Raw genomic sequence first — 72,089 nt, 5'->3', positions numbered from 1 at the left:
TCAATCCGGTATTACTTGAAATGAATGGGCGAACGAATTGGTTAGAGTTGGCGCTGTGACCGACTTCGTTGGTCCAGAACCAGTTGTACCACTGTCGATAAGTTGGATAAAGCACATGATTCTTGCGGTCTGCATCCAAACATGCCAACCATTGGCGTAGCTTGCAAACTTACGTTCAAGAGACTTTTCTGCCGGATGTGAGTCCGAAAATGTCAAAAAATTTGTTGTATTTTTTCAAGCACAATGGCAGTATTCTAGTCAGGGCACTGACTGGACATTGCAAATTCAATTATCACATGGCTACTATTCAGTGCGCTGAGTATTTTTCATGTGATCTTTGTGAATCCGGTTACGGAACATCATATCATTTGATATGCGAATGTCCTGTAGCAATGCAATTGCTATCCGGATTTTTGGTTCTCCATACATAGATGAAGTTATGTACAGTTATGTAAAACTCAAGGACATGTTATTGTTTGTAATCCAGTGTGGTAAAGAGCTATAGTTTGAGCCGTTTTTGAATGACAATATCTCTTTGAGGATGTTGATGTATCCGCTTTCTGTTTCAATAAAAAATCTAAATCCCTTCGGGGGTTTGAAGTTTTATTCCTGTTGTTGTAGGACCTGCAGATCGTTCAGCATCCTTCGGGAGTGCGTAATGCTCTGTTTTAATTGTTCTGTGGCGTCATTTTCCTTACCCCTAACTATACCATTTCCTCAATCCTTCCCATCAGGGAAATGATGAAAAGACGATCCATGGTATCTAGTCTAGTCTAATCTACACATACATAGCCAATACAGGTAGGGATCTTGGAAAATTGCAGACGTTCGTCCACAATTCTTCTTGTCAGTATTATTGACAATCAATTTGATGGGGGTTTGATAAATCACTGGTAGTAACTTTGCTAAGAGGGTTAATGGTCCTAGGTTCCTGGGATGGGACAGAAGTATTTAGCCCTAACCTGGCTAATGAGCCATGGTTATAGCGCCCTTACTCGCTCTCGATGCAAAGACGATCCATGGCATGGTACAAATCTCCTATGCACATGGGGAACGTGCTATTTGAGTCAGACGCTACTGATTCCTGATTCCCCTCGGTTTAAGCCACAAAATAATAATAATAATTAATTATTAAATGAATTTACCCATTTTGACCACTGTGCAGTGTTGTCAATGCGCCATATTTTAATGAACGTCGAACCACTATCAAAATTAATACTTACTCTCCTCATTTGCCTACGCTCATAATTTTCCCATCTGTCGACTTAATAATAGAACTTTGAATAATCACTTCATACCATATCCAGCTCTTGTTTTACCTAATAAACCACCAGCTGTTATTGGGAATGAACATCAGTTCTATCTATTCTGTGCAAGCAGCAAGAAAATAGCTGAGGAATTAACACTTGTCGAGATCCTCGGAAAAATGCACTACGTTCGCGTCGGATTCCCGCGGTAGAAACAGTGAAGCAATAACAAAACAAGGTGAAAAAAAGTTTCCCTCCTTTGAAGACGTTTTCCCTTTCGAATTTTTCGAATCCGGGACCAGCTAATCGCCACTGCATCGCTTTTTGAGTTAAGAAAATTTATCGTCCGTAGCTCATTAAAAATTGTTTTTTTCTGTGTGTTGTCATTCTTTTTTTCTGACATTTGTAGGATTCGTTTTTTTGTGTGTTTATTACTGGTGTTCTTAACTTGCATCAAAGTACACTGTGAACCAAATGAGCTAAATCTGGTTCATTAAAAAGATTATTAAACCCATAAAGAACGTGGGTTCGCTTCCCCCTTTTGACGCTTCTTATCGCTCGGCGGATCTCTCCGTCCGTCAGCGTACCTTCTCCGCCGGCACAGATGTGCCATGGAACCGAGTCAGAACGAAAGGATTCCCGGTTGTTGCGGCTGGTCGGAACGGAGAACGAGATGTCACCGCAGGAAATTTGACGCCCGAATAGTTCGCAAGCGAGTGATCGTGGCACGGAGTTTTCCAGGGTTCGGGTTACTTGAGTGCGTCGCGGTTTGTTTCGGTGATTTTTGCGGTTGATCCTTTTTGGTTTTATTTCGTTTCCCGGGAAATTCAATCAGATAGGATACGCACGTGTGAGTTTGTTTTTTTCCAGTTTGTCGTTTATTAGTAGGTAAAATAATATCCAAAAGGGTTATTTATTGACTGAATCTTTACACTGCTCATTGAAGCAAAACAGTCCTATACGCAATTTTTCCAAAAATTAGTTATTTAGTGAATTATATTCTACTACAATTACAATGCACTATTCCATATCAACTTTTGAATAGGGCTAATAAGATTTATAAACAAACTTTTGTTTTGCAGATTTCTCTTAATTTGTTATAATTTCAACACACAAGACATTAGAAATTGATTCTACAAATGGTAAAGATGTTGATTCCTGTGTATCTTTCATGAAATTCAGCAGCGGAATAATGAGTGAAATAAGTTTGTTTACAAAAATCTCATTAGCCCTTTTGAAAAATTGGTATTGCATTGAAACTAACCGCTTTGTTTAGAAGACATCACGAAGAATACCAAAGCTATGGTTTCTTATCCTATGGAAAAGTACTCAAAGCAGAGTTGCAAATTTTCAACAGGTTGTTCTGAACTTGAAGTTGAAACAAATCTCAAATCATGCCCTACTATGTTCATTTAACAGTTGTTCGTTTGCATCATTCATTCAAACAGCCGAGTTGCTCAATCATTTTCCATTCATTTTCAATTTCATTGGAAAAGTAAACCTTCAACAGCGTTTTTCTAGGCTTGCTGTTTCACATTATGGGACTTAAATGCATTAATAGTCAAGTAACAAGAGCTATTACCAGACTTAAATTTTCCGAGTATCATCCGAGTTGGCCGTGAGACTAGAACATAATTGAAACAAAAATATCAATTTCAAAAATGTTCGGGAAAAAGTAGACCAGCATGACTAAGCAAACAACTTTTCATCATATTGAAATGACCACCTATGGAACAAAAACATATTAGAGAAAACCATTTATCGACATTCCCGTCGATGGCTCGGCTTATTTGCGGTTCAGACTTCCCGCTCCGATCGGATGGTGTCTCCGATTGACATGACAGAAGAAGAACCATAGCGCACAAGGGGCGGGCGGGTTACAAATGTTTTTTTTGCGTACCGCGCCAGCAGATGGACAACACATGTTTGCAATAAAAGCCGAACAAATTGCAAATTTTATATACTTGTACCTACTTCTCGAAGTGAATGAATCTGCCCCGTCGTCGTGCCGGTCCAAAGCAGCAGCAATAGCAACAGTAGGTATGTAAATTGCAGTCGGTCGTAAAAAATCGACTTCCAAAGTACCCTCTATTTCCGATCGGGTCGGTTCCAAAGGATCTCAGCTCCGTCCTCGATCCGCGTGAATCGGTAGGTTGGTCGGTTGGCGAAGTCAGGCGAAATAACAAATGAATAATTTAAGCTGGCGGAACTTTTTCGAGAGAATGGCCACATGTGCTTCGAGTCTGCCTATTGATTCCTAGCATCATGCTGATATTTTGTTATACAATTTATTACACCACTCCGTTCGTAGGTACCTCAGAACTAACCGTACTGGCATCGAAAAGGATTTTACCATCATAATTTAGTACCCATACTGGCGTGTGGTAGACAATTTTGTGAAGTATCTACACTAGGCTGTTTCAAAATAAATCGATGTTAAAAAAGTCATGGTGCTCACCACTAGCATGAAAGATATGCATATACTGATTTCGGATTTAGATCAGAGTCGCCCTAGATTCGCTCTAATATTGACAAAAATCCATGCAAATGTGACAGTTCAGAGCGAACCTAGAGCGACTCGATTCTAACAACGAAATCAGCAATAGTTTAAGCGCTTTTTTAGAACAAATCAAATTTATAAAAACCTATTTTAATCCACCTAGCGGTGCAATTGTGCCTTCCTCAATCATGAATCACGAGAATGTGTGCGTTGTTTATATTCATTAAAAGCTTTTAAATGCATATATTACATTTTATTATTATACATCACATGACAACTATATACAGGAAAATAAATCATTATTCGAGTTCTAAAATTTTGAAAAAGAAAACAGCCACGGTAATATTGAACTGAAAAAAGGTGCGAAATCGGCAAAGTCCCAAAAAGTCGATTCCTATAAAAAAAAAATTTTCGAGGGAACATAAAATCTCGACGTTTCATGCATTTTAAAGATGTTTGGCATCAAAAATATGAAATCGATTTCTGAAATTTCATGGGGTCCCTCCTTTGAAAAAAAATTGAGTTCCGGCTTATATGGGAATTTCATATGTGACCGGACGGTTTAGTCTATATTTCCGGACCCATATAAGCGATCCGTACGAATATAGAATATAGACATCTATGGGGATATTATAGCTATCATTTGGGACTAAGTTTGTGAAAATCGGCCCAACCATTTCCGGGAAACTGATGTGAGTTCGTCAATTTTGATGGCTGCTTTTCCCGGGCACTTCCGGAACCGTCTATGGTGGTCAATGTAGTCAACGAAAGTTTGTTTGGCTGTTGGTGACCTAGAACAGCAAATTTAAGTTGCTTGAGAGACATTTTAGCGAAATTTTTACCTTTTTTGCTTTCATCGGAGTATCGGTTTGAATCACAATTTGCTATGTGATCGCACGCCACAGCCTGTAACTCCGGAACCGGAAGTCGGATCGGGATGAAATTAAATAGCCATTTACGGGGACGCAATACCTTTCATTTGAGACCAAGTTTAGTTGAATCGGTCTGGCCATCTCCGAGAAACCGATGTGACTGTTATTCTGAATTTAGATACTTCCGCCGGGGCTTCCGGAACCGATGATGGTGGCCAATGTGGCCAAATAGACTTTGAATGGATGTTAGTGACCTAATACTACAAATCGAAGCAGTTGTGGTCATATTTTGGAAAAAATTCTCCTTTATACATTCATGTAATTCCGGAACCGGAAGTCGGATCCATTAGAAATTAAATAGCAGCCTATGGGAACGTTGCACCTTTCATTTGAGACTAAGTTTGTCAAAATCGGTTCAGCCATCTCTGAGAAAAATGAGTGACATTTTTGGTCACATACGCACACACACCGACGCACATACACACCCATACATACATACACACATACATACACACGCACAGACATTTGCCGAACTCGACGAACTGAATCGAATGGTATATGTCACTCGGCCCTCCGTTAAAAAGTCGGTTTTCAGAGCAATTGCAATACCTTTCTATTGGCTCTCAAACGTGAAACTTTTTCGCTCGATGCGCCAACTGGATTTCATTTTCGGTACTAGTCAAATGATGATGAAAACATTTTCTTGCATTGATGGTATAGGATGGTTGTTCTATTTTAATTGTTTTAAAATAAATATCACATAGTTTCACAAAAAGCTTGATTACAGGTGATAAGAAAACACTCGTTCTTTCGTTTGACACCAAAACATTCAGTTGAACTCAATATTTTATTACGAATTATTGAGATCCGGAATTATTTTTGTATTGTTGAGGTTAGGTTGGTTGTTTTAGATATGGAAAATGTTTATTTAGAAATTGGACTTATCAGTGGATAACCTCGACTACCAACAACTACACTCTTTAATCCAGTGATTTTTGCCCACCTTCGTGTTTTCTATCGAAATTTCAATCTCTGAATTTCATTTTAGTATAAATTGAAACCGGAAGAACAAATGTGAGTGAAGTAACAAGAAATTTACCATCTGGATATTTTTCAGAGGTAGGAAACATATTTTCTTCACCAATATTACTTTTCATTAGAAGAAATAACGTTTAATTATAATATTGATTGAATTTAAAAAATTCAGAATTTACTTTCCAATGCGTTTTGACAGATGAAAATAAAAACATCATCATTGAACTTCCGTGCCCTCTGGCGGTCGACATCTAGCGTTAGATCACGAATTGAGAAAGGCAAAAATCATCTACACTCAGGCAAAAAATACAGCTAATTTCATGGGAATGTCGTATAATTTTTAGCCACAAGTAGGGTAACCGACCTAATTTGGAACCCTACATATTTTGGACCCTGTTAATGTATTTGCCTTCTATACTGCCAAGTTTTTCTGCATTTGTTTGGTTTGGTGCAGCAATTACATTCCTTGGGTTGTCTATTAAGTTTCAGTATCATTAGTTCATTTCTAATGGTTTAAAATAAAACAAAATCCACAGTTTTCAAAAATATCACCGAAAACGTTTCATGTTTCAACGATAGCCAAGAGGAACCAGTGGAAATGATACATTTTCAAATTGGATTTAAATGCACAATTATAATATTTTTTATCGATTCAATTACTTTGTCTGATTTGGTATTATGCATGTTTCGTGTTTAAAAAGGTTTTTTCGTAATGTTTTGACGGTGTTCCTAAAACCGTTATTAACAAAAAAAATGACCATAAATTTGTCATACGGCATTCGAAAGATACAGTATCCAAGCATCTTCTCAGTGAATTTCAAAATGATCCATCGAGAGATTCGAGAGAAATTGCGATTTGAAGTTTTATGACACGTTTCATAAGGCTACCAGCAAACACCCACGGGTTTGGTCCTATCTCTATTAACAAAAAAAAAATGTTGTCTACTTATTTAGTACATGGCATTCGAAAGATATAGTAATCAAGTATATCCCCTGCATGTTTGAAAATATTTCATTGACGGAATCGAAAGTTATAACGATTTGAATGCGGCCATAGATGGGTTTTCTAACAGACTTCAAGCGTGAATCCATGTTTGTCCATTGACTATTTTGTTCGTTTATACGTGTCGCGGTTTTTAAAGGAAAATCTTACCATTTAACTACATAAATATAATGTACAAAAGGTGTTATTTATATGTTGCACTGAAAAAATATGAAAAAAGGGTTTTTGTACCAAACGTTAAATATAATGTGTAAATTAAAAAAAATGGATAAAAGTTGGAATGTTTACTTCAAAAGGCCATATCTCAATGGTTTGTTGACCGATTCTAATTATTTTTTCATGATTGAACAAGTAGACGTTTCATCGTTAATTTTCATTAAGAAGAATATAAAATAGAGTTGCCTACTTCAAACAATAGACAACATAGTTATCCTCAACTATATGTATTATTACTATTTAGTGAATATCTTTATATTCAAAACGACGACCTATCAATTTCTATACATTAGTTGAATGCGACGAACGCACACTACAAATCATGGAAAAATAAAACAATGAATTTAAAAAATATGTAGGTATTTGCTGATTCAGATCAATTTATGTTATGATGCGGTTTTTGTTGGAAATTTTGTACAATCGTGATTCGCTGGTTGGGTTGACAGATGTTAAAACTGGTCAAAGGGGTTGTTATTAGTACAAGTTCATCTGCTCATATTTCTAACTATTGTCAGTTTTATTGTCGAATTGAACTTATCATGAGAATTTGACATTCAGATGTTTATACAGCAATTGCAATCAACTAGTATATAAAAATGGATAGGCCGCTATTTTTAAAACAAAAATATTCACTAAATAAAGATAATACATATAGTTGAGATCAATTATATTGTCTATTTATTGAGATGACTTTATTTTAAATTCTTCTTAATGAAAATTAACGATGAAACGTCTAACTGTTCAATAATGAAAAAATAATTAGAATCGGTCAACAAACCATTGAGATATGGCCTTTTGAAGTAAACATTCCAACTTTTATCCATTTTTTTAATTTACACATTATATTTAACGTTTGGTAGACAACCCTATTTTCATATTTTTTCAGTGCAACATATAAATAACACCTTTTGTACATTATATTTATGTAGTTAAATGGTAAGATTTTCCTTTAAAAACCGCGACACGTATAAACGATCAAAATAGTCAATGGACAAACATGGATTCACGCTTGAAGTCTGTTAGAAAACCCATCTATGACCGCATTCAAATCGTTATAACTTTCGATTCCGTCAATGAAATATTTTCAAACTTGCAGGGGATATACTTGATTACTATATCTTTGGAATGCCATGTACTAAATAAGCAGACAAATATTTTTTGTTTATAGAGATAGGACAAAACCCGTGGGTGCTTGCTGGTAACCTTATGAAATGTGTCATAAAACTTCAAATCGCAATTTCTCTCGAATCTCTCGATGGATCATTTTGAAATTCACTGCTTGGATACTGTATCTTTCGAATGCCGTATGACAAATTTATGGTCATTTTTTTGTTAATAACGGTTTTAGGAACACCGTGGTTTTATCTAAAAAATCTTAAATAAATGGTGTCCACAATTAAAAAATTGATATCAATTTATTTTGGACACCCCTTGATTTTCTTTCTTGACAACTATTTGTTTATCGAGTTAGAATAATCAAAAAGTGAAAAATTTCGTAACGGTAGGTCGCCTGCTCTTTTTGGTCATATTATTTAAAAATGTTCAAACCAATTGATGTCGAAAATCAAGGAAAATTTCATTGAAGACCATAATATGACGAAAGAAGAGACTTCTGAAATCCATGTTGAAGAACATTTGTAGTTTGAATTTGCTATAAGTTGACAAATCTAAGAGGCATATTACAGCTAAATAATGATAATAAGAGTACTGTAACATTGCGCCGAACAGTTGAATACCACAAGGCGAAAACTGAAGAAAAAAGGAAAGTAAAGGAAAAGAAACAAAGAAAAACTGAGCTTAGAAAGAATAACAAGAAACCACCTCGTAAACAAAAGAATTAAAAATTAATATTTAGTACAAGAAGATTCCTGACGAACTTTGAATCTTGATTTATCATCCACTTGAGGATGTTACTCCATAATACTGTTACAGATGAATTGTTACACGAAATATATTATTGTTAACTCTATTGCATAACATCCCGAATAGAAATGAACAGTAACAAAACCATGATTTTTACTGTGACAGTACAGTAATTTTACAATAATTTACAGTAAGTTTTAGTGTAATGCTAAAATACAAAAACAATAAACTTTAATGTTTTTACAGTAAATTTCAATGTAAAATAGACTTTTACAGTGAAAAAGGGGGGTGGTTATGGATCTTAACATTAAAAAAATCAATTTTTCTCCATACATTTTTTTCTCGAAAACAGTAAAATTTAATGTGAATGCACAGTATCAGTTCTTTGCTGAACAGTGAAATTTATTGTTACATGAAATTTTATTGTAAATCTACTGTGAGAACTTGGCATCGAACAATGTTGAAACAGTAATAACTATAATATTTATTGTTTTATGATAAGGTAAATGCTATTGTAAAAATCTATCCAGAATTTAATGCTGCTTTGTTAAGTCTGCAGTTGCCTAATTGTATCGAAAGTTTTTCTATTTCTCAAAATGATAGAACTAAAAAATGCTTCATGCAGTCAGCCTTCCATAAAAAAATTAATGAACCATTTTTGACTGGCAGTCACTGCAAAGAGAACGTAGGTCAGTAGGTCAGTTTAGTAGAAAAAACTTCACTGTTTCCAAAATATATTCAGTCACATTCAGTGTGTCCAAAATATGCATGGAACACTGTCCAAATTAGTGTGGAAGGGTCCAAAATGTGAAAAATTCATGCTGTGAAGAAATGTCATTTTCGAGTTTATGTCAATGTATAAAACATCCATTGACAGTTTTCTTTTAAGAACAGTAATTATGGAGCAGACTCGTGCATGTATTGCATTAAAAACATAGGCAAGCAAATATTTTTTCCACGTACACATAATTTCACTTCCTTTAGGGGTCCAAAATTGATTGGTTACCCTAGCACGTATGTAGATCATAAGATTATCTTATGAAACGGCATTTATTTTGTCAAATCGGTTTACTATGATTTCATGTTCCATAAGACATCTTTGAATTATCATAAGACTATATTATACATTTCTCTTATGTTTATGAGAAGCATAAGATGCTCGTATGAAATTCTAAAGACTGGTATATGCAATAACTTATAAAAATATTAATCTTATGGAAACATAGCTTTGTTACTTTTCAATTCATCATACGATAAATCTTATGAATTTCGCTATACGTTTTACCTTAGTGCAGGAAAATAATTTTGTCACACGAAAATATGCTCACACCGCATCTGCCATATATGCCACTGAAAAACTACCTAAAATTAAGTACTTTTGACTCAGATTCGTGGTATCGTGCAGGAAGGTAAAATTAGGTAAACCGTGTTGAAGGTAGTTTCCATTTAACTACGTCAAAAATCATAACTCAACCTTGAGATTAATTTACTTAAATTTAAGTTGAATTTACCTAATTTTAAGTATACCCCAAACAACTCAAAAGTACTGCACGGAAGACCTCGACTGAGTCGAATCTCTTGTTTTTGACAACACTAATAAGTGAGTTCTTGTCGCTCGGTCTCACGAACACTTCTGCAGCTTCCTGGTTGAAAACAATCCCATTGGATTTTGCCGTCTTTGTTTATTATTTTCCACCAGCTAGTGATGTAGTGTTTGTGTCATGTGACGTGTACGTACATGAGCCGTAGAAAAGTCTAGTGCGAAAGCGACGCACAACTCGAAAGTACCTAAATTGAAGTTAAAAGAACTTATTCTGTAGGTTATTTTATGGTTGCGTGTAGATTGGTTGTTGCGGTGACTAACAAAAACAACACTGAACGCACTCTCTAGGATTGTGCATAAGCTGTTCGTTTTGTTGATTTGCTGTCTTCCGTGCAGTTTAATGTGAGGATATTTATTTAGCTGCTTCAAAAATTTGCACTAATGTCTACAGACGAAGCGGACAATATTTGCTCACGCATAAAATTCTAAAGCAGATAAAAGTTTTATCAAGAAGAACTCCAAACATACAAATCTCACCTCGAATAACACGAATAATCGAGTCTGCGATAGTCCGTTCTCACTTTCAGCGTAGGTCGTCAGCAGGGCCGGCGTCATAGAGTAATAGAGCAGGGATTTGTCTCATTCTCATTTGTATACACGCTTGCATTACATTTGCATTGAATCACTTGCGTTGTATTTGTGCAAATGGAATTGTCGTACATCTATATTTTCAAATGTGTGCCAGAGATACATACGTGGCAAATTTCAAATTTATGAAAAGGTCCAAAATTTCGAGTGGGTAATTACCCACTCGGTTATTTTCGAGTGGGTAGTACTCCCAATACTACCCAAGCTATCCGCCGGCCCTGGTCGTCAGCCTGTTGAGGATGACCCTTTCCAAGAGCTTACCAAGAGTATCCAGCAGGCATATAAGCCGATACGATGCTGGATCTCCTGGTAGTTTCCCTGGTTTTGGCAGCAACACCAGCTTCTGGATCTTCCATCCATCCGGGAAATAGCCATCGTCCGGACAATTCTGTGGGTCTATCCTAAACATGTCCGGAAATGTCAGGATCGCAATCTTTAGTGCCGCGTTGGGGATACTATCCTGTTCGTGAGCTTTCTTCGCTTTCAGCCCTTTTGCCACTATAAGGAACTCGTCGTTAAAGATTCGATTGTCATCAGCATTTCCACCATCTGCTTCAACTTACGGTGTATGCGGCCATGCGGTTGGGTCGTGCTTCGGGACAAGATCCTCCATAATAATTTTCAGTTAATCGGCGCACATTTCGACTGGCGTCATTGAACCCTTGATCCTGGTCATAACGATGCGGTAAGCATTGCCCCAGGGGCTAGCGTCTACTTCTCTGCACAGCTCTTTGTAGCTGGTGGATTTGCTTAGCACTATCTCGCGTTTAAAATCGGCGCTGGCCGCTCAGAATGTTACACTCTTCTGAGTGCCTCAGATCTTACTCTCTGAACGCGTCTTCTGGCTTTTGGGCAGGTAGCCTGGAGGATGCTTAACTCATCGGCACTCGGAATTGGAATGCTGACAGCACTAAGTGCTTCCACAAGATGGTCCTTGTCGAAGTCCTTTATTTTCCACTTCCGCTCGACAGTCCTCACTCTCGGCGTTACCGTACAATTTCGCCGACTAATGGTGTAGTAGATCGCTCGGTGGTTAATATGTGTGGTTAATTACTGCTCACTAACTCGCCCATTCATGTTATCCATCAGCGAAGGACTGCAGAATGTTATGTCGATGATGGATTCTCAACCGTCTTTACGTAATGTGGTAGCGGAACCTTCGTTGCACAGTCTCATATCTAGCTTCGCCAAGCCCAGTTACCGTTATCAGGAAGAGACACACCCAGTCAAGCATGGGAAAAATCGCATCGTGAACTGATCGTTCGCGCTTTGCAAGCAAGCTTTCTTCAGTTGTGATGCATTCTGTTAGCTTCGAAAATGATACCTAGCAACCTGTCGTTACGGACACATGCGATTCAAAGCTATAGCAACCAACGAAGAAGCACATCAGTTGTGTTTTCTTCCCTTCCCCAACGCGGATGGCTTCGTTCGCGAAGCTCTTCTCGAGCAGTTCGCGGTTTGCATACACTGCAAATAATCTACACATTTTTTCGAAGAGATTTTACACATAAATTTCAAGTTTCAAGCCACACTGAGAATTCAATAATTTTCCATTTGCCCTCTAATAAAATTACACTTAAAATTTACGTGTGCCATTCGATGATATGATCGACTGTCATCACATTTAAATTTTAAGTGTCCGTATATTAAATCATAAATGATTTGTCCATGGAATCCATGGTTTTAACAAATGCGGCAACATTAAGTGTCACCGCAAATAATTTTTAAAAGTCAGCGTGTTGATTCATAAATGTGTTGCCCATTACTGTAAATAATGTACACTTTTTATGAAGTGATTCGTCACATAATATTTGACTTTCAACCACTCTGAAGACTCAATAATTTTCCTTTTGATCTTTAATAAAATATTACACATAAAATATAAGTGTGCCACCGGATGGCATGATCGACTATCATCACATTTAAGTTGTAAGTGTCGGCGTATTAACTCATAATTGTTGTGCCCATGGAATTCATGGTTTTAACAAATGCGGCAAGATTAAGTGTAAAAACACTTCAATTGATTTTCACTGTTCCACAATCGGTCTCCAATTCCAGATTTTCAAGCCATATTTGGAAGATTTTGGATGGTAAGTAAATGTTTGAAAATGTTTGTTTGCTTGATTTATATAAGTATTTTTTATTTGCAGGTAACGAAATCGACGCTCCATGATTTTGCAGAACTTATAATTTTTATAAGAAGCGGCTTAGATTTTAAAAATGTTTTTTATTTTAATATATGTTAGAATAATATATTAATAACATATACTCTTTCTTTTCACAGAATGTATTGTTTTATTCAAATAAAAATATTTAATAAAGCAAAAAAATCTTTAAATCATTGAGATACCAATGTTCTCCCATTTAAAAATTAATATGTGTTCACATGTATTTTATCGGAAACGATATAATATTCAAGTTGATGCAAATTTAAATTCAATATGAATTACATTCAACAACCATTTGTCAGGCACTTAACTTGAATACGTCATGCATATGAAATTTAAGTGTGGCATCTATTGGAATTATCGTGTTTTGAAAAAAGTGCATTATTAAGTGTCTGACATATGAGATCTAAGTGTTAAGACAGATGCGGCAAATTTAAGTGTTAAACACTTGAGTTCAATGTGCAGTTTATTTGCAGTGTAGGATTTTCATTATACAGGTTTAATTCATTTTCATATTCGCAGAATATAATTAATACTTGTAAAACCATATACCATTTTAAAACTAGCTGATAATCAATGGTTTTAAAAATTTGTAACAATGCACTGCTAACAAATAGGCCGCAAGGAACTTCAGTAGATCAAATTGCTAGTAGTGTATCACACAACTATCCATAACGTGATCTGTCAGCAAAAAATCCAGTTCAAAAATAGGTACTATGTTTTAATCATGCATGAAGAAACCTTTGTGAGCTTCGCGAAGCTACGTGACAAACATTCACGAGCGAAGAATTGACGCTGCTCTTAAATTTTTTAAGCTTCACTTTTGATTCGCAGTTTGCCCATCTAGTGACCTGCTTTGAAGTTATTAGACTTCTCCCTTCGTGCGTTGATTATGGTTAATTAGTGAGCACAAAATTTTGACTACTTTGTGATCCACAGTTAGCAACAGTCGCGCGAGTGAACGAATTTTCCCATGCCTGCACCCAGTTACCGTTATCAGGAGGAATATGATTCGGCTCTGCAATAATTGCAACGTCGACTTCGTTTCTGTTTCGCATTTTCAACTTAGCTTGAGAATGGTTTCGAATGGCCGAAGATGGTTTGACATGTGTCATCAGGGCTGCCAGATACTTTTGTGTCATTTATAAATTCATTTCATTAAAAAATCACGGAATGTCGTTAGTCCCGGACTAGACCGTGCTGTGATAAGTGCAGAATCCGTTCCGATCAGCTCCATAAAAATTGCTACTGATTGGGAGTCTTTTCGTTATTCAGTTTCAAGTCCAGCTTTGTTGTTGTCAGACCTAAACCAAGTCCTCCACCGAAAATTTGATTTTTGTTATGTTTTCACTAGCCAAAACTGTTTGTTTATCCACATTGAACCATTCATTCACTGTCTCGTCCCAGTCGGAGACGTTCTCGCATGGTCTATTTAGTTAGTAAGAAAAATTATCCGTAACCCTTTTAGCTTGGGGTTTTACGGAATAACAACCCGACAGCGAAAAAATGTAAACAATGAATTTGAACTTTCCATCAGAAACCACCCGAAATCAGAAAAAAGTGGAACAGCGGAAAGGTGCTGGTCACATCAAAGTAGGCGCTGACGTGCGGGGGCTGGGAAAAATTGGAAACGTCGCTCAAGCCAGCCAACCAGCCTCGGGTTGAAATCGGATCTTTCTCGGAAAAATTGAAGTTCCTTTAATGCGTGCGCCTTGCCTTGTCTTGCCATTCCGCCCTACCATCACCACTTCTAGCGTCCTCCTGTGCCTAGATTCTCTAAATAAATCATTCACACTGTCCCGGCCCGGCAAAGTCGCATCGCACATATAAAAGATGGGTCGTCGTTTTCGTTCCTCTACTCCGTTCTATGGATGTTTATTTTTTCGGTCGGCGGGAAAAATTTTAATTAACTTCTAAGGTTACCACCAGCCACCCGCACCAGACAGTGCTGGGTACATACAAAGGCAGATAAGCAGTCGAATCTCGGATCGAAAACCGTTCCAGACTGGATTGAATATCCGTTTTTTATTGCTATCTGTGCTCATCTAGTATTCATCGTCGCACAGTGTCGCCTAGCCGGACAAAACCTCAAAATTTTATTTTAGATTTTTCGTGATTTTACATTTTTCTCTGCTTTTTAACTGGTAGAATAGAGTCTTCTCAAAATATTAAGTCCCGAAGACGAGAGTTCATTTTTTTACAAAACTTCGAAGGTGAAATATATGATGAATTCTGAGGAAAACTCTTTTCAAACCTAAGTTATTCAAATGAATATATATTTTTAGTTAGGATTCCGATTGGGGTCAAACTGATTTCATTTGAAAGGTTATTCGCTGGACTTATAGCTGCCATTCGATATAGTCGATACAAGCCTTTCTTCTCGCTCAGTCATGAAAAATAAATAATAAATCGAGCAATAGTTTAAAGTTATAATGTTCAAAATGACGGTACTTGTTTTTGAAACGGTTCGGAAAGATCGCTTGTTGTTCATTATACTTGAAAATTAGTGTACTTTCCGAAAATGAATATCTTGTTTTGCCCCTTTCTGCCCCGAGGTATGAAAAAAGGTGATTTTTCATGATACGTCTGAAGGAGACGCATGATAGCCTTTGACTACCCAGGGTTCGCAATATAATTTATAGATGTGTCTTATCATTATCGACAGTTGAAAAAATGTGTATTCTGCTAAAAAGTTCACCGCACCTAATTTTTTGAAAATGAATTTTCGGAAATAGTGCACTTTATATTCGTAAATGTGTAATTTTCGAACCACCCTAAGTGCCAAAATTTTGAGGATTTAAAAAACAGAAAAATAAACATCAAATATGAATTCAGCGTATCAAAATTACCCTAATGTGAGGTTTTCATCAAATTCGGGCCACTTTTGAGGTTTTGTCCGACTTTTGCATGGAAGGTGATCACTGTGCGTCGGTTTGTTTCTGTTCTAGTCCGGTGAGTTAAATCTTCTTTTACAAACTAGACTGGGTCGTGCCGAGTCTATCTGACCGTCACTTTATTACATACATAGCTATAAGGTTTATATATATTCTCCAGATCATTCGTGCAGCAGAAATTTGGAGTTGGAGAATGGTCATTTGTGAACAAATGGATTTTTCAACTGCGAGAACTGCAGTCTGTTTAGCAGTCGCCATTCATTTGGCTCCATCTCGTTTTCAAAACTACAATGGAAGGATCTACCAGAATCTTGGTCAACCGGATAAATCTTACTCAGTTTGTACGGGAATTAAACCTATTAGCTTCCAGACGACTCGAGTTCCAATGGTAGAGTTCGACATCGAAAACGACAGAAACAACGGATCTTTTTGTTTTAAATCTACTCGTGGGACGAACGATGGGTGTAACTAAAAAAATCGGAGCTTACCCATGAAATCCCTGACGCCATGGTTGACGATGGGCAGTACAGATTTATCTCTTTCTCTTTCGCAATGGCAGATAGACAGACATAATAATACATGCAGCCATAGTGGGAACAGTTTACATTCATTTTCCGGATGATTTATGAGGCATATTGCTCGATTTAACTTTTCCTGATGCGCTTCATTTATTTATGTAATTTTTTTTTTGATGAAGAAATTTTCATGCAATTCGTCGAAGATTCGATGATAGTTCTAGTTACTTTGCGTTACATTGCGAAGCACGGTGCTATTTGTAATTTAACTCATCTTGCTTGTGAGATAAATGATCGGGAATGAACTTTATCTTTTTTGAGTTCAGTAAACCAATAGTCATTGCCGGCCACGAACATCTTCACCGATACTTGGGATAGGGTAGGAAATGTAAATGTAATACCTATTTAAGGCAGACTGCCGACTCAGCGCGCTTCCATAGGTATTACGGAGTTGAATGGAGGAACAGGTATAGGTCTAGGATTCGCCACAAGCAAGCAATGCGACCACGAAATGAGTATGTTTTATGTGGTGGTATGGTATAGTCTTCGAGTACACGAATACACAGAGCAAAAAGAAATTTAGTTATGTTTTCTTATGTTTAAACTCTGGATAGCCGGCTACCGAATGTCGAAATAAAATCGACTCATCGGCTCAAGCTATATGCATGCTTCTCAACCGGGCCCTTCGTGGTCTTTTTCTAGGCCAAAGACAAACAATATTTGAATTTATTGCAGATTTCTCGAATTCTGACAGAACGATATTCTGCGGTGACAGAAAAATCGAAAACTCGCCCTGATAGGATTAGGATGGTAGTCAGGCAAATGATATTGCAGGCCTTTTATGAAGGAGTACAGAGTACATGTACCAGCTACTCTGGTTAAAATTGACAGGGTCGTCTCCTCCGAGTATGAATTGCGCGAATCTGCTGATACACTGGGTTGGCTGTTTCAAGAATCTCTAGCTTCAGCCAGGGAAGATACTGGGCCGCAAACGTTTGCTTTCAGCATTAACCACAGCTGACGGGAAGAGAACATACGCCAACTCAGGCTCTTATCGGGTGGCCTTCGCCTGTTCTGCTCTACCTAACTACATTCTCTTTGACAAGGTTCACCTACCTGTTCGCCTTTTTGAACTGCATAAATTTCAGACAATTAACACAGAGCCTCCCATTGTAGCAATAAGGTTCGTTGTTAGAAATGCGGTGGGAATCATGTGGATCAGCGGTTCTCAACCTTTTTAGTATCATGTACCCCTTAGAAATCACCCTCGGTTGCTGCGGACCTCCACGGATATGCATCGATTTTGTAAGCTATCAATATGTTATTTTCAGTTTGTTAGGAAATGAAATTTGAAATTTCAATATGCACTCAGAAAATATATTTTTCTTCGCGGACCCCTAACGGCTTCACGGCCCCTAGGAGTCCGCGGACCCCAGGTTGAGAATCACTGATGTGGATGATTGCTGGGGAAGGGATGTTGAAAAACGTCTACTATGGGCGAAATCCGCATGATCTTCCGACATATCCCGCGTACAAACAGCACGAGGAGAAACTGAAGCGTTCCTTTCAGAGTCGATCTAAGCGATCTTTTGCAGAAATGCTAAAGATAGTTACGCCACCGGTCTCTAAGAACATCTATACAAACTTGAGTACTGACTAACGCGACAAAGGAAACATCTTCTACTGCACCTAGTAGCAATAGAAAAAGGAGGAACTTCTCCTCTCTCAAGCTTCATTGTAAAGGCCAGAAGGTGTCTCTTCAAGGACCTCCAAAAATAACCACTCGAGGAAGTAATGGTGTAAAACCGACGCAGAAACTCAGAAAAAGAGTTTCCAGCACTCACTCAGAGAAAGAAACTAGTGCTGGCTTAAACGAATTCTCTGATATTGTGGACAGTATTTTCATTGCTTCAATCATTTCTGACCCTCTGATTTGAGCACTGTTCTACAGTGGAGTTGCTGAAGCATTATCCCGAAAATCGATTCCTTTAAAGTTTTAGTAAAAAAATTGAAACGCGTTATGTGAAACTGTACGTACTTCAGAAATAGACCTCGACTTCTACGATTTTAATATTATTCGCCTTGACGTAGTCCCGATTGGTGGCGATAGAGTTAATTAAAAACCTGTTTTATTCCACCTAGCGGTGCAATTGTGCCTTTCTCAATCATGAACACGAGAATTTTTTAGTTGCTTATATTTATTAAAAGCTTTCAAATGTATACATTGCAATTTTATTATACATAACTTGACAACTATATACAAGAAAAGAAACCATTATTCGAGTTCTAAAATTTTGCAAAAGAAAAACCAGCCACGGTAATATTGAATTGAAAAAAGGAGCGAAATCGGTTCCAAAAAGTCGATTTTTATAAAAAAAATTTCGAGATAAAATAAAATCTCGACGTTTCATACATTTTAAAGATGTTTGGCATCAAAATTACGAATTCGATTTCTGAAATTTCATGGGGTCCCCCCTTTGAAAAAAATTTTGAGTTCCGGATTATATGGGAATTTCATATGTGACCGGACGGTTCAGTGTATATTTCCGGAACCATATAAGCGATCCGTGAGAAATTTTATAGACATCTGTGGGGATAATATAGCTATCATTTGGGAGTTCGTCAATTTTGAAAGATGGCCACTTTTCCCGGGCAGACTAAGTTTGTCAAAATCGGTTCAGCCATCTCTGAGAAAAATGAGTGACATTTTTGGTCACATACACACACAGACGCACATACACACATACATACATACACACGCACAGATATTTGCCGAACTCGACGAACTGAATCGAATGGTATATGTCACTCGGCCCTCCGGGCCTCCGTTAAAAAGTCGGTTTTCAGAGCAATTGCAATACCTTTCTATTGAGAAAGGCAAAACACTCGATGATTGTCGAATTGAAAAACTGACTGTATTCTCCAGACAAGCCGTTATTTATAACCCCCCCCCCCAATTCACATCAATTATTACATACAGGGTCTTATGGAAGAATCCTGGGGCGACATTATGGAACCATTTCGAATCGACTTTTTTATACAAGCTTGCATACAATAAACCTTTCGTTTCGAGACGCGCAATGCCACCCCTGGAGCGACTTAGGTCAGCACGAGACAAAATCAATCGGTCCGAACTTTGCAACTGTCGCAAACGATCGAACTGTAAACAGAGCAAGCATGGCCCCTTGATGAAGTTCAATCGTTTGCGCCAGCATATAATTCTGTGACAATTTCTTAACCATGGGCACGTCTTTTAATTTGTGCACCACAGTCTGGATCGAGAAGACTCTTGTTTATTTGGAGATTTAGCCTTAAAGATCATACGCCCATGGAGGAGTACTTTTGGGGATCAAAAAGCGATATTCTTTCAATCGTTACGACCTCCTCTCGACACCAGGCATTAAAGTTATCTTTATATATGTTTTTTTCTACCATTTAATTCCACTATGTTTGTTTATAGTTAAATGCGCTTGCACTTCGCTATTTAACAGATACCTGGTTTTTCGATTACTACTTGTAATCTTCTTCAGTGTTTGTATCAGTCTGTAGGAAATTTCGGGATTGCTAACTTTTTCATCTAGGAAAATTGGTAGGCTGTCGGTAGGTACCTAGGTGCATGAAGTTGACCGTTTTTTGTACGTAGGTAATATTTCGATGAGCCATGAATATCCGTTACCTTGGTCTTGATTTAGTCAGGAAGGAGAGGAATGTTTGAAAATTTCTAGGCTTTCAGCTACGTCTAATTTCCAAGGATTGGAGATTTGACGTTGAATTTTAATATGTTCTATAGTTGGGTTATATTTTTCTGATAGGAAATAAGAAGGGGCAGTTAAATTTGTATATTGATGGTTTTTAAGAAGGTGTAAACGAGGGACATATGGAGGAGATCGCGGCTTGCCAGCACATGTCAAACCGGGACGTTGGTTGGTCTTCCTCGGGCCCGCAGGGCATCCATTTAGCCGAGACCTGGCGGAACTGTACTCGGTGCACGCCCAGACAATGTGCTCGATGTCGTGATAGCCGTCGCCACAATCACAGATACCATTATCCACGAGCCCAATACACTCAAGTTTTTTTTACGCGGTTTTTTTTCGCGCGGTATTTTTTACGCGGTTTTTTTTACGCGGATTTTGAAATTTACGCGGTTTTCATTTACGCGGATTTTGAAATTTACGCGGTTTTCATTTACGCGGTTTTTGAAATTTACGCGGTTTTCATTTACGCGGATTATGGAATTTACGCGGTATCCATCAATGAGGTTCCCTTTATCGCGGATTCTTAAATTTAAGTGGTCTTCATTTACGCGGATTTTGAAATTTACGCGGTTTTCATTTACGCGGATTTTGAAATTTACGCGGTTTTCATTTACGCGGATTTTGAAATTTACGCGGATTTTGAAATTTACGCGGTTTTCATTTACGCGGATTTTGAAATTTACGCGGTTTTCATTTACGCGGTTTTTGAAATTTACGCGGTTTTCATTTACGCGGATTTTGAAATTTACGCGGTTTTCATTTACGCGGATTTTGAAATTTACGCGGATTTTGAAATTTACGCGGTTTTTATTTACGCGGATTTTGAAATTTACGCGGTTTTCGTTTACGCGGCTCGTATCCCCCGCGTAAAAAAAACCTGAGTGTACGTTGGAGATGTGCATCCAGCGTGTAATGGTTCGCCATGAGTCGGGACATCACACGAATGAAGTCACGACCCACATCCATCCCCTTGAACAAAGGTTTCGTCGATACCTTGGGAACAATCGAATGTAACCACCTTCCTAGCTCCCCATTGCTCCACAAGTTTTGCCAACTTTCGAGGGTTGTCTGATGAGTAATACTGAAAAATTCGCTGAAGCAATTGGTCTTTCATAAACGTTACCTTCTAGGGCACCCACCTTAGCTAAGGAGTCCGCCTTCTCATTGTCCGGAATGGAGCAATGAGAAGGGACCCACAATAAGGTAATCTGGAAAGATTTGTCAGATAAAGCACTCAGTAACTCCCGTATTTTCCCCAAAAAATACGAGGAGTGCTTTCCATGTTTCATCGAGCGAATAGCGTCAATGAAACTGAGGATATCCGAAACGATGAAGTAATGGTCTGCGGGTAATGTTTCAATGGCTCCAAGGGTATACTGAATGGCAGCTAGTTCTGCGGCGTAAACTGAAGCGGGGTCACTGAGTTTGTAGGAGGCGGTGAACTTTTGATTGAAAATACCGAAGCCAGTGGATCCTTCGAGGTTTGATCCGTCAGTATAAAACATCTTAGAACAGTCGACTTCTCGGAATTTATTATAAAAAATGTTTGGAACCACTTGTGGGCGTATGTGGTCCGCAATTCCACGAATCTCTTCCTTCATGGATGTGTCGAAGAATACAGTAGAATCAGAACTATCTAGGAAACGAACACGGTTGGGAGTATACGAAGAAGGATTAATGCTCTGTACCATGTAGTCGAAGTACAAGGACATAAATCGGGTTTGAGAATTAAGCTCGACGAGCCTCTCGAAGTTTTCAATCACCAACGGGTTCAGAATGTCGCATCGGATGAGCAATCGATATGAGAGTTCCCAAAATCGATTTTTCAGCGGGAGAACGCCCGGCAGGACTTCGAGACCCTAAGGCGATACGCAAACAACGATACTGAATTCTTTCGAGTTCGATGAAATGTATGTTCGCGGCGGAGCGAAAGCAGAAGCATCCGTATTTCATTACCGACAGTATCGTTGTTTGATACAACCTAATTAGGTCTCCTGGGTGGGCACTCCACCATGTTCCGGTTATTGTACGTAGAAAGTTGATCCTTTGCTGGCATTTCTGTTTCAGATACCGAATATGGCATCCCCAAGTACCTTACGAGTCGAATCAGATCCCTAGATATTTAAATGTGAAGACCTGGGGCCCTATTCTCACAGTCACGTCACTTGGTGACTAGAAGGAAATTTTCTTCTAGTCACTAGGTGACGTGACTGCGAGAATAGGGCCCCTGAGCGATAGTTTGACCTATTAATAGAAGCTGTAATTGTGCTGGTTCACGCTCCTTAGAAAATACAACTAGCACAGTTTTCTCCGTGGAGATATCGATACCCAGCTTAATAGCCAAAGCAGACAAATTTTCCAAGGTGTTCTGTAATGGTAGATCGACAGCTTTGGGTTCCGTTACAAAAACCACGCTATCGTGTGCAAGTTGCTTTAACGTGCACGAATTGTCAAGACATTCATCAATGTCGTTGACATAGAAATTGTATAACAGGGGGCTTAGACATGAGCCCTGGGGAAGGCCCATGTAGCTAAATCGTGATGTCGATAAGTCACCATGCGAAAAATGCATGTGCTTTTCCGACAACAAGTTTAGTAAAAAGTTGTTTAAAGTCGCTGAAAGACCATGCTGGTGCAGCTTCTCTGAAAGAATGTTGATAGAAACTGAATCAAAAGCCCCTTTATATCTAGGAACACTGATGCCATCTGCTTTTTGCTAGCATTTGAATTTCTGTTGAGAGCAACGCAAGACAATCGTTCGTCCCTTTGCCTTTGCGAAAGCCAAATTGTGTATTTGACAGTAAGCCATTTGCTTCGACCCAATTGTCGAAGCGGGATAGGATCATTTCCTTAAACAACTTCCGGATACATGACAGCATTGCGATCGGTCGATACGAATTGTGATCGGAGACTGGTTTTCCTGGTTTTTGGATGGCGATGACCTTGAGGCTAACATTGTCCCACGCGATCGTGTGGGACAATGTTAGCCTCAAGAAACTTATTAAATAAGTTCAACAAGCGTCTCTTGGCAGAGTCTGGCAGATTCTTCAACAAGTTGAATTTGATTCTGTCTGGCCCTGGAGCTTTATTGTTACAGGACAAGAGAGCAAGTGAGAACTCCACCATCAAAAAAGGTGTTTCGTTCGCGTTATTGTGAGGGGGCGCGGCGTGGTAGATCTTCTGTTCCAGGGCATAATCCGGTCAAACCTTCTTGGCAAAATCGAATATTCAACGATTTGAATATTCCACGCTCTCGTTAGTACTGTTTCGGTTTCGCAAACGACGGGCCATGCCCCAAAGAGTGTTCATGGATGTTTTTCTCGTTAGCCCGTCAACGAATCGGCGCCAGTAACAACATTTCTTGGCTTTTATCAAACTCTTCATTCGCGTTTCTAACGTCGCGTATTGTCGGTAGCTAGCGGGTAACCCGTCTGAGTATTCTTTGTCCCACCACGGGTTGGGAGAACGCTTTTGTATGTTCGCGTCCGGTACTGGCTTAGTCTGAGCTTGATTCGAGCTGTCGAGAATCAAGCCAGCCAAAAAGCTGTACTCTTCCTCCGGAGAAAGTTCTTGGGTAAATTCGATGTTGTCGGATATCACGGCCGCATAGCTCTTCCAATCGATATTTCGTGAGAGGTCATACGAAATATTGATTGATTCCAATTGTTTTGATCTGTTGGTGATCGATACTACGATCGGCAGAAGGCCGCTACCATGAGGATCAGGGATTACCTTCCACGCGCAATCTAACTGTAGCGAGGTCGAGCAAAGGGATAAATCTAATGCACTTGGGCGCGCTGGTGGAGGAGGGATCCGTGTCATTTCACCCGTGTTTAGAATTGTCATATTAAAGTTGTCACAAATGTTGTGAATTAAAGAAGAACGGTTATCATCATAAAGGCAACCTCATTCCGTACCGTGAGAGTTAAAGTCTCCTAAAACTAGTCGCGGTGCAGGTAGAGATTCGCGGTGTTGGGGGGAATATATATGGAAGCTATGCAAAGATCTTTGCCTTTGATTGTTACAAGACTAGCGACAACTTCAATACCTGTTATCGAGGGAAGGTTAATTCTGTAGAAGGAATAGAACTTTTTGATCCCCAAAAGTACTCCTCCGTAGGGGGTATCTCGATCCAAGCGAATAGTATTAAAATCGTGGAAGTTAAGGTTTATATCGGATGTTAACCAAGTTTCACATAAAGCAAATGCATCGCATCTCAAGCTATTTATTAAATATTTGAAAGAATCTATTTTTGGGATGATACTTCTGCCATTTCACTGTAGAACAGTGATCAAATCCGTGATCTCGTTCGATGAGTTAGCCATCGAAGGCTACAATCGCTGAAAGGAGGGGCCATTTGGCAGTCAACTGCTTTAAAAATGTTTTTACTGTAGGTAGAAGAACTAACAACAGACTTTTAATGGGATCAGTTAGGTAGGCAACACTTCCAAGAGATGTCACTTTCGGATCCCCACCTTCTGGCCTTTACAAGGAACTTTAGGAGAGGAAATGTTCCTTCTCTTCCTATAACTTCTAGGCACCCTAGTAGATGTTCCCTCTTGTGGGTCATTAGCCTCGCCCTCGTCAGGAGGCAAGTGAGCATAGATGTTTGTTGAGGATGGTGGCCAGAGTTAATTCAATATTCAAATTCATTGAATGAAAATTGATCACACTCAGCCGCATTCATTTTCAATATTCAGTGACACAGCTGAAAACGTCAAACCGCCCATTCATCCACGCAGATTTTCATTCGTCTTCGATTAGTATACGAAGCGACCGTGCAGCAACGAATCAAACGCATCAAAGTAGGCCCTGGCACAATGTAAGCGTCGATGATAGTTGTTTCATATGCTTTACCGGCATTTAAAAACATTTTCCTAGATAATTAGTGAAATGAGTATATTTGAATGAATATTGTTGCTATTCACCGCAAGTCGCCTCAGGTTCATTTTCAGCCGTCAAAAAAGAGCTTCGATTATTTTTAACTCTGATGGTGGCATAGATTTCTTTAGAATTTCTGCGAAAGAACGTTCGGATCGTCCCGCAAGGGAACGTTTTAGTTTATCCTCGCGTAATTTGCACGCGGGACATGCCGAGATATCATGCAGAATCTCTGCACAGTAAGCATTCTTACTGCACGAACCATCCACATGATTCTCACCGCATTTTCCACAGCGGGTCTTATTACTACAATGGGTGGCTGTGTAACCCAATTGTTTACACTTTGTGCAATTCATGACCCGCGGTACAAACAGACGCACAGGCAGACGAACCTTGTGTAAGAGGACGTAATTTGACAAAGCGGTACCAACGAAGGTCACCCGATAAGAGTTTGATTGGGGGTACGTTTTTGAACCACCCCCCGCAACTACTGCTGAGTGTAAACGCTTGCACTCTAGTATTTTCACTGGCTGCAGTAAGCGGTCTCTAAAACGGCCAACCCCGTACTCCAGCAGATCCTCGCATGTCAAACTCTCATCGGTGACAACGCCTTCAGACTGTACATTTACAGCTGGAATATACACATAATGGTCCTTCGTAAAGTTCTCCCACGACGCACCAGTCCAGCTTATTATTATGGCTATTGTTCAATCCTCACTATGCGAACAAAAGGCTGAGGAATGCAGCCTAACGGTTAACACTTGCAAGATAACCTTCTGCTATTTCAATATGCTCCATGAACCGAATTCCTAATGTTCTTTTGAATTGTCCAATATAAACTTTATCGCAATGTGAACATGATATTTTGTATACCCCCGATTTGCTCAGTGTTTCTATCGAATCCTTTGTGGACTACTTACCTTACCGTTCAGGCTAGAGCCTTGTTGTCTCTTGCTGTATGCAGAAGCCGTCTCCACTCCACTCGTTCCATTGCTGCTTGTCGCCAGCTTCACAGTCTTCGAAGGTCGTCCTCTATCTGGTCGATCCACCGTGCTCGCTGTGCGCCCCGTCCTCTTGTTCCTGTAGGGTCGCCCTCAAGAACCATCTTCACCAGGTCGTCGTCCGACATTCTTACGACGTGTTCAGCCCACCGCAAACGTCCTATTTTTGCGGTATGCGCGATGGATGGTTCTTCCAGCAGCTGATGCAACTCATGATTCCTTCGCCTGCGCCACGTTCCGTCTTCCATGTGCACGCCCCCATAGATGGTCATTTGTGGATCCTAGTATTGATTTTAGTTGGTAGTTTCGACTACTCAAAACTAGATCTATACCAAACTTTTTTAATTTTGTTCTAAGTAGATAAACCGTATTTTTGTTGAAATCTACCGCAATCCTTTTTAAATTTTCAGTTGTTGGCAGCGATGCCAACCTTCCAGTTTAAACTGGATTCTTCCAGTTTTTTTACAACATCCAGTCAAACAGACAATCGGTAAAATCTTCCAGTTTTTTTTTTTAAATTGAGCCAGTTTTATCCAGTTTTTTTTAAAATATTTTATTTTTTATCTCGCAAATTGTAACTTGTTTCATCTTCATAGAATTTTCAAGTAAGCGATGGGATGATGCCGAGTTCGCCAGAATAAGATTTTAATCCACCGTAACCAGAACTCTTTTTATACCACTTGTGAGTGAAACGGTTCGGGGACGTACATTTTGATTCTATTTCAAATGAATTTTACTCAAACGTTAAGGTGACAGTACATTGTGTCAAATACTTTGATGAACATTTGTTGAATTCTCAGCTAGTTGCTATAGTGGTATCGTAAGAAAAGTTTAAGCGCATCCTCAAGTTTGGCAAATGGTCTTAAATTTAGGATTGAAACCTTCAAGACAGTTAATTCGGCTATTACAATTACAATTAAATTCGAATGCTTTAATATTTATTTTTAAATTTAGACGACAATTTTAAAAAAAACCGACTTGAATTTTCAGTAAAAGGTATGAAACATTTACTTAACAGTCGTTCATTGAATCGTTGACTTGAACATTGCAAGGTTAAAGCAGGATTTTTTTCGAGCATCCAGTTTTTTTCAAGAATTTTTCCAGTTTTTTTGAAAAAATTCTTGGCAACCCTGGTTGTTGGAGTTAATGTTGTGAGATTTTGCTTATTAAGCATGCTAGATTTTTTTTTATTAATTATTGATTGGATGGTTTGTTTTGGATACCAGTTGAGCTTGCCTATTTCGAAAATGAATTCTGTTTCTTTAATTTCGTGAACGGATAAATGTCGGATACCCCTTTTTTCATTTAAACTGCCATAACAAACGAATAAAACGCACCAGTTTTTCAAATTTCGAGGAACATCGTTGATTAACCTCGAAATCAAACCCTGACAATTTAATGCAGTTTGTTTGAATAGAAAAGATTGTCTTGAAAAATTAGGGTGAACATGTAAATGTGGGACACACTGTATTTTGTTGGGCAGTTGACGACCGAGATTTGTTGACGATAATAAAAGGTATAAAAAAACGAAACGGAAATATTTTTCATTGAATGTTGAAGGAAAAACACGCCTTCAGTATAATCAAAGCGCAGTGCAAATAAGAGTAAAAAAGTAAATGTTCAAACAATCTCACCAAAAGCCAGCGATTCATCAAACGTTTGTCCATTCTTGTTATCGGTCCTGGAGATGATCGATTGTATTATCCGGAGAGTAATGTAAACTGTAACTGAAGTACATTCCAGGTGCGGTTCCAGCGTGAAAGCAAAACCTGTTACTGCGCCCGTACCGAGAGCAATGTCTGACGCCGATTCAACTAATTTCAAAAATTTCATCACCTTTATTCCTAATTCCAGCACTTAATGTCACAATTCTCACGTTTACTATACATAATATCATCACAAAAAAATTTCCAGAGTAAAAACGCGACAGATAAAAAATGTTCACCTTTAGCCATAGCCTACTTCTCTTCTGACTTTAATGGCATCGATGCTAGTTGCACAAAGGTAGAGCTGGAAATAAGGATACAATTGAATACTTTACGGTGACGTCACAAATGAACTGAGTGTTCATTTTTGACAGTTCGCTTGTACTGTTTACATGGACTTAGAAAAATTCTTTACGATTTGCTCCGAGCGAATCTAGTCGCCCACAAATTTTTCTAAGTCCATGTAAACAGTACACGCAAACTGTCAAGAAAAGCGAGGTTAACTGTCTGTAAAGAACCTAATAGACAATTATTCCACATCTTCATTTATATTGAACATAAGGTAATGAGCCTATTTTTGCCCTGTTTCTATTATCACCCTATCCATTTGAAGCCGTTGGTTAGAGCAGCGTCTGCCATCTCTATCCGACGCATTGGCTCAAATAGCAGTTCGACAATTGGGGCACTCAATTCGAGTTTTCGTTGGACTCAATCAGAAATATTCCACTATTATTAACCCATTTATGTAGTTATATTGCTGCTCAAGAACGATGCAAATATGTTAATGTGAATTTATAGACGTTTTATCCATCGAAGTAGTGCCAACTCTGTTATTGAAAGCGGTGAAATAAGCTTTGGTGAAACTTCTGAAACTCATCACGCAGTGGTAAGAATAGAAGGTATGGTTTTTATATCGTTTCCACTATTTTATCACCAACTTTCGGATCAATAACTGTTCAAGCTCTTTTACTGGTGTTTATAATTTTCTAAAGACATGCAGTCCCCGAAAATAACGGATTTATTTCGATTTTGTCCAATCTTTGGACTGTTTCAACCAGTTTCTAATCTTATCTACTACACATTTAACATATGATAAAAGGAAAAAGAACGAGAAAATAGATAGTAAAATGGAAATGCTTACGAATGGAGTTCGGTATAGTTGCACATTAGAGTCACATCTAAAGTAACAATACGCAGCCCCTCATCGAATAGAGTTGGTTTCCAAAGGCTCGACTCGGTTTTGACCTGGTCAAAACGAATGATCCTTCCAGCAGTTACAGTAGTTCATAACAACACTTAACACATTTGTATAGGTCAAATTGATTGGCTTTTAGCTCTTATTACTTATACTTATATTATCTTAATTAATTGTTTTTTGGAATAGTTTTCATTTCTTAGGAGAAATATCTAACACTTAATCCGCGTTTCTTTGGACGAAGCTGCTTCGGCGCTCGGTGCGCAGATACACATACATTCTATCAACAAACATTTAGGCGAACCTTCGATTGAATCGTCAACCGATTTCAACCTCCGTTTTTACTTTACTCTTGCCAACTAGGAACAGTACCTTACAGCACTAAATAATACTTTCTTTCCGGTTTCTTGTGTGTTGTGAGTGTGAGTGAAACCGTCAACCGCGGTCCATCACTCCTTACCGCTGCAACTTCCGGTGCTGCTGCTCCCATTGCTCCAGTCTCCCTCCATGCGCCACACACTGAACAGGTAGCTGAGTTTTTCGTGTGCCAAGATGCCACTACCGTTGAACTGCAACGCACTACTGGTGGCACCCGAATTGGCCAGGTTTTTCTGCGTTTCCTCCAACAGCGGCAGCTCGTTGTTGGACAGAACCCGGTAGAGGAAATCGATGTACCTGCGAGAAAGAGAAAAGGAGCATATATTAGCTTGAGAAATTCTTTTTCTTTTTTCCGGAAATCTTCTTGGTAATTATCGGATTCTGAGGACATTTATACTAGTAACGAAAAAAACAACACATTTTTTTATCGAATTCTTTTCAATTTCACTCCATGAGTTAAACCACGCAGGCAACAAGTTGCCCACATCAACAACTGTCAGCGAGAAACATTTCCCGACATTTATTTGTTCCTTATTCGAAATCCCTTTCCCCTCAGTTCCAAGACCTGTCGTTTGTATGCGGTGTCGTCCCATCAAGCTGTTGGCGCATAGTGGAGGCGATAATCCATCCCGGTAATAAACCATGCCTAAACATATGCAATCGCTAGATTTCGAAGCAAACAAGAACGAGAAATTGGTGATGTGATGACGTAAGGTCTCGACCCAGCATCTCTGCGTGCTGGGTTGTTGGTGGGAAACTTTTTTTTATTTTGCCACCAGGCCTACTGCTGCGTTACTATGAGGGATCCTACGTACGGTTGCTGTGGTGCATGTTGTTGTTCGGCTACCGTTCCTCTGCTCTGGTGTGATGATATCATAAATAGTAACTCACCGCAAAGCTAACATTGATCCCAACTGAATCTTGGGATCATCGCCATGGGTTGACTAGTGGAGCGGGGGGAGAATGAAAACAAAGGCTAAACTTTGCCAGTAATGAACAAAAAATCGAGCGGAAAAATGCTGTCTTCCAGAACGCGAAACATGTGTTAAATGTTCATCAAAATTGGTGGTGTTTTTATGTGTTTGCGTCTTCGTAGATTTTTTTTTCGCTGGTTATGTATGAAAATATTCCGTAACATGACTGGTTGTTTTAATTTCATTGGACTACATATTATCAATCTTTCGAATAAGGAGGGATTTGGTTTTGGAACTTCTTGTTTACAGAGAATCGCGCATCATTCGTCGTTGGGTGATGCTTTGTTTATAAAGTTATACTAGTTATATGACAAAGCTAGCTGGTCCAAATCCGACCTAGTATCATGGGTCTTATTTTTCACTCGAAGCTTTAACAGAGTGGAGATTGGTGTCCTCGCAAATCGAAATAGCAATTTCTTTTTGGAATCATTTGTCAGTTCAGCAACCTGTTTAGTGCTCTGATCCAGGGCTTTTCAACCTTTTTCGTATCCGGGACCCCTTCGAAATTAGCCATGGTTGTTGCGTACCCCCCACGGTTTCAGATCGATTTTCATATTTATTTTTGTTTTATTTGACACGACTCGATGCGTTAGCATAACTAAGCCGTTGAGTTTTCATATTTTTACATTGTGTAAAAGCAAAAGAATAACAATGTTATTGCGGACAGGAAGGTCTTGTGAATGTAGCTTGCTGCTGCGTGTTGAGTACCTTTTTCTTGGCGGTGATGCTGTGTAGTCTACCGCAATTCGGGAGTCAGCCCATTTGCCTTCTCTCGTCTGTTTACCAAACTGGCACGTAGGAATATGATCAGGGTATGTGCACAGTGTTATTTGCCAATCGCATGTTAACAACAGGAATGCCGTTGGGAATTACACTGATTTTTTCCTTCTCCGTATGTTGACATAAACCTTTTAATGTGTTCTGATCTAACTCTCTGCGCTACGTCTTATAGGTGCGCTTCAATTTTATCGTTATCGATATATTTTGAATCAGGGTTTTAACGTTGTCATATTCGACGCCGTGTTGCATGTTGTTCTTCGCAATAAACTTTTCTGTCTGTGCTAAATTTTTAAACGTTACCTATACACAGTTTCTCACGTGCTGTAACTGTATGTATGTCCCTTTATTGAGATTAAGACCCTGGTTTCACTTTTAATAATAGTTCAACGTATACTGCTGGTTAAAAAGGATTTGGTTTAAAGGTAACCGAAATAATATTTCCCCGCTTTACGTGCGCTTTATTATCTGTGGCTGGATCATTTTACTGTGCCACTGAAGGCGATGATAAAATACCGTTTGTGAAGATCAATTTTGTTTGGTATCAATATATTATTTTCTGTTTGTAACGAAAAAGCTTTAAATTTCAATATCCACCGGAAAAAAATATTCATCTTCACTGATCCCCTGAAATCTTACCACGCCCCCCTAGGGGTCCGCGGACCCCAGATTGAGAATCACTGTTTTGATCGATTGTGGTAAGAGTAGCACAAATTAACCTCAAGCATAAACATATACAGCGACTCTTCAGTTATTCCACCGTCTTTTGGAAAGAAAAACTTTTATAAACTTAGTTCAAGAAACTAAACTATATTCATAAAAGGGACTTGTCTGTTGGAAAAATACTCAACAGCGTCATAGTTGCTTTCAATAATCAATAATTCTCACGAGGTGCCAGAAGCTGCTCAATGTGTACCTTCCGATACTCAAAACAATTCTCTTAGCATATTCACAATAGTCCAAATGCATGGAATAGATAGGTTAAGACAGTTTGAATTGATAGGATTAATTAGTTTTCTAGAATATTGCAAAATATCGAAGATGTATGAAAATTTGATTTTTCATCACCAACTGATAATGGCCTTGGCAGCACTGCTTCAGAAGAATCCTATCATACTAATAGTAGTAACTTCTATTATACAGATAACACTAATAGTCCCAACTACTAGCCCTACTTAGCTTTGAGATTACAGCCACTAGAACAAAGACTGGGGTTTTTCCGGCGGCTGTGTTTAGATTTTGATGGCTGTCTTTAGGGCGGAATTTTCCAAATAGATTTTTGACGATACAGAAAGTGTTAGTCTATTCAATTTCCATACGAATATTCAAGATTTTTTTTCTGAATTTTCATTGCAAAATATTGAAAATTGGGTGTGACAGTGACGGTGATATTTCGGGAGGCACCTCAAAAAAGGCGATGTACAGCATGACTCAAAATTTCTTCACATCATTGCCCAGGTATCTGCCGCATAACGAATCATCTCCTTCTGATGATTTCAGAAGCGTTTTGTTAGATGATAGCAGAAATGGGTTTTGCTCATTATCGGCAGTGATGCAAATGCTCATCATATCATTTGTAGCAGCTCAGACCAATGACGCGAATTTTCATTTTTAAATGCCATCTTTCAGTTCAATCCAGTTCAATCATGATTCAAATTCAAAGCCTCCCTCAATCATTCACTTTCAAGTTGGCGGGATTTTCATGACAAAACCGTACGTCTTTATTTCAAAATGATGATTTTTTATACATATACTAACCAAAGCTGTCATCTGCTCTGACAGGCCAGTTTAGGTTATATAGACGAATTTCGCGCCAACTCGAACAAATGTTGGCAGCACGCTCTCCGATTTTAATGAAACTTTCTGTACATGAGAACTTTGTCACAAAAAGCCACTCTGCATACTTTGTTTTTCCAAAAATGATCTAGACTGTCTTTTGAAAAGGGTCAAACTTTTTTTTACCAATTTTTTCAAATGGCTATAGTCTAAAAGTGACAAATCCTACAAAAAAATATTGTAGGAGTGATTTTCACAAAATTAGTCAAACTTTTTAATAAAAATATTGAAAAAATTCTTCGGCTCCTACACTGAAAAAAAAAAACGATTTTAAAAATTTAAAGTCGATTTACAAAAAAAACCCATCTTTCAAGGAAAAAAAGCTATTTGAAAAAACTTTTCATTGTTCAAACTGAATTTTATTTCAGTGTATTTTTATCGAAAATTGAACCAATGAAAGTCATAATCATCTCAGAATCCAATTTCCCATACATGCAAAAAGTATCAGTAACGATTTAGGTATAGCATCTCAGACTGCACTGAAACGAGGTCGAAGGGATTCGTTTAACGGAGATCTGGTACTAGAATACTTAGCGCACGACCAGACAACATGTTTAATATCCAGTACCGTCTTTATGCATGGGCACACTGGGCCAGAGCCAGGGGCCCCGGGCTTTTAGGGGTCCCCAACTTAGGATGAATATAGAATCATTTTGAAGGCTTAATTCCAAAACATAGTAGCACTTAATTGTTTATAACTCTTTAGCGTGTGGGGTAACAATGGATCAGTTGCTCGTATTCACACATTGCACCTTATCCCATGTGACGTTTGTGGCACATATGGTATGTGACACAATCATTAAAGTGGCCAGGCCAACTGTGAAGCGTACAGAATAAGGATGATTCAAAATTATACGGCAATCAAATTATTCATTTAATGAAGAATTTAATCAACGAATCATTTTGGAAGAAATGTGGACAACCGTACCGACCGTTTCAATTTGATGGGGATTTAGTAAATCGTTGGGAGTGACTTGGCTAAGAGGATTAATGCACTCCTTTTGTCCTAAGCTTCTGAGATGGGACGGAGGTATTTAGCCCTGCCCGGGCTAATGAACCTGGGTTATAGCGCCTTTATTCGCTCCAATGGAATATTTTCTACAACACCTATAAAAAGTTCGAAAGGCACCAAGCAGGAGCGGCAACAAAGTGGCGAAATTTGCATATTGAAGTTGTACAAAAAGTGAAAGAAGAAGATGTCGAAATTCGGTACACAATTCTTGTTTGGCAAGCGATCCGCGCATATGGCAAATTTTAATTTCTTCATCACATCAGGAATTGTGAATCGACAAATCTTCATGAAAACCTCTAAAAATGACTCCTGGACTTCTTGAGATTTCACGATGCTTTCGCGGCCAGATTAGACACTTTCCACTATGCTGTCGTAAACTAGTACAGAATCAATTATGTTATTTTTGTACGACACTCCGCCTTAACAGATATATTTTAAGCCGTTAGAAGCAGAAAACAGTAGTCGAAGATTTGTGCCGCACGGCAACGTGCATTCGATGTGTTTCCTATTTGGACTGTTTTACATGACTGGTATTGAAATGAATTTTTTTTAACTTAAATTTTTGTGCATTTATGTTTGGGTTTACATGTTGTATAATATTGCAGTCAGTGATATATCATTTACTTTTCCCCTTTGATGAGCTTCGTTGGTAGATGGTTGCATTTCTGTATGTGGCTGATTATGAATGAACTGCTAATAGTTTTGGTAGTGAATTGTTGAAATGAATTGTGTTGTTCATATTAATAGGTTCGAGTAATTTCGATGCTTCGTTATGTTTATTTGTTTACGTAACAATGAAGATATTGAAAATTTGTACTTTAGAAAGGTGAAAAAGCTAATTATTGTTATTTTTCTTCTTTCTGTCTCTATCACCGACACCAGAGAGGCGACTCTACCATCAAAACATTAGACTTGCCACTTAACTACCAGCGCCGTCGTAGAGATACTAATTCGTTGAATATGAACATTAATATCACTTATAATGTACTTGTTTGCTATCTTCGCCTCTCCGAACCGTTCACTATAAATGCACAAAACTTCTGTCAGAATATATAACAAAAATCTACCTCACCAAAAATTTGTGCATGAAGAGATACTATGTCAAAGAATCGTTCTATTCTGGCAGCGAAAAATGCGAATATCTAAAATGAATCACGCACTTAGGTTCGACATAATATCGATTGATTTCAATGGCTGAAATATTCAATATTGTCATCTGTAAATGTAGTTGAATTATGATTGAATGATAGTCAAGCTGGCAATTGACTTTTTCCAGCTGCATCATATCAGGAACAGTAAGAAATCGAGAACAACATTGTACGAATCAATGTAACTTTTGTAAATCATGTAGTCGTCATCTATTACCAAATTGAATTTTATTAGCATATTGCTAAATATTTTTCCTAGTTGGTTATAGTGTAAGGACAATTATTGAATGAATCGTCGACATTCTAGTGTTGACGTTTAACCCGCCTTACTCCATCATTCCTCATCATTGACGGAGGCACTCTTCAGCCTCAAACAGCGTCTTTCAAATATTAAGATCAGACTATATCATGTGGGGGAATAGCGCAGCTAGTAAGTCCATAACATTGTAAGTAGCTCGCCTCAAACTCCCACAACCGAATATAGTAAGTGTGTTAGACTCTTTTTCGACGGTATCTGGACATTTACAATTCCACCTATAGTGATGGAAATCTAAATTTTCCTGCATATAATTTGATTTCTGCAGTATTTTTAATATTTTTATATTCTCTAAACGTATTATGCAAGAGTATTGGAACAATATTAACTCATTGACAATGCCTGTTCTGCGTAATTGCTTGAGTAATACGAGTTATTCTTAGCACCTACTATATACAGTAAAAATTTGAAAAATAAATCCCAAGGTGGTATAGATGGTTCCTGTTTATACCTGTTAAATACTAGGGCCCCTCAGCTCAGTTGTGCCCAGGGGCCCCGAGTGGTCTTAAGACGGCACTGTTAATATCGCGATAACCGCCACCACAAGCGCAGAGACCGCTCTCCACGACCTCAATACGCCGGAGATGGTCCTTGCCATCATCCATTCTCTTGGACCAAGGTTTGTTGATACCTTTTGGATTCCGTCCTCTGAGGAGAAATATTTAAAAACTTCTAAGCCTAAATGTCCACCTTCTCATTATCATTCTAATCCCAGTGTCCGCCCGGAATGGAGCACTGCAAAAGAATTCAAACTAAGGTAATCTGCTATGATTTTTCAGATAAAGTACTCAAAAACTCTCATGTTTTCCCCAGGAAATACAAAGAGTGCCTAGCCTACCGTAACGATGTGGGCATGGTCGTTGATAGGTAAATATAAAACCATCAAATTTGTGAGAAGAATGTTGGCAGCACAGCCTATTTTATGATTGCACTCACCACTACTGTCATAATAATTAGCATAAAAGCGATGCATAGCTGTCATCATATGACGAACGTTCCGTGTATTCCAATCACACGATAAATCGAATACACAACGTAGGCCCTGGATACCACACGAAACATTGTTTCTCTGATGATCCGTCCGTTAATCCGTCAATGGACCGGTGCCAATAATCGCGTTTTTCAGCTTTCATCAAGTGTTTCATTTGCATTTGTAGCGTCACGAATATTGGGAAAAATCGGGCGATCCGACGTTCAAATGTCCCTTTCGCGTATAATTCTAAGCAATCTCTGCCCACCATGAAGTAGGAAACTGTTTACGTTTGTTCGTGTCGTGTACTCGTTTCGTTCGTCCTTTAATCGTAATACAAATGCATTGTGTTGAACCTGTGGGAAAATGTAGGGACTGAAATATAAGGACACTTGGGGTGTTTGATGTCCCATGTGGAAATTCCTGCTAGTTTCTAAGATTACCGAGACCAGGAACACCTTACTTCAGTTTTGTAACAGCACCCTTAAAGGGACACTTTCAGGCCATCACGAGGAAGCTTAGGAGAGAAAACTGATTTTCCTCTTTCGGAAATTTTTAGGCACATTAGAAGATGTTCCCACAATGGGATGGTCAGATTCTCGCACTTTAGTGTACAAGGAAACGTAGAAATTAGTCGTTGTCGGTGGCGTAGCGCTCCTTTGCATCATCGGAGTGTTCCTTAAAAGTCCCCACATGATTTATATGCATTTTCTACAGCGTGCCTTGTTTCTACAATAAGTTCATGCCTTGCGGCACGAAAAGGCGAACAGGTAGACTAGCCCCGCCCAAAAGATCAAAGTTTGGATGAGCAGATTCGGCGAAAGGTTTGACATGAGGCTGATGGAAAATAAGTTGTGTTCAAATACTCCTTGATTTTTTCCTGAACGCAATTGCTTGCGAACCAGAATTTTCACTGGCTGGCCCATACTTCGCAATTAAGACCTTTGTTGGAGACTACACCATTAATCTCTACTGCCCGGGCGGGTACATAGACAAGATAATCTTTCGTACACGGCCAAGTGGTATTTAGTTAAATCTCGCATATATCCATGATGTTAAATGGCTTGTCTTTGCCCTCATTCAAGTTTGTTATGAATATATACAAAATTCGTTACTGATACTTTTTGCATGTATCAGGCAACTAACAATTGGGATATTGGATTCTGAGATGAATATGATTTTCATTGGTTTAGTTTTCGATAAAAATACACTGAAAAAATAAATTCCACAAACAATACTCTAAATTTTGTGAACTAGTTCTCGTGAAATAATCATAATCATGTTACAAGAAATTGAAAATTATTAGGGAATGATCTATTGTGAATATTATACTAGACCACCGTGAATGGGCTCACGAATACATGCATAATATTTTATGATTTTGTTAACTATTATACTAGGAATCATGAACCAGTTCACGAATACATGAATAATACATGATTTTGTGAACTATTTAACAATCATGCATTGTAACTAATACATTAGGAATCATTATTTAGTTCACGTGCATTGAATAGATTCATGAAAACCGTGAAACAAATTAACGAGAAAATATTCAGACTATATTGATTCCTAAATTTATTAATACAATCATGAGTCAACCTTTGGTTTGAGGAATAATGTTCATAAAGTTGTGAATTAGGTCACGTACAGAAAACCGATTTAGTAATAACATGGCGGAAGCCGTGACGCAAGTTCACAAAACAAGAACAAATATTTCCACTAAAAAAAGCTTTTTGCGGGTGTTACTTAAAGAAAATTGAACATAATTATACAGCACATGATTTTTGTTCATGCTCCTGTTTACGTATCGTAAAACGTGATTGTTCCAAAGTTTATCCCAGCGCTTGCTGCATCTTCTGATCAAGAAAAATCGTCGGCCGGCCGGAACTTGGCTTGCGCTTGATGTTCTCACATTTCTTCAAAAGCATGAAGTCCCCCGTAAGCCTTAGACGGGGCGCACATCTGCTTTGTAACATAAGTGAGAATAAGTTATATCGTAAGTCAGGATAAGTGTGCCACTTCTAGGTACATACGAAAATATAGTGCGAATTCTACATGAAAACAAAATACGAAGTTAACATCAAGGGGCGAACAACTGAGACTCCACTAAGAGCACCAGAAGATTACTATATGACCACATACTCACTGTACACTGCAATGTTTTGCGGTTACGAACAATTTGCCTGTCTGAAGTACACCTGAAAACAGTTGATCACAGTATTGATGTTTGTCATATTTTTTACAGAATTTCTTGAATGTAGTTAATATTAGCCTGATGATTCCACGTACATCCATGATTTTAAAATTTCCCTGCGTACCTTCGGATTGTCAGACTTTCCATATAATTAGTAGACACTACGTGGTTTCTAACATCACTACATTGTAAAGCACAACAAATATCTAAACTTGATGTTGAAAACACCGGATCAGTGGTTTGCACTGGTGTTGCACTTTCAAATAGAATACTGGCCGCATTTCATTGCAGTTTCTGTTCGAAAAGGTACACCCAATGACTCGGCCCGGCACCATCGACGCCAGGAAATGCATACAACTCTTTCTATCCCCACAACCCAACCATGACCAGTGACAAGAAGTAAAGGAAACATTTTCGTCGCGCAGGTCGTGCAGCAGCAGCGTTAGCCCTTGCAGTTCGAATGGTGACGAAAACAAAGACTGATCCGGAACGTCATAAAAATGGTCGTTATTTGTCGTTGTTTCCCGGGGAAAAGAAAAGGTTCCGTACACTTGCAGCCAGCAGAGGAAGCAAACGCACTTCAAGTCCTTTCGTTGCGGTCGCTCGTAAAAGTCACGACGCGATGCCCGTTTCCGAGTACGCTGCGTGTGATCTATTTTTAAATCCGCGCACGCAAATTGCCGTTGTTTTCCACCTCCATCTAGCTCTGTTTGATGGATGCTGCTGCTGCTACTGCTGTTTCTGCGAGGATCGAGGAAACGTAGAAGGTGACAGCAGTATGTTATGAAAAATGTCGCTCATTATTGCTGATTCTCGTTTGTTTTATCGTTTGGTCATCCTGTGCATGCTTAAGATCTTCGTTCCGAAATTGACTTTTGTGAGAGAATGAGCGTTTTAATGTGAGCCGGAAGCTGGAGATGTAATTCGGAACGGATGCACTTAGGGGTGAAGCATTGTTTCCAAGTCCCGATTAAGATGGGACCATACCTAGAATAATGTTGTTTCATTCTTACTTTCGGGATGATCATTTTCTGTGTTAAAGTGTAATAATCCTTTCCATTCAAATCGCCGGCTCAAAAGAAGAATGTTTTTCCCTTAATTTTTACATTTCTTGCAAAAGAAATGTATAGAATTCGCTCAAACTTTGCAAACTTTTTTTGTCTCGTATACCAATCGACTCAGCTCGACACGCAATTATTTTCAAATGAAAGGCCTAACGTTTGCCATTTGACACTACTATTTTTGTTTCTCGATATGTTGTTTACTTTCTGAGTGATTTTATGAAAACGCAAAGGGTTTTAAGCAAATAACTTTCGAACAAAGCGTTCACATCGCGCATACATATGTATTTAAATAGAAAGCGCATGAAAAAACCTTTCTAACAAGCTATAGATTGTGTACGAGCGCCGGAGATATTAAACATTTTGTATTTTCATGCCTCGCTTATCAATTTCCACTAACTAAAAATGACACCGTTTCGTACAGAGTATTGATTTACTGGTGTTTTAGGGTAAAAACTAAACCGATTTTAAATATCCGGGTATGAAAACACATCTACGTGATTCAAGGAATTTGATTCCAATTTTTTTTTGTGAATTTACTTAATCAATTATTAACTATTTCTCAAAAAATAATACGCAAGCTCATTTCAAAGACGAAACAACGTGTAAATTCACTTCAAAGTGCAAATTTGTCCAGAGTTGATGTATTTACCCGTTGTCAATCCAATGCGTTCACTCGTAAGATAAACGTTGGATGGTATATGAATACATAGATCACCATGTAATCCTCCTAGTAGTGAGAAAATAAATTTCTAATATAATTCATATTCATATTATACTCGTAGCATCACCGAGAGCAACTGCATTTTTGAATAATAAAATTCTAGTGAAAATTAATCTTCCTTTGCAATATTTACGTTAAACTAATTATGGCGTAAAAATTACCAGTTGCATTATTGATAATTAAGATGTAAGAAATCAAAATTTCGCCCTACATACAAAAATAATGTCACAGCTCTAACCATCATTTACCATTCCGCACTTGACATTAAAAAAAGTTCCTGTTCGTACATTTTGGTTTGCACCTTTCTTTCTTATACGTAGTTGAAGTTGGTGTAAAAAAATGTAAACATCTTCAATAACTTTGAAAGTATTTTTACATACAGCCTTCGACAATATTATGTAGTTTTAATACCTACACATTTGTGTTGAACATAGTTTGCATGAAAAGTCACAACGAAAAATGTTATATTAAATAAACTAGAATTAAGGGGGTTGCCATAGAAAACGCCTTATAAATCGATAACCTTTAGTCCTACAAGATCAAGTTCTTCAACAACATTCTTCACTGCGAGCATTCCTAAAACTTTGTCGAAGACACCAACTTTCTACCTCATCAGTATAAAAAGTATTTTTTTTAGTTCGATCATAGTAAGCCATGCTAATTTAAATTGTTATCAGATTGTGGGAAATATTCATATGAACAGTTCCTCCAAAGACACCCTGTGAATATATTCGATAGTTTGGCCTCTAAAGAATTAAGTTCACGTTTTAGGAGTTTCCGACCACTGTGGACACACGGGGGAACTGATCCACAGAGCATTCGGGTAGGGGTTCCGGCGTAAGAAGGGTCGGATTTTGTTGGAGAGATGGGTGAGGCGAATTGATCGAAACTTTTGTACATTATGCTGCATCATTTCAGTAGCATTCTGTAGTTTTTTTTCATGCAAGGGTGTCAGCTAGCGACTCGGTGACGAAGCTTTTTGTGGAACGTCTCTGGAGGGATACGATTTGCGGTGTTCACTGCCATTCAAGGGCTGCTTGACCGATTTGTCTCGGATTTTGCATACACATTCTGCGTGGAAGGTGCCTGCCCCCTACGTTGGGTTTTTGGGATAGTTTTTCAATTAAGGGGGCTTTTTACAAATAAAATGGCGAAACTTTTCTTGCAAAACAGCGATTCTGCGATTTTATTAGTGAAGGGGCACATTAATTGTGGAATTGTCTCAGGAACTCGACGTGGAGGTTGTGTGTTTTTTGCATTGGAATGTGTGTGCAGGGTTTGGGGTGGGTCGGTCAAGTAGTTTTTCAATGGTAGTTGACGCCGCGGGTCGTGTTTTTCCGGGGACGTTCCACAAGGGGCTTCATCACCGAGTCGCCTGTAGATGTTTTTGCATGGGAGAATTGCGGAGTGTTGTTGGGGTGATGTAGTGTAGTGTGTGGGGGTTTCGATCGATTCGCTTCACCCATCTTTCAGAAAAGGATTGACAAAAAGACTAATTTTTTGGGGGACCCAATTTTATTAAAACGATCGCCGGGTAAAATCAGCACCGACACGATAGAAACCACGAAAAATTCGTCGCGTGATTGAATATTATTGAAAAATATAAGCAGTGCTCCTTATAGCCGGCTATCCGGAGTTCAAGTTGTTTATTTTGCTAATCGTATTAATACAAATGATAAATTTCCCAAATTCTCGGCAGCCGGCTGCCCAGAGCAATTATTATATGATAACGCTATTGGCACACTTACTAGCAACTCTTCCCTTCCCGTGATACATGTGGGGGTGCAGAGGATTCCTCAGTCTCTAGTAGCAACAACAGGCAATCTCTTAGGCTTATGTTTATGCTTATGCTTATGAATTTTGAATGAAACTAATGTTCCAATCAGTGTTGCCACAATTAAATCTGTACCGGGAGTTGAGAAATCTTTTTTATCTGTACTTTTATATAGAAAAATCTGTACTGGAATCTGTGCCAAAACAATAACAAGGTAATTTAAAAAATACCATTTGATGTACATAGTTTAAATTCGGCCGGCGAGCTGAAAATGACATTAAGATGCGAGAAAACTTCTTGTAGCAAATCAAAGGGATAATGTCTGAATGGAGGTCGAGCTTTTACTCTGACAAGCACCATTTGAATTGCTGCAAACAGATTTCTCATATCTTGCATCATAATTTCGACAGCTCTAGCTCAGCTTCTCGCCTCCATTTTGTAAGCGGCCTAACTCAATATTTGCCGGTTTCCAGTGTTCAATTATTTTACACTGCTCAACTGCAACTGCTGCACGTTAAAAAAAATCTATACTAATCTGTACTTATTTATAAAAATCTAATCTGTACCAAAAATATTTAAAAAAATCTGTACCTTTCTAGATAAATCTGTACTTGTGGCATCACTGTTTGGCACTCTTTTCTAGATATTTCAAGGCATACGAATACTATTTACAGGTGGCCTTATCTGACGTTACTGTTTCTAGTTACGCGTATTTTAACTGGACCTGAAAATTCTATTCTGTACAAAAATCATTTTTCAGATATCTGTGACCAAAAAGATATCTTTTAATTACAAAAAAAATCCTGATTTCTTGATTTTCTGATGACTAATTAAGGCCCATCAATAAAGTAGAACCACCAGATGATCCTGAAAACGCCGTCAAGAAAAGAAGAACAAAAAGTGCTCTTTGCAATGGGATTTTCACAAACATTTCAGAATATTCTGAAACAACGGTTTTGGAATTCGTTAAATTTGTTTTATTCATGCACTTCATTTATATAACTTTCTTTAAATTTTATTCTATATACTCATGTTTCCGGTTCATTGATTTCATGGAATATATTCCTTTTGTTTATTTTTTGCATTTAAAATATTGGACTAATTTCAAATATATGATCATTTCATTTTAATGATTTTTTTCATTTAGCAATGTTTTTATTCATTTTGTTTATTTGACCTAATTTTATCTATTGTATTCATTTCATTCTTTGTATGCATTCCGATCAGTTTATTATCTCATGCATCTTATTCGAATCATCCATTTAACTTATTTCATTCACTTTTTTCGTGTTATGCAATTTTATAATATTTTTCCGGTTCACACTTTTATTCATTTTAATAATCTGACTAATTTTGTTCAGTCACTCACTTTATTCATTTCATCAAGTACATTGATTAGACACAATATAATTTCTTCTGTTAATTTTATTATTTTTTAATATCGCTGATTTTTTTCATTTTAATAATTTAACTGCTTAAAAACAAACAAAATGAAAAAAAAATGATAAAATGTATAGACAAAAAGCATTTCTTCATTTTGTTTATTTTATTCGTTCCATTCATTTTATTGATTTTATTAACCCTCTGTTTATCCTGTTATTTATGAACAACAATGTTTTCAAATAGCTATAACTTTGGGGTTAGGCAATATTTCTTTACAAAAAAGTAAAACTAATAATTGTGACCATCTCCGTTTATTTGAGCGCTAATAGTTACAAAAAATATCCGTAGAACTGAAGTTATTGCAATTGCTCTGATTGGATTCCACTGGAGCAGTGCTGCCAGGGATATGTTCAATTATCGGTGAAAAATTATATTTCGATATATCTTCGCTTTCATCAAAAAATTTTGAAAATTGATAAATCTTATCAATTTGGACTGCTTTCGGCTACCTTTACCACCCAAACGAACTATTGTAAACTTTGCAAGAGATGTGTATTAAGGATTGGTATGTAAAAATTCAGCAGCTTCTAACACTGCTAAAGAAGCATCTATCTGGATCAAAACAGGTTTTTCGTGTTTCTTTACTCTAACACTTTTAAGAAAAACGGTTTTGGAACCCTATATGTGCTAGAAAAATATTAGGTATGAAAGAGTTAATTTTATCCGTATTATTCATATTATTTATCTTATTATTCCAATTTTATGGTTTTATTCATATTATTTATTTTATCATTTTGTTAAATGGTTAGTTATTCCCAGTTCACATATTTTATTCAGTTTCTTCATTTTATCAATTCGGTTTAGTCAGTTCTTTTTGCTATATTTTTAAAAGTTAGTGTCGGTTTCTGATGAGGCGAAGCCGAAACGCACCCATGTAACAGTTCTTTTTATTATTAGATGACAGTTTGTTATCTTGAAACAATTTATTTTACTCTCTTAATTTCCTAACTTTTTTAATATTGTGTAATTTTCATTTGAGGTAATTTGATTTATTTATTTTATTAATTCGATTTATGTTAATCATTCTATCCATTTTATGAATGACATTCTTTTTTATTTTTTTGCTTTTAATTATTTTAAATTTTTATTTGTTTTATTATTTTCCTTTAATTTATTCAGTTTATTCGAAGCGTTATTCGTGCAGGACTCGAAACTGTGCTTATCTCACATCTAGTTGCTTGTAAACTTAGCGTGTGATCGGCAAACTAAGGAATAATACAACAGTGATATGTGTAAGAAATGTCTCATCTCACTGATAGGTGGATTAAATCGGTTTTTTTATAAATTTAACACGCCGTCCTATTTCCTAAAATATCGTTATTTATGTAGTTGTTTTGATTGCTGTAGGTAATTTTTTCTTATCAGTTTTCATGGAGGAATCTTCAGCCAGTTTACAGGACTGACACGCGGCAAACTGATTTTTATACACATATAATTTTGTCTGAGCATGTCATGATTCACAAGAGTAGGAATAGGGCGTGTTAAGGGTAAGAAAATCCTTCAATTATGATCTATAACGTGAATCACTCCATATTGCGAAATAACATTGAATTTGAATTGCATTTTTCCGTGTGCTAACGGTCAGTGACGGACGCTACATATTGCCATTTAGCCGAACAATAATAAACGGATTTCAATCGTCAACTTCGGTGCTAGTGATGAATCCTTGCAAACTATAATTCCATGACCACCACTTGCAACTCGAATCCAGCGAAGTTCTCCAAATTTATTCTTGGAGAACCAAAAAAACGCATTTGTTCCGCCAAATGCCTATATTTCCAGTTCACTTTGTTTCGCCTGTCATGTTTCAAATCAGTCTTCTTCTCCGCAAGCTATTTCTACGGCCACTTGTTTCACTTTGCTTCGCTGAAAGCATTTGAATTATGCTGCAGTTTGTCTGCGTTCATCGTTTCCCCGCATCGAGTTTGCCTGTGTGTCAAGTAGAGTAAAAACAGCGAGCAGAAATATTATCTTTACCCCCTCGACGTGACAGAGACAAACTTCCAATGCTGATCTTAATGATAAACGACCCTCTATAGTGTGAGAAACATTTTTTTCCACAAATTCGATCTTGAAAACGAAGGTGGGAAGGGGGGACGTCTTCATGATTTGCGCTCCACAATCCACCACGATGCTCCATTTAATGGTAAACATTTTAACTGCCACTGTTCAAAGCTGCCGAAATCCCTCTTACCACAAAAACGCGGTCCATCGTAAGCCAACTGTCACAAGTCGTCGGTATCTTTTGGCGGAACACTACCCGAATGTGAGTGGTTTCGAATCGGGATCGGAAACTGAGTCTGTGCGGATTTCAAGTGGCAAGGGTCATCCAGAAAGCGATTCTTTGTCGCGTCGCGTTTGTCTAAAAATTCTAAACAAGTCATCTTCTAAGAAAAGCGCATTAACTTTTTACGAAAAAGTAAGACATCATATCTTTCTCTGTCTGGGGTGGGGAAATTTTGGAGCACCCGAGCACCAGAAGGCAAAACCGCGTCGGCATCGGCTTCCTCAGATGATCTACTGCGCATCGACCGCACACACCTCTTTGTTTTCCGTCGTGCCACGCCAGTCTGGAGGAAACCCCGGGTTGGAAGTCGACTAAATTTACGATACTTAAATATTCGCTTAAGTTTTATTTGAAAACCCATCAACATCATCATTATAAATAATATATCAAAGAAAGGCGCAGAACTATAAACCAACTGAGTCGGGGCTGCAAGGAGAACCGTCTTCCAGAATGAGATGGATGGCGATGGCGATGCAAAGGTTGGTGGGAAAAGTGTCTCCCCAATATGAATGATCTGGCCTGATCACCTCTGAGTGAGGTGATGCGGGGGAAAACCGAACGGGACTAGCACTGATCATCATCATCATCATTGGGCGTAATTTTGTTTATTTTTCCTTTCACTCTTTTCTAAATATTTCATTCCGGGAAAATTCTGCTCGTAAATCTGGTGGTGCTATTGGCTAGTGCTACGACGATGTCCAAAATGAGTGAATCAGGTTGTTTGAATCGGCTCATTTAGCAATGTCCAACAACAAGGAGGAGTTGAGATGTTTTCTTCGCTGTTTTGCTAAAGTTTGTCAGTTGATGCGTCGTTGCTGGAAGGTCTAATCTATGCCCTCAATCGATTGTAGATGATTAAGACCAAGTATTACCTATATGCAGAGAGATTCGACAAAGTGTGTTCATAAATAAGAATTTGACAGATTGCTAAATATGTCATAGTGAAAAAAATGAATTTAATGTTCTAGGTTGGATATTCTTATTTCAAACATAGTGAATTAAATAAAACAAAACAACTACAAAATTTCTATAAAAAAAACTATAATTACGCTGAGAAAAAAATCGAAAACTGAGTGAAAACGAAAGTACAAAAACAAACAAATCAAACCAAATTTAATTTATTTTACGAATTGGAAATATGATGACTTGAACGGCAACTCACCGTATGACCATATGACTCAGTTGAGCTACCACAACGAGTCTTGTCAAACAAACGTATTATTAAAGTAAGCTATTAATAGTTATATTAATAAGCTATTATTAGTTATAGTAATCTTTAGTATCTCAAGCCTTTTTCACGCGGAAAGGTTTGTTTTAACGATAAAAGAAGAAAAAAACAATTAAAAATCGTTCACAATCAATCACCTCGAACCTCCTCATAGTTTAACCCTCCATATTTTAACGAAACAAAAAAACTAATCTTCCCATCAAATATACGCGCAGAACCATCCGGTTCTATGCGTTCCATCTCGGGACCGGCACTAATCTACCACACGCCACAGCAGACGCGGTAGCATATAGTCAACAGTTTCCCCATGTTTTCCATCGCCAGTAGCTGAAAAATTGACAACAAAAAAGAGCAATAAATTTCCACCAGCTGCCGCGTAAGCCAGGCTCAGCGCGTTCCAGCCAAGTCAGTTTTCCTCACATCATTTATGTCGACGAAACTCGTGACACTTACCTACTCAGTTTTTTGTTCTATTTCTTTGCCTCTTCTTGGTCGACGGATCTATTCCGCTTTCCGGATACTTGATCATGCCGCTGAATGCTCAAATATCGTTTGAAGTGTCATTTACTCATTGAAGTTACCAGGGAAAAGTGTGCCATAATTTTTTTTTCGGAATACCAATTAAGTGAAATTTTGTGAATTGTGAACTTAACACTGAAAATAGTATGGCTTCAGAAATTATGTAGGTGAAATCCAATGTTTTTTCGGCACCGTGCAATAACGTCCGAAAGGTGGTGCGTCACAAGTGTGTCATATGATCCGAAAGCAAGAATGTCTCATAAGATCTTAAATCACTTTTATGTCAGAACATTCAGAAGGGTACTATGCTATATTTCTCCTTAATGGAGAAATTTTTTGGCAAAAACTATTTTTTCTTCATTAAGGAGAAAAGTGTTTGAAACCATCTTTGCGCGTGAAGAGCAAAGTCAATCCGGCGCTAGCTTAGTCCTGTCACTAAGCTAGTGTCGGTTTCTGATGAGACAAAGGCGAAACGCAAGTTCTATGACTAATTAAGTTCGAAAGAGGTGCAGCGTCATAATGTGCACACTCATAGTTTCGAATTTTTTACGCATAGGCACTGCATCATAACGTCCTAGGTCATATAGCATTATGACGCAGTTCGTAAGCGCCACAATATCCGAAACTATAAGTGCGTGACAATGTCCACAAAATCGACTGCGACGTAAGATCCAAAATAAAATGTGCGTTATAGATCTCGGGACGATATAACGCACATCCGTTTTCGGATATCATGACGCAGCCTGGTGCGTCATAATGTTCCATACATTACGACGCGCCCTTCTTTAGGGCCTTATGATCTGGGACGTTATGACGCAGTTCTTATGGGTCATAACATCCGAAACTAACAGAAGTTTTTCATCATTCTCAGCACATTTTTGCCTTTCTCATATTAAGAAAGGCTATGCAATCACTCCAAAAATCGATTTTCCAACCGAGGCCCGAGTGTCATATCCCATTCGATTCAGTTCGTCGAGATCGAAAAATGTCTGTTTTTTTAGAGAGTTGTAAAAAATTTTTCAGGAAAACCCTAGACCTGAGGGAAAATGTACAAAACCCCAATGTCTCAGGGAACGGGTTTAGGCTGCCATCATCCGACCCGCTAAAAAACCATTGCTCTTGCCCAGCACCTGATTCCTCCCCGGCACTACCTTACGGCATTACTTCGGGGAGGGGTTTTTATGTGCATAGCACACACTCTAACTCAACTACTTACTAGTTCGTTTCTTCCGCAGGGTTACAGCCCCGCTCCTCTACACACCACCAATTCTCTACCATCCACACAGACTGGCAAGTTCTGCATGGCAGTCGGAAAGCTGGCTGAGAGTCGAGGCTTAGTACTCCTCCCCTACGAGTACAGTCTGGGCGGCAAAATTCAGACTGTCTAATTCACCGAGCCCTTCGGCTCTCTTGTGTCAGTTAGCACCGCAACTCCCTTCTCGCACCATTCAGCGCCGTTTACTCATTGAGCACCAGACTTGTTCGCGAACTACTCGGTCTAGTCCCCGACGATGGACCTAGCCTACTCCGACGGAGAATTCCCCGGCGAGAGAAGTTCTCCCGAAACCGAGCCAACCAGATGTCGAGGTCAGTTCGGCGATTCCGGTGGAGCAGGGCGTCCGGTTCGCTGATGCCCCGACGACCTGCGACTGGTGGTATTTCGTCGCGGTCTACTCAGTCTAGTCCCCGGCGGTGAATCTAGCTTACGCCGACGGAGAGTTCCCCGGCGAAGGAGGCTCTCCCGATACCGATTCTTCTTTTGTTTCGCTCTACTTTCCCGATGAGCCGTTCAGCTCCCGCCCTCACTTGTTCGCGAACTACTGAGTCTAGTCCCCAACAATGAATCTAGCCTATTCTCCTGCAACCGAGAGGTAGATTTCTCCTGATTCAGATGTGCGTATTTGTGAGCCATTTAGCTCTCCGCGTCGTCCCGATCTACTCGATCTAGTCCCTGGCGGTGGATCTAGCCTACTCAACGGGCCGTACAGTAGATGCTGAGGTCTATCCGGCGATTCCGGGTGGAGCGTCACTTCCGGTTCACCAGCGCCCCAACGACCCACTGCTAGCTCTGCGACGCGGTCTACTCGGTCTAATCCCCGGCGGTGGATCTAGCCTAATCACGAGCTACCCGGTAGGATGTCGAGGTCGGTTCGGCGATTCCGGTGAAGCTTGACGTCCGGTTCACAGGCGCCCCGACGACCCAACTCGGTGCTACGTCACGTACTACTCAACTGGTCCCCGGCGGTGGACCTAGTCTACACAGTTGGAGAGTTCTCCAGCGGCGGAATTTCTCTCGAAACCCGATTTGTGGCTTTTTGTTGGTCTCTTCGCCACTTCCTCTGCAGCTCGGAGAGTATGCTCGAGACCACTCTGTTGACAGCGTCCCAGGTATGTTCGTCACGGCACATCTCTTCGACGATATTGTCCACTGTCATATCAAGTATACCCCTACGAACTTCTTCGAATCTAGGGCATTCGAAGACCACGTGTTCCGGTATCTCCTGCACAGTCGCACACTCCGGGCAAAGGGGTGACGAACATGTCCAAACCGATGCAAGTACTTCCGGAAGCATCCGTGCTCGGACAAAAACTGCGTCAAATGGAAGTTCACCTCTCCATGCTTCCTATGTACCCAGGCCGACACATTTGGGATGAGTCGGTGGGTCCACCTTCCTTTCTCCGCGTTGTCCCACTCCTGTTGCCATTTAGCCAACGAGTCCGCTCGAACCAGTCTCCTAGCGTTACGTGCATTTCTCCGCTGATAGCATTCCACGTCCTCCGCCAGGGTAATGCAGATGGGGATCATCCCGGCGATAACGCATACTGCCTCGGACGATATTGTTCTGTAGGCACTCGCGACTCGTACTCGGAATGTCCTGTTTAGCTTTTCACGGTTCCGCTTGGTTTTTAGCGCAGAACTCCAGGCAGGAACCCCATATCGGAGTATTGATGACGAAACAGTAGATAGCAGACGTCTCGTGCTGCTTCTCGGACCGCCGACGTTTGGTATGATTCTCGCTATTGCGTTCGTTGCCTTCACCGACTTTTCACAGGCGTAATCAACGTGGTTGTTGAAGCTCAACCGGTTGTCGATAATAACTCCAAATTGCTTCAATGCACGCTTCGATGCAATCACGTGCCCTCCGACGTCGATCTGCATCCATTGAACCGATTTGCAGTTACTGACCAACAACACCTCCGTCTTGTGGTGAGCTATTTGCATCTTGACCCCGTTCATCCAGCTCTCGATCGCGTCTATTGTCTCCATCACCGACACCTCCACTTCTTCAAGTGTCCCACCCATCACCGTTAGTGACACGTCGTCCGCGAAACCTACAATTTTCACTTTCCTAGGCAGCTGCAGCGTTAAGACCCCATCGTTGGACCGAGAATGGAACCCTGAGGAACGCCCACTGTGACACGCAATGACTTCTGCCCTTCGCTCGTCTTGTACAGCAGCACTCTGCTCTAAAAGTAGCTTTTCAGGATCTGGCAGATAGTCGGGAACCCTCATTCTATGCAGCGCTGCAGCGATGGCTTCCCAGCTGACACTGTTGAACGCGTTCTTCACATCTATCATGACCACAGCGCAGTATCGATCTCCTCTTCGCTTCTGTTTAGATGACTTCTCAGCACTCTCGAGCACTATCCGAATTGCATCCACTGTCGATGCTCCTTTGCGGAAACCGAACTGCATCTTGGACAGTCCGCGCTCACCTTCCGTGACTTCCGTCAACCTGTTAAGAATGATCCTTTCCAGGCAGGCAGGCATATGGGCCTGTACGAGGTCGGGTCGCCAGGTGGCTTCCCTGGCTTCGGCAGCAACACCAGCTTCTGGACCTTCCACATTTCGGGGAAGTTGCCTTCATTTAGGCACTTCTGCATCACTATCCTGAACATGTTCGGATATGCCAGGATCGCAGCTTTCAGTACCACGTTTGGTATTCCATCCGGGGCTTTCTTTGATTTTAGGCGCTTCGATGCTTCTGCTAGCTCGTCGTTAGTCACTTGCCGATCCGTGCTTGTTCCTTCTTCTTCGCCGTACGGTGTCGGTGGCCATATAGTTGGATCGTGCTTCGGGAAAAGACCCTCGACGATTATCTTCAGCTTGCTCGGACACATTTCGGCGGGCGTCGTCGGACCCTTCATTTTCGACATCACGACTCGGTATGCGTCACCCCAGGGATTGGTGTCTTCTTCTCGGCATAGCTCCTTGTGGCACTCTGACTTACTAAGTCTGATCTCCCGTTTTTAAGCGGCCCTCGCTTCCCGAAACACTGTCTTACGCTCTTCTCTAGCTGGTTCCGACGTTGCTCTTTGGGCCCGCCTTCTGGCTCTGAGACAAGAAGCGCGTAACGTACTAAGCGTCTCGTTCCACCAGTAAGCTGGACGCCGTTTGTTGCGTGGTTCCAGTTTTCGCGACATTGTGGCGTCACAAGCCGCCACAATCCTTCTTGTTAGGTCAGCCGCATCTACGTTCTCGGTCCCGCCGTTCGGCCGAAGTGCCTCAACAAAGAGCTCTTTGTTGAAGGCTTTCGTCTTCCACTTTCGTTCGCCGGTCACCCTTCTCTGTACTGCCGCGGGGTTCCGTTGACCGATACGGTAGCGAATCTCCTGGTGGTCACTATGCGTACACGTTTCGCATACTCTCCAGTCCATGTTCGCCGTCAATGAGGGACTACAGAATGTGACGTCGATGATAGACTCCCTCCCGTCTCTCCGAAATGTGCTAACAGAGCCTTCATTGCACAATCGTACGTCTAACTTCGCTAGAGCTTCCTGCAGGATACACCCTCTTGTGTTGGTTACTTTACTGCCCCATTCCACAGCCCAGGCGTTGAAGTCACCACCAATGACGAGATCGAAAAATGTCTGTGTGTGTATGTATGTGTGTATATATGTGTGTATATATGTGTATGTGTGTGTGTCAAATAATGTCACTCAATTTTCTCAGTGATGGCTGAACCGATCTGCACAAACTTAGTTTCAAATGGACGGTATAACGCTGCAATAAGACGCTATTGAATTTTTAGTTGAATTTTTAGTTGATTTTTAGGTTCCGGAGTTACGGGTTGAAGAGTGCGGTCACACAGCCTATTCCCATATAAACTGGTAATCCTATGATGTCCGAATGATGTAATACATATTCAAATACGTTCAACATTACTTGGATTTGCGGGTCTAGATCACTGATGGCCAATCAAAGTAGTTTTGACCACACTCGCCAAGTTCCCGAGTGAACGTCACACCTATTTTCCAGCAAACTTTTAACCGATTTTTACAAACTTGTTTTCAAATGAAATATATAATACTCCCAATGACTGCTGTTGAATTTCATTCAGTTTTGACTTTTGGTTTCGGAGTTACAGGTTGGTTATTGACGTCACATAGTAATTTCTCATATGAACCTGTACAATCCTAATACTTCATAGGTTTAAGATCTATTGAAATTAACATCAAATTATTTCGATTCGCAGGCCTAGATCACTAATTATATCCCTTCCTTTCTCCACCATGAAGTTAACATGAAGACAACATTGAACTCACGCTGATTAAGCTATATAAATATTATACTATTTGTTTGTTTCAAGTATGTCAGTGTCGACATGTTGCTTATCAGGTTCATGACAGTCGTGCACTTACATATGCTTATCAAGTGTGACAAGAATTTAATAGACATTTCCACAATGTTATATTGAACGTAACCAGACATTAAAACATAGTTTAGTTTCTTAGGAACGAAGCAAAGATGCTGATGCCTAATGGGGCTAAAATTAGCTCTTTACCTTATCTTATACCTTTTTGCCTTTCTTAATAGAAAGCTATAGCAATTGTTCATCGAGTACGGCAAATGTCCAAGTGTATGTATATGTGTATGTATGAATGTGTGTGTGGCTATTAAATTTCTTCCCGATCCATCTTCCAGTTCCGGAGTTACGAGTTGTGGCATGCTGTCACATCCCAGGTAGCAAACCGTAACTAGTTTTAAATCGTCTAAATCTTAACAATGTTGCAACAAGAGAACAATAAAACATATTCATTAATGTTCTGAACAGAGTCGAAAAATGTTTTTTTCGTTTACCAAAATCTGACGAAAATAACAAGCGAGCGATGCTATTTTCTAAACCACGAAACCGAAAATGAGACAACGGCCTACGACAAAGCATGCTGGTAAATTCAATTTCATTATTTTCTCCACACATTCGTTTTCGCTTCGAAATTGAGAGCGACATTAGTCTCTTCGATATTGCACATAGCGCTGGCCAAACGAAAAGAAACTAGTAACGATATTTATTTGTTGTTGTTCGATTTGGGAGAATTACAAGCTAGCGATGATATTGGACGACTGAAGCACTATTGGTGTGCATATTTCCTGTGTTTGCGGCGTTCTAGTTGCATTTTATGATGCACATTGCTATAATTTCATTTAATGAAAATTAAAATAAAAATCAAAATTACTGATTTGAAATTAAAACGAGATTAAATTTTAGTATTGTCATAGGAAAACGAAAGTCACTACTTCTGCTACTCGCTTCCATAGAATCGAAAGAAGAAGGGGCGTTGGCTTTATTGTTTTGCTTTGTGTGAATTTAGTAACGAAGGAGGCAGCGAAAAGACGAAGGTGAATTCAGTGAATTTCATCGTTCATTGAATGGGTATGAGAATTTTAGGCCCTGGTTTCGAACTGGTTGCAGATGCTGCAGAGTTTGTTGAAATTTAGGAAGGAATGTTAGTGTAGCAAACGTTGCTATGGAGACCGTGTATACCTCTGCATCTCCACGTTTGCCACGGGAAGGAGTTTTTGTTAGTAGGATGGGGTAAAGAGTTACACAAACCTGGAATAACCTTGATAAGTGATACGATTTATGCAACTCCCATAAGTGTTATCATGTGTTTATTGCTCTGGGCAGCCGGCTGCCAAGAATTTGATTGATTTGTCGTTCGTTGAATTAATTTGGAAATGCCCTGTTTGCAAGAAAGCAACTTCAACTCCGTATTTCCAAAAGTCGGGAGTGTTGAGTATGTTTAATAGAATCAGACGGTATGTGAACAATTTTATTATTCCTTGTTTTTTTATTCCGGCGAAACACGATATTTGAAAAAGAATTCAATATTATGAAAAGTCTTAGCGTCTCAATTGATCTGTCGAAATAGATGCGCTAATACCTATGTAATTGAAGACTTCGCAATGCAAGCGCTATTCATGGTAAATAAAATTTGGTATTTATATAGCAAAAAATGACAATTATATATTGGTTTCTTTTTCCACGAACAATTGAATAAGGTACCGAGTATTATTCGCGCGCGTTGTTACTCCTCCGGAGATCGCGTAAATGGCTCACTGAACTAACGCCGCTAGTGCTTAAAGACGGTTTAAAATAAGCACTACCGAAATACCTGAAACGACCAGCTTTTTATGTCGAATATATAATCGAAGACGCTAATTTTTACACTAATTACTAGAACAAGATTGAAAACAATAAGAACGAAAAGAAACTAACCTGTCACCTTTTACGTCAATAATCAAGCTAGAATATTTGTATACTCATGGTAAACATGACAATCAATAATATAGTGCATGTACTACTTCAAAGCAAATGAAAGTATTCGATATAATGAGAACAATTAATTTGAATTAATTTGTATGATTTATTGGACTAAAAGTAAGCCAATAAATATGACAATGAAGCGTATGTTCTTCGTGCTGATATGAGTCATATCATATGACTGCTGCAAATTGGTAACTGGCTTCTAATTCTTCTTGCGAACTGTTAATTCTCCACCCTCATATATGATTCAGCAGTCATCATTTCACTCAGGCAAGATCATGCGTATTCCTCAATACTCAGTGGATTAGTTTCCTGGTTGGTCAAATAAACACTGAACAAACAAAGAAATTAGTTTGATCAGTCCAAAGAAATATCAGCTCGATTGGCATCAAACGGCGGATACGTGTTCCCTTACAATGTCATCAAATCAAAGAACATTTAAAATTACATACGACAGAATATATGCAATTCTGAATATAATAAAATGAAGACTACTTAATTATTTACAATAAAATAAGATCGGAAAAATTAGTTGAATAACCAGGATAGTTCATTTTCAAAGATAGCACTGTTGATGAATCACCTTATAAAATAGGTGATAAGGGACGCGCACGAAAATAGGTGACCACCGCCAATAAGTGTCGGTTTCTGATGAGGCAAAGTCGAAACGCACCCATGACTTTGTTAAGTTAGGATTTGTGCCCTTTACGCGCAAAGAGTGGTTTCTCCAAAAATACCCCCGAAATAATGAAATGCTTTCGCAACACTGAATCAACAAATTTACAACTGAAAAGCTGGTGTCCAAAATGGGCTAACTCACGTTTTGCCTTTCTCATATAGAAAGGTTATGCAATCACTCTGAAAAACGTCAACCTAATCCCGGCCCGGAGGGCCGAGTGTCATATCCCATTCGACTCAGTTCGTCGAGATCGGAAAAAGTCTGTATGTGTGTATGTATGTGTGTGTATGTGTGTGTATGTGTGTGTATGTGTGTGTGTATGTATGTGCGTATGTGTCAAATAATGTCACTCATTTTTCTCAGAGATGGCTGGACCGATTTGCCCAAACTTAGTCTCAAATGAAAGGTGCAACCTTCCCATCGGCTGCTATTGAATTTTGGATCGATCGGAATTCTGGTTCCAGAATTACGGGTTTCAGAGTGCGGCCACACAGAAATTTCTCATATAAACTATAGGAAAAATTTAAAAAAATAATTTTTATTTTTGATGCTAAATGTGTTCAAGGTGCATGAAACGTCGAGATTTGATGCAAACTCGAAAAAAATTTGACGACGATTCACTTTTTTGGATTTTGGCACATTTTTGCCTTTCTCATATAGAAAGGTTATGCAATCACTCTGAAAAACGTCAACCTAATCCCGGCCAAATTTTTTTTTCGACTCGCATAAGGTTTCTGGATATTAACAGGGGCGTAGTTGATGGTTTACGGAGAGGGGTTACCCCCCCCCCCTCTACTGTTCACTCCCCTCCTTTAAAAATCTCCTTAAATCACCCCTCAGACCACCACCCCATCCAGCCCTCATACCCCTCCCTTTCAACCCCATCATCTTTAAACCACCACTATATCACAAAGCATACCAATTTAAGCTGGGGAGTCGTTCATTCATGGGACTTTCGCCCTCCTCACATACCCACCCCCGCATGACGAAATGAGTTAGCAAGCAGATAACATTGATCTAATGCCGATTAGGCTAATGGAGTATGATATTTTTTTGTTTCAAGTGTTTCACCGTCGACACGTAGCTCATCAAGTTCGTGGCTGGCATGCCATTGTGTATAAGTGCAAAGTGTACTAAGAATGTAATGGACATTTCCACAATTATGTTGAACATAAAAAGCCTCCGTGCCATAGTTTAGAGGAACGAGAAAGGCACAATTGCACCGCTAGGTGGATTAAAACAGGTTTTTTTTTTCCGAAATCGACATTTTTTTTAAATAATTCTAAGTAATCCACATGGGCATGAGAAATTTGAAAATTATTTTAAGATGTAAAATGTCAATGTTGTATTGTAACTCATGCTCGATATATGTACAAGAAAAGAAATTATTGATCGAATTCCAAAATTTTGTAAAAGAAATCGAAAACTTTAACCATCAGAACCATTAAGGGGTTATATATGTTGAGGTCGGCCAAAAAATAGAATTTTTTTTTATTCTTCTATCGTAAAGCTCAGGTTCTTAAGCATGTTATCTCAATTTTTTATAGAGATCGGAGCAGTGGACGCAAAGTTATAGCGTTTTTTTCATCTTGCTACTTTATGGAGGTGTTGCTTATACTTGAAACTTTAAACGCGATTATCTCGAAATCATGTTTCCCAAAACCGTCTTTGCGGTGACTACGATTGCCGGAAAAGTTTTCAACCGATCTCAAAACATTTTTTTTGACTTGTTCGTAATTTAACTGCCGTGTCCTTGAACGATTCCATTTTCTCGTCAAAATTTTCGTATTATTGTTATGAATTTTTTTCAGATGAAAATAGTGTTTTTTTTGTGGAAAAATCGTCCCCGTTTCCAAAAAGAAGATTTTTTTTAAATCGATCTTTCAAGGACACCGCAGGTATATTTACTAATGAATTGTTTTTAGTTTGATGGTTTCTGTTGAGCTGTTGGACTGGAATCGTAGTCACGGCAAACCTTTTAGAAAAAAAACCTGTTTTAATCCACCTAACGGTGCAATTGTGCCTTTCTCATTTCTTCAAACTATGACCATGACCGATTATGTTCAATATAATTGTGGAAATGTCTATTACATTCTTAACCCTAGAACGTTGCACTTGCGTTTTCCACCCTAGAATGTTGCACTGGGGTATAAATGTACCCCACGCGTTTGATCGAATTTTTCGCAGGTAAAAATGCAAACAAAAAGAAATGTATAATACATCACTGCCTTCGTTTTTAAATTTCGAACAGCTGTGTAAGTGAAAGTAAGGATTTTATTGAATCAATGATACATAAATTGGTTTGAACAAAATAAAAAGTGAAAAAATCTACTATACTATACTATAATTTTGCGAATTTCGAACCGATTTGAAAAAAATCAAATGATTTTAAATATTCAAAGAATGGTCTTGAAATGGTAAAAAAAGGAATTTCGATATTTTTGAAAAAGTGCAATTATTTTGAAGAGTGAAAGTTTAAAAATCGTGTTTTGGAAAATACCACGAAATGGGGTGGAAATTGAAATGAAAAACTATTTCTGACCAGTAATACATTGGTAACACGCAACGTTACTGTTACTGCGGTTACTGTACGCGAATTATACTTGCGAACCATTGCTTTGAAAAACTATAAAATATAAACAATAAAACAATAAAAATCAGCAAAAATGAGAACAATTTTTTGATCTGCTTCAAAATGAAATTAAATAAATTAAATAAATCTTTCAAAACGATCATATAATACTAGTTGTAATTTACGCAATAAAACAACCAGTATTTATGGGCTTGCGGAGAGTAGTCTGTGCGCTTGTGACGAGGGCTATCACGACATCGAACACGTTGTCTGGGTGTGCGCCGGGTATTGTGACGCCAGGTCTCAGTTAAAGGAATCCCTTCGGGCCCGAGGTAGACCACCCAATGTACCAGTCCGAGATATGCTGGCAACTCGGGATTTCCCCTATATGTCCCTTATTTATACCTTCATAAAAACGATAAATATCCCAATTTAGCCCCTCTCTTTTATTTCTCGTTTTTAGAGTTTCCTCCTGCCTTGTGGAACCGATCAGCTCCAGAGTGCCATTATGTAACCGCCATCGCCCTTACCACTACGCCTGCATAGAAGGAAACTGAAGCGAGAGCGACTCGAGGTCCGATGACTTTTGAAGGATTCCCCGCGGGTCCGAAGAATACCATCCGCCAATCCGGTACTCGACGACTTACTATACTGAGGCGCAAATTTGATACGCTGATCTCCCTCCCCCCCCCCCCCCCGCCGTTCGAGCGAAAGTTGCAAGTTTTGCTCTTCTTTCCCTGTCTCTCCCCTGTCCTTGATACAACTGCTGCTACACTGATGCGGAAATAAGCCACCCTTTGAATATCTTGACCAAGCATAAGTTTTAGTTAAAAAATTCAAATTAGTATTCTGTATTCCTAGTTTTAAGATAGCTATAATTTTTACTCTTTATTGAAACTCTTGACCTCCATCTTGTAAATAGAATTGAATAGTTTTAAGATTTCTGTGAAATTTCTCATAAATATTTGTTCCCCCTTTTGTGTACTAAACTATATTGTTAGTTTTAAGATAACCGTAAAATATTTCGTAAAATACTATTACTCCCCCTCTTGTATATCAAAGTGAATCCCTTGTTTTAAATTTTTTCATAAAAAAATCTTTTGGCCCTCTTTTGTATATTGAATCTTATTTCTAGTCTTAAGATAGCTGTAAACTTTCTTTTCCTTTGTAAAAAAAAATATTTCAACATTGTAACCTCCTAGTTTTAAGATATCCAAAATGTAAAAACAAAAGCATTTGGCACCGCCAAGCTAACGCATTTGTGCCTATCAAATAAACGAAATAAATAAAAAAAAAACCCAGTATTTAAACTGGTATTGTCACGAATCACATTTCCACTGACAGCACGAAATCTGACGAAACACTAACGGCAACCGTACACTGGGGTACAATTGTACCCCACGCCAACTTTGGCATCTGCTTCCACAAAGGCTATAAGCAAACCACCTTTTTCTACTCTTACTAGGAACTCTAAATTGAATTATGATGAAGGTCCCAGGTCGGTAAATACCGAATTCTTGTTTTCGCACGGCTCCAAAGAAGGCGTGGGGTACATTTGTACCCCAGTGCAACGTTCTAGGGTTAATACACTTTGCACCTACACACACTCGCCGGACCTGATGTCCTCCTTACTTCCCTAGCTACGCTCCTGTAAAATCCATAAATCCTATGTCAGTCGAAAGAAAATTAGGTTGACGATTTTCGTAGTGTTTGCTTAACCTTTATATGTGAGAAAAGCAAAAGCGAAAATTTGCCAAAATACAAAAAAGTCAATTTTGGTCGACTTTTTTTTTCGAGATTTCATCAAATTTCGACGTTTCATGCATTTTAAAGACATTTGGCATCAAAAATATAAATTCGATTTTTAAATTTTCTTATTCAGTTCCTACTTCTGTGAACTCAGGAACCGTCGTAGATGCATATAAAAAAATGAATTTTATCGTTGACGTAATTGCAAGCATGATAGAATTTAACAAACCGTAATTCACGAAATGACGAAATATAACCGTGCTCCTTTTAATTTCACATGAAACATATACATTACATGCGTAATGACATAGAATTACACTTACTGTCATTCAGAACAAACGCTATATGTGGAGTAAAATTACGTGATTTACGAAATACAGCGTCATGTTAAATTAAAATCAAACTTAAAAGTAAGTCATTTTTGATGCGCGTATATGCCGGGGTCGGGATACGTAAATTTACACGATTTTTTCTAGGTGTATGGCCAATGTCAAAGCGACTTTGGGGTGTCATTAGTGATTTAGACTGTTATAGTGGTATCAGTTTATATGTGTGGTCGCACTCTTATAATTGTGACTTCAATAAGTATCACTCATAGGACCCAACGAAATCGTAAGCCTCTTTTTTGTCGTTTTATCAGTGAGAGAATCGAAGTCCCGAAAACATTCGATCATTTGTATTTCAAATTACAAGTTAATTGAAACTAGAGAACAGTAACTAGCCGGACCTCTGAGATCCCTTGTCTTTTTGTGGGTTAAAGCCGTAGCTCCGGAAACGGATTCAAATCGACATAAAATTCAATAGCAGCCAAAAAAAAATTCGACATTCCACAATATCTAGTCGTTTCATGCATTTTAGAGATATTTGGCATCGAAAGTACGATGCTTCGATTTCTGAAACTTCATGTAGTCTCCTTAAGAAAAAAATTGTTCCGGCTTATGTGGGAATTTCATATGTGACCAAAGGGTTCGTTCTATATTTCCGGATACTAAGTTGTGAAGATCGTCCCAACCATCCCCGATAAACTGATGTGTGTTTGTTAATTTTTATAGGTGGCGATTCTTCCGGGGCACTTCCGGAACTGTCTGTGATGGTCAATGCGGTCGACGAGACTTCGTTTGGCCGTCAGTGACCTAGAACGGCTAATGCAAGTTGTTTGACACAAAGATATATTCATTTTAGCGAAATTTTTACCTTTTTGCCTTCATCGAGGTATCGTTTGGAGTCGGAATTTTCTATGTGACCGCATGCTACAACCTGCAACACCGGAATCGTAAGTCGGATCAGAATTAAATTTAATAGCAGTTTACGGGGTAGTAAAAGTTTTCATTTAAGTTTGGTGTAATCGGCCTAGCCATCTCCGAAAAACCGATGTAATTATTATTCTTGGATACTTCCGCCTGGGCTTCCGGATCCGTCGATGGTGGTCAATGTGGTCAAATAGACTTTGAATGACTGTTAGTGACATAGAACTGCAAATCCAAGCAGTTGTGGTCACATTTTTGAAAAAAAATCTCACCTTTATACATTAATCGCAGTATCCGTTGAAATCGGGATTTTCTGCGTGATCGTACTCATCATCCTGTAATTCAGGAACTAGAAGTCCAATCCACACAAAATTCAATAGCGGCCGATGGCAACGTTGTACCTTTCATTTAAGATTAAGTTTGTGATAATCGGTTCAGAAAATTTCGAGAAACCGATGTGGACAAATTATAACAAGATTTTCTATGTAACCGTACTCCTCAACTCGTAACTCCGGAACCGGAAATCGGAATTAAATAAAATTCAATAGCAGCCGATGAGAACCTTGTATCTTCCGTTCGCGACTAAATTTGTGAAAATCGGTTGAGCCATTTCCAAGTAAACGATGTGGACATTTTGTTAATATATCCGCACATACACACATACATACACACATACATACACACACCGACATTTTCCGATCTCGACGAACTGAGTCGAATGGTATATGACACTCGGCCCTCCGGGCCTCCGTTAGAAGGTTGGTTTTTGGAGCAATTGCATAACCTTTCTATATGAGAAACGCAAAACGCGTTTTGCGGAAATGGCTATAGCTTCGACAATTATTAATATTTTTTATTTTCTCAAGTGGATTTTGCAAATTGGACATTGTGCTACGCTAAACGTATAACAAGTATTTCATAAAAATATGGCTACACCACAAAATTATATGCAAAACACATACAACTCATGATGACACACAAATAATTATCTGTTGTCAATATGATACATTGTATATGAACGTTATCTGTAGTATCAGATCAATGATATATGATTTTCAGATATGAAAAAATCAGTTTCAAAATGGTAAACTCATCATTCAATTATTAACCTACTACAGTCTACTTTCTACTTCTGCCCAAGTCCGACGTACAATCGAGCCAAGTGAACAACAACTAGCAACCTCTCGATCTAGTGTGCATTGTCTCGAGAACAAAGGAAACATTTAATTTATGCTTGCCGTCATGAGTAAAGTTGACGAAAAAACTCTGCTCCGACCCAACATAGCGGTCGTTGACTTTAATTTCTGTTCAATACGATTGAGTTTTAGTGAAGTGGAATACCTGCTGAAGGTGAAGATGCAGCTTAGGCTCAAGGAGGTTATGTATCTCCAGTATCATCATCTTCGCAATGTAGTACACATATCATTCAACACGTTAGCCAAAGCTGAACGTTTCGTTTTGCAGAACAACTTGAAGCACGTGGCTGAAAGTGATAAAGTTGGAAATAAGGTTGGACAGAGAAAGGGTAAACTTCGCAAACGAAAAAAGCAGTTTTTTTCCACACCGTATGTCAGATCTTCATAAAAATCAATCAGCAGTACTGTAACAACATTCTACATACGCTGATTGATTTTTATGAAAATCTGACATACGGCGTGGAAAAAAACTGCTTTTTTCGTTTGCGAATTTTGCGCATTCTCTGTCCAACCTTAAGATTCCCGTGTGTATAGAAAAAGACTATGTAGATGTAAAGCTACATGACCTATCACCACGTACCCCTCCTGATCTAATTGCAGAATACATGTCGCAATACGGAGAAGTAGAATCCGTTACACCTGGAGAAATTTCTTCCCCGGTACACCTAACGGTGTTCTTGTGGTGAGGATGCGGATCGAAAAACCTATCCCATTCTACTTAACTATAAAACTTAAAACCCGCGAAGCAAACTACGTTATGCACCCATGAGGGGCAAACTCCTATGTGCAAGTATTGTAATCAGACAGCACACCACGGACAACCTTGCGCGGAAGATACAGAGGAGAATGCATCTCAACCGATTGCCAACGAACCCACGGAAAACTAACCCAAAAAAGAGTTTTCAATACCAATACCCGAACCACAAACGGTTGCAAAATTTGTGGCAGCTGTTCAATCCATATTGACAACTGCAAAAGCAGCATCCAGCACCCCAAAATCCACTGCAAACAATATCGGCGAAGGAGATAAAAACAATGATGACGGATTTACACTGGTCACCCGTAAGGGTAATAAGCAGGAAAGAACATCTGATCGCGAGCACCAAGACAGAAGAGAATTAAATGATCCCCATGACGCAGTAGGCGAGCCGCGAAAGAAGGTCTCTGATCGCAATAAAAAGTTGCGCGCACGAGATCCAACGGGTAATCAATAATATTTGCTCTTTTATTTTTATTTTGCACATATTGTAAACACATGAAAGATCCACGGCTCCGTTAAGCTACCGCTATGAGCCGTGTCAAATAAACGAAATAAAAAAAAAATATATTAACCTACTTGGATTTCTTGGTAGAATATCTGGAACAAATATAAGTTTTATTGTTTAATACTAAAAACATTACCAATACAATATTTATCCCATTCATTTGGGTTTATATTTACAGAATGTGAATTTATTCTTTAAGCGCCCAACACGTTCGACTTATTGTAGACTTCTCATACTGACGTCTCCTCGACCACACGGAGTGATGATTGGCATTTAGTAACGTTAAATAAACATTTTCAAGCTTCAATTTAATAGTTTTACAATAAGTTTACTACAACAATAATTTTGTGCAATAAAAACTAAAACAAAACGTATGCGGAATGAAATTTGGACAACGCTTCCAGCATTAAAACAAAAAGGCAACCCTGCGCAAAGCACCATACTAAACGTCATACTCTGGGCACACTCATTTCAAATATCCAGTGTTAATTTCGACCCACTAGGAGATACCATGTGAACAAAATGGCAGCGAACGCCCAATCTGGCACTTAGCTATTATGCCAAAAAATTTTTTTGGCGCATTGAAGGATTATGGTATATATTTTGTACAAAAGGCTGGTATCCCTCCAACTGTACCACAACTGCGTCCAAATGAGATTTTTCGGGGTTGATATGAAGCAAAGAGTAATTGCTCATAATTTTCGACCTAAAACTAACAAAAATGATAATCAAAATTAAGAAAGAAATTAAAAATATGCCAACATCAATTGTTTCGACTCCTTTGCAAAACAGTTCCTGCAAACTGTTGTAAAGCTTCTCGAATGAGCTCAAATTTTTTTTCTACATTAAGTTAAAAAGCTGACAAATGTTTTCAAATAGAGAGAATATTTAATAAAGGGTTTTCTACAAAAAAATTGCCTTTTGAATTTTGTCCAAATTTTATTCCGCATACGTTATAAAAATATTAAAATATCACATGAATTTTATTATCACAATCAATAATACTTATAAAGTATTGGATTTGAAATCTATTACCTAAAACCAATAACTTAAAACGGCGATTCATATGAAATGTATGTAATTAGTCCAATGAATGTAATCAAATGTAATCACTCGAATATTTATATGGTTTGCTCATAAAAATTATGTGAAAAGCTACATGGAAAATAATTATATGTATTTTCAGATGAATTTTAAATGATTTTTAGGTTCAGTGTAGATTCCGTGACTAATTTCCTTCAAAAAGCATCTCACCGATTGTTTATAGAGTAAATTAAGCCAAATATATGAATAAAAATTAATAATTAATGCTTTATTTCTATGAAAAATTTCCTATGCACGGTTGTGATAAACCATACAAATTTTGTCATCAATACACATCTATGACATGTGCGAGTGCGACTTTTATTTACATTTTTGACAAAAACTCGCAATATAATCAACGGGTTTACATGATATTTGAGAGATTAATACAGAATAAATAGAAGGATCAATTGTCTTTTTTGAATTGTTTCTACCATCTATAAGTTTCAAGATAAAAACTTTAAAACTTTTAAAATTGTTTTTCTCGAAACGTGCTAAGTGGCGCTTGTCATAAGATAGCACAACAGCGACGAAATGGGTATGAAAAACAAACAAAGTTGTGTTGTCGTTTCTGATGGGCGGCCTGAGGAGATCCTAGAAACTTCATTGCATTGTAAAAAGTGGCTGTGTTTCTCTTCAAATGTTGTCGAATTTCGTGGATGCAGCAAACCATTTCACGCATACGGTAGATGCTAAGTGCAATAACAATGTAAGATATGGTTAAATTTATATTGAAAATAACTATCCGCGGAATCATAGTTTGGATAAATAAGAAAAACTCCAATGCATTACCAGTAAGGTAAAGATTTCGTTGAGGAATAGATGGGGCATTAACTTAACACCCATTCTAAATGTACTTCCATTTGTCTATCATGGTGGTACCAGTTCATATAGGAATTTGACCGTACTTTTCAACTCATAACTCCGATACCAGACGTCCGATCAACTAAAAACTCTGTAGCAGGCTGTGGAAGCGTATACCTTTCATTTGAAACTAATTTTGTGCAAATTGATTCTGCAGTCTCTGAGAAAAATGAGTGACATTATGAAACACATACATACACACATACAGACATTTGCCGATCTCAACGAACCGAGTTGAATATTATACAAGATCAGGCCCTCTGAACCTCGGTTAGAAAGTCTATTTTCAGAGTGATTGCATATCGTTTCTATAGGAAAAAGGTAAAAACTAACATCTAAGCTAGCTTGTCTCGGAAACATGGAAAGCGGCCCTTGACATCTTACAAGAATGATTCCGGTTATTATTGTCGAATGTATGGCAAGAAATAATCCATTCGAGTCATTGATCAAATAAAAGAATTGGTAGTGGGTTTCATTGCGGAAAGATGTTGATGTATGTTTAGTAAACTAGTTGTGGCTGTGATAAGATTTTGCAAAACCCTTCATTACGACCGGTACGAAGAACGGCTAAATATACATCAAGGAATGTCAGACAAAAACGAATTCTATCCTTGTTTCGAAGGCACGAGGATCCTATTGTCTTCTGACCAGATCATGCCTCTTGTCATTACGTGAACTTATTGGTAGAATGGTATACCACCACTAATGTTACTTTCCCTGATATTCAACCAGACGAAGAATTTTGGACATTGACGTAGGCACAACAGCTAGTTAGTCAATGTTGGCAACACTGATCTGTTGCACTACTATAATAGTGACAGCATATCTAATAGAAGTTAAATTATCAACAATTGTTTATTGTGGACTTGTTGATTTTGTTGAAAATGTGAACATAAAATCTTCAATTGTGTATTACTTTCACTGAAAACTGGGTGTGTCCACACTATCTGTGGTAGTTTTAGTGGGCTTCATTGCGGAAAAAATGTAAGTTTGGGACATTAAAAAGAAATTGAATCGACAAACAACCAATGTCAAAAGAAGGACTAAATGGGGACTAAATCAAAATAATATTTCCTCGAATGTCCGCTTCCATTTTTTGTTTTGATCAAGAACTATTACCCACTTCATGTATACCCATTTATCCAAAAACAATCATCACAATTTCGTCATCCCACAACTCCAAGACAATGGTAACATTCACATAGAAAATCCCCCTGGACTCACCTGGATGCCAACTTCAGCGTCTGAATCTTGCTCAGCTTGTCACTCGGCAGGGTTGGAATGATTTTCCTCAACGAGGCGAACGCCTCGTTCAGGCTCTGAGTCCGCTGCCGCTCCCGAACGTTTGCCATAACCCGTTGGGTTTGCAGTTCCTCGTAGCTGATTGATTCCCGGATGTGCCGTTTGCGGATCCTGTTACTACGGGACTTTTTGCCTCCGTTGACTTTCAGGATGTGCGACTTTTCGTCGCTAGGGGTAACATCCGGATGGCCGGAGCTGCTGCTACCAGTGGTGGTGGTGCTGGTGGTGATCGTGCTTACCGAGGATGATGGCGATGAGTTGCTACAGAGATGCGACGAGGATGTTGGGGTGGGAACGGATTGAATGGTGCTTGTAATCATACAGGAGGAAGGTGGAGGATTTGTGAGGTAGATCGAGTCTTCCGGTTTGATTGGGCTAGAGGACACCGAGATGGAGGAGGCGTCCTGTTCCATGCTGCATGGTGTGTCGTTTTGGTAGTAGATCCCATAGTGGGTTGAATCCGTGTAGGACACCTGTCCGCTGTGAATCATTTTAGCAGGATCGTCATTCATATTGGCCAGTTCCGGAATGACGACGTAGTTGTTGGCAGGAATGTAGTCCCCAGGGGTATAACTGTACCCGTTGCCATCGTAGCGCGTCCGTTTGTCATGGCCGGTGGGACTGAGCGATGATTGATCGAACTCGTAATCGTAGTCGGCGTCGAGTTTCCGCTTTTTACAGACTATGGCAGCGTTTGAAGTCGGCGTCAAAATGTCACCACGAGGGACGTTCAGGGAATCGACGACCGGAACGACGTGAGTCGTTACAATCGAAGGGGATTGGTAGACGTAGATGGTAGATGGGACGGATGACTGGGAAGATACCATAGCTGAATAATCCGGCGTCGGCTGCATTAGCTGTGGGTGATGTGGATGCGGTCCCAGCTGATGATGATGATGAAGATGTTGATGATGCTGATGATGATTCATGCTGGAACTATCCAGATTCTCGTAGGACTCCACCTTTATCATTTTCGGTGAATGTTCAATCACCCCACTTACACCAGCTGGATGCTCAGGATTGTCAAACTGATTGTTGCTAATATCCAGGATTAACCTGGGCGAATTTGGACACACAGACATGGCACTCACACTGAATCAACACCTCAGCTTCACCATCGATTAAGATTTAATTGGTCAAATAGATTGAATGAATTCCACCGTTAATTGAGCACACAAAATTCACCACACTCGATATTCCCAAGCACTGCTGAACAAGATGATCAAGGTAGCCGGTTCTGAATACGCGCCCGCATCACACCGGTATTTTCGCGTCCAATCATTCAAGTAAACGTTGCAGAACTAACTCCGGGCACCTCTGTCTACTGCGATCACTAGAGCGAAATTGAAAATGCGCTTCCTTTCCGACCGAGCAGACCTCCGAGGGTGGGAAAGAGAAAACCCAAAACGAAAAACGACCAAGACAAAGACGAGCAGGATTTGCCTACAACGGGAAGGAAAATCTTGCACCGTCCCGTTCTGGTGCACGATCCGAATCGAATGATCGTGTGTACAGGGGAAAACGGCCGATATGAGTCGTTTAAAGTTTATTCTTTCTTTTTGCTTGGCCTGCTTGGAGGCAAAAGATGAGCTGGTAGACGACGGGCAAGGACAGGCACAGTTCCATTTCATTCACACTGGTAACCGTTTTGGAGCGGCCTAATGAGCTACTATGATGAGTGAAATAAGATGAAATAAATTATGATCGTGGCTGTCGATCTCGTCGCGGATGTTGCTGTTTTATTGCGATCTGTTCGTGGGGTTGAAGAGAGGGTATATAACTCTCCACCGGTTTTTGGGTGCTCAATTGGGTGCATTTTATTGCTTAATTATTACCAAATATTAATTTTAATCGACTTATGCAATATTATTTCCCAATATTAAGGGAAAATTGGATTAAATCACTTTGCGCATTAAGAGCACAAAACCTAACTTAAATTAAGTTTTATTTTTTGTGTTTCGAATTCATCTCGTTGGTAACTAGCACCATCTGGATGTCTAGTCAGACGATATATCTAAACTAGCACCCAAATTGGCACTAGTTAAATGCAAAAAAAAAATCAAAAAGGTTCACACAACACATGTGAACGTTCAAAGCACTCAATCCCTTTTGTTTCAACGATTGCAAGTGATTTTTACAACAAAAATGGTTTTCTTCAAACCTAAATATCTTCAAGCATTGCAATTCGATTTTCAATCTGTCAATTCCATTTGAAAGATCAACGATTGGTTAATTAAAGAGAATTAATAAATTTCTTTACTTTTTAAAACAGCTGTTTTTTAAACAAAAATGTTCAATAATTTTCAGAAAGAAGAGATAACAGCCCCAGGAGCGAAATCAAAACTACCATGCAGTGAATTGTTCGAGTTTAGACGTCCAGTGGGCCGAAGAAAACATTGCACTCGAGAAGTTCGCGAAGATTGTGAGAAAACTACTGGGCGACGACTGAATTTGCTTATTTTTTTTCATCTCATTCCATTTCACATATTATTAACAATCCTTGAAACATTTTTGAATTGGTAAACTGAAAATCCGAACTGAAAAAAATAAAATTGTTACCAAAACCGAATCCTACTGTATACCAATTACACTTTTAACATAAACTATCATAGTAAGCCACAGTGTTTTTTCTGCCAAAATCTATGAATTACGACTAAACCGTTAACTTTGGGTCAATGAGATCTTCTGTGGATTTTTGGACATTAGAAACCCTTTGATATGATGTTATAATTTTAATGATGTACCTCCTTAAAAGGGAGATAAATTTAGCAACTTTCTTGCAAATGTATATATTAAAATTATGTTTATGGCAATGTTGTAGGGCAAGCTTTTGCCAACAACTTTGCTGAAGACACAAAGTCTTTAATATCTTCAATATTATCGCTGGTTATTTGTGGACCAATATATTACGATAACTTTTTAAATATCATTTTGACAAATTCGGTGTGTTGCGTAAAAGGGTTTGAATTATCAACAACTTTCTATATTACATCAATGACATATCTTGTGTATTTTCAAAGTAATTGGTTTGTTTACGTCAATAGTATTTAGTCCGTTAACTAAATTAGCGTCGGATTCTGATGAGACGAAGTTGAAACGCAAATTCAATAACTAATTTAATAATAGGTTTCGTGCTCTTCACGCGCAAAGATGGTTTTAAACAATTTTCTCCTTAATGGAGAAAAAATAGCTTTTACCAAAATTGCCGTCCACTAAGCAGAAATGTAGCATAGTATTTTTGGACTATTAATCAAAAATAGAGAAGTTTGTCATTTGCTGCTATGATTTTCGTGATTAATCCTCCTATAAGTGGGCCTTTTAAACTATATTTTTGTAAAAGAAGTGAGCTAAGGTCTTTAGAGAATTTTTGAGGATTGCATTATTAAATATATTTGCTGAATACAGGAAGTCTCTTCTTTAAACGCTTTAGAAGTTATAGCTCGTTATATTTGGATGATCCCTAAAATTATTTTTTTTAAATATCTTTTCAATTATCATTCCTGCAGGTTTCATATATTCTACGAAGTTATTTCAGTCGTCAAAATACACAAGTTTGTTTTACACATAATTTTTCTTATCTCTAGTATTTTCGGAAATATGGGCCATGTCTTGAAAAACAAAAGTTGTTTTTAAGTATCTATAACTTTACTGGAGACAACAAGAGACAAGTGAACTCTATTCAATTACATAGTGTTGATGTAGCATTTCTAATTGCAACTAGAGCTGGCAGTCCGTTTCTGCCCGTCCAAATGTTAACTTTCGCTTATTTTACCAAAAATTACCCAATAACTTCTATGTCTCAAGAGATAGAGCATTGATATCTTCTGGAAAGATATGTCTTGATAAGACAAACAACTTTCTGAAACATGCTGAAGCTTTAACTACGATATGTAAGAGGTCACGTTGAAAGGAAAATTTAGGGATCATTCACAAACAACGGTCAATAGCTTCTATTGTACTATAAATAGAGATTCCTGCAAGATGTTCGCAAAAACAAGTTCTTTAACTTATCTCAAGATTTCATTGTATTTTTCAAACTTTGAAAACAATTGCAGCAAATATCTTACTTCAAGGGGATTAATCACTATAGCTATATCATTTAAATGAAGGTCTTGGATCATCGTACAACATCCCAGAAGATATCATTACTGTACGCTTTACCGTTTTCGCGTGAATAATTTTTCGCATGTTTTCGGTGAATAAAGCATTGTGCAAACGCACGAATGGAAGAAGTTGTTAATTTTACCTTTTAAAAAACTACCAAAAATTTGGTGTAGTTCGGTGCAATAGAATATGGGTGCAATAGACAGATGGGAGACTTAACCTCAATGAAATAGAACACACTGAAGTTTTTCCCTTCTAACTTTTTTTCTAGTGAATGTACGGTTTCAAAACTTCACTCTAAAAATCGCCAACCGACTTTTTAACCTTTAAAGGCTTAGGTAGGAGCATGCAATGAGGGGTTGCTACTTTAAAATTAAAACTAGTTTAAAATTTCTTAACAAGTTGAAAATTTTCGGCAGGGTCCGGACCCCCCGGATCTTCCTCCTCGATCCGCGATCAAGCGATGTTTCAGTGTCGACACAAAGTATCCCAAGATCTTTGATGTCGATCCATTGTATGTATGTGCAAATCGTACTGAATATATAATATATATTTCCATCATTTTATTGAACATAACCAGCCATGGAATCGTAGTTTGGACAAATGAGAAAGGCACAATTGCACCACTAGATGGATTAAAACAGGGTTTTTTTTAAACGATATAGCCAAGAACCGCGAAAAGCCTCTTTTCATAACGATAGGTGCTTCCCTCGCGGTGCTAGAATCTACTCAATTTTTATCTTCTAATACTCTATACAATTCTCCTAGAATATTCACAATAGTCCAATTGCG

General features: G+C 38.7%; 1 protein-coding gene across 1 annotated transcript; it reads right to left on the bottom strand.

The window, feature by feature from the left end:
* Positions 1 to 28,856: 28,856 nt before the first annotated feature.
* LOC131692420 (protein twist-like) lies at positions 28,857 to 68,509 on the bottom strand. The gene is made up of 2 exons (XM_058979457.1): positions 67,116 to 68,509; positions 28,857 to 29,717 (listed from the first exon to the last, which is right to left on the bottom strand). Exons 1-2 carry the CDS (start codon positions 68,273 to 68,275, stop codon positions 29,492 to 29,494), a joined length of 1,386 nt encoding a protein of 461 aa, XP_058835440.1. The 5' UTR covers positions 68,276 to 68,509; the 3' UTR covers positions 28,857 to 29,491.
* Between the last annotated feature and the right edge of the window lie 3,580 nt (positions 68,510 to 72,089).

The sequence above is a fragment of the Topomyia yanbarensis genome, chromosome 3 (genome assembly GCF_030247195.1).
Source record: "Topomyia yanbarensis strain Yona2022 chromosome 3, ASM3024719v1, whole genome shotgun sequence".
Lineage (NCBI taxonomy): Eukaryota > Metazoa > Arthropoda > Insecta > Diptera > Culicidae > Topomyia > Topomyia yanbarensis.
This window is presented reverse-complemented; position numbering and strand designations above follow the sequence as displayed.

Coding starts and splice junctions, on each gene's coding strand:
- LOC131692420 (XM_058979457.1), bottom strand. CDS start 68,275: ATGTCTGTGTGTCCAAATTCGCCCAGGTTAATCCTGGATATTAGCAAC. Junction 29,718..67,115: donor ACGCTGAAGTTGGCATCCAG/GTGAGTCCAGGG, acceptor TCTTTCTCGCAG/GTACATCGATTTCCTCTACC.